General features: G+C 42.3%; 2 protein-coding genes across 3 annotated transcripts; one reads left to right on the top strand and one right to left on the bottom strand.

Annotated features, from left to right (window-relative positions):
• Positions 1-22,755: 22,755 nt before the first annotated feature.
• CHMP2B (charged multivesicular body protein 2B) lies at positions 22,756-39,291 on the top strand. The gene is made up of 6 exons (XM_029578821.1): positions 22,756-22,910; positions 30,604-30,695; positions 34,713-34,907; positions 36,059-36,161; positions 36,513-36,619; positions 37,275-39,291. The coding sequence occupies exons 1-6, from the start codon at positions 22,877-22,879 to the stop codon at positions 37,386-37,388; spliced, it is 645 nt and encodes a 214-aa protein (XP_029434681.1). The 5' UTR covers positions 22,756-22,876; the 3' UTR covers positions 37,389-39,291.
• Positions 39,292-42,636: 3,345 nt separating this feature from the next.
• On the bottom strand, positions 42,637-60,545 carry POU1F1 (POU class 1 homeobox 1). 2 transcript variants are annotated; one of them, XM_029578910.1, is made up of 7 exons: positions 60,404-60,545; positions 57,729-57,731; positions 51,132-51,200; positions 47,787-48,011; positions 47,437-47,601; positions 46,878-46,938; positions 42,637-42,850 (listed from the first exon to the last, which is right to left on the bottom strand). In XM_029578910.1, the coding sequence occupies exons 1-7, from the start codon at positions 60,543-60,545 to the stop codon at positions 42,637-42,639; spliced, it is 879 nt and encodes a 292-aa protein (XP_029434770.1). The 2 variants fall into 2 exon arrangements, with proteins under 2 accessions (XP_029434770.1, XP_029434769.1); XM_029578909.1 differs by lacking the exon at positions 57,729-57,731 and having other exon boundaries at positions 51,132-51,281.
• Positions 60,546-72,089: the final 11,544 nt, after the last annotated feature.

The following is a 72,089-nucleotide window of genomic DNA, read 5'->3' as shown; positions in this document are numbered from 1 at the left end:
TGATGCTACTACTTGTTGGGCCTCTCCGCGTGGCCCGCGGAGAGACACCACCACTCACGCCGCACCCCTCCCTAGGCGCACGCGCGTGCATTGATGATCCTTATGAAGGGACCGCGGCGGGAACCTGGCCGTGGCCCCGGATGATGACATCAACCTCTGCATAGTACTTAAGCTCAGGCCCCGCTCCATAGACCTTTACAACAGGTCTCCTTGCTACTCAAGTACTCACTGCTAGAGATTTGTCTCTACTCCTCATCATTCCTGGTTCCTGTTTTCCTTGTACCTGCCCTGCTTATGCTTCGGATTGATTACACGGATTTTGACCTCACTTTGCCTGCCTACATTTCAGCCTATCTCCAGACCCAGACCACTGCTTCGTCCGACTACGCTATTGCCTTCTCCGCAATTTAACCCCAGTTTTGATAGACTACGCTACTGTCTATCTCCGTGATCAGACCTCAGCATTGCTTGTGTGCCACTGCATTTTAAACCAACTGCAAGATCTGGACTGATGACTGAGGCAAACCCATATAGAGAGAATTATAATAGTCTAGATAAGAATGCACTAAAGCGTGTACTACCAAATGACAATCTGTGGCAGAAAAATAAGATTTAACATGTCGCAAAAGCCTTAACTTATAAAATGATATCTTTACAACTTGTTTCACTGGGAGTCTAAGATGACTCCTACATAACTCAGATGATGGGAACTTCAGTACCAGTTCACTTTAAGTACTGGAAAAATTGCAGGGATAGCAGAGTATGAAACCTAGAATGTTTCTAATTTACCCAAATTCAAAGCCAGTTTATTTGCTGACATCTATTCATTAACAGCTAGAAGACAGATGAATTATCTGTGCCCAGTGGGTAGATAAGCTGGATGTCATCTGCACAAAATCAAAAATGGATGTTAAAGAAATCAAGTAAATTTACCAAGGAAAACATATAGATGTTAAATAGTACCAGCAAAAGGGCAGAGACCTGTGGCATGCATGACACAAATGGGAATCATTCTGATTGAGAAGACCGAATCCTTACTTGTTGGTAAGGTCTGTTGAACTAGGGGGAGTTCAGAGTGAAGTACTAGAAGGGACTTTGTGAACTAGAGATGGAGTGGGTGAATTAACAAAGGTATCAGTAAACTGGTGATTTCAAGTACATGCACATATTTTAAAACATACCTTCTTCTGCATATAAATCAGGGTTTTACACTTGTTTTATATTTTTTTTCTGTGCATAAAATATGTGCGTATATTTATAAAAAAAAAAGAAAGTACATGCTTCAATTACATTGCAAAATATACATGCCTATGTTGAGGAGGGTGGATATATGCTTATTTTATAATCTATGTGGATGATAAACACAGATTATAAAATACTATAGTAGAGGCTGCACAGAGTTTGAACGTTATCCTTACAGTGTATGAAGTATGTGATCTGTGCAATGAGACTGGGATATGTGTTGATGCTTGTACAATGTATGGAAAAGGTGAAGTGCAGTATGGTACAGGAAGTCAGCTGAGCTGCCCAGCAGAGGTCAAACAGATGTGTGAAGGGCAGCAGAGAATGGGAGCTATCTCCATATATAATGACAGCTTCATTAAAAAAAAAATGCATACACTTAAAATTACTAGGCTTTTATTTATTAAACAACTTAAGTCAGAGAAAGAACAATTTCAAGCAATAAGTCTAGAACATGGCTTTTGCTGTGTAAGTCTCCAGCCCAATACTGTGTGGTAAAATGATTCAACCATTGCCATTCACCACTTAAGGAGGTGTGTAGTTTTAAAATTTCATTGCTGTGCAATGAAAAAACTGCATTAGAAGAACCTAAAGAGCCTGAGGTTGATGAACACTGCTATATAACAAAAAAAAAAAAATTGGTGATAAATGTATTGGTACTGACTGATATTTAAAACTGTTAAGTAAATAAATTAGTGTAATCATCTCATGTTTAATGTACTGGAACAACCACTCTGTCTAATAGATCAAACTAGAAAATCCAGAGGAAAAAAAAGTGTCTTGAGAGAATATTGTAATTCTTTATTTATGCAGAAACAACTATGGAGTTCATATTCAGCTGCTGTTTGGCACAGCTAATCAGCCAGATAAAACTATCCAGCTAACTTAGCAGCATGGGTGCACCACTGAATATACCTAGCTATTTTAAAGTTAGCCGGATAAACCTATCTGGCTAGCTTTAGAACAGGTCTACGAGATGACCAGACTAAGGGGGTCATTCATCAAATCACGGTTTTGGTGGTGGCCTAGGATTTGGGGGGCAGTTTTAAATGCACAGTCAGAGGTACGAACAGCAAGGTAGACATCAGTGAAGATTTTGGGGTAGATTTACGCGTGTAGGTGGGGCCTATTTTAAAAAGGCCCGGTGACGCGCGTAAGAGAGAGTGAGGTAAGATCCGAGTACAGTCCATGCCTTGATGTAAACCAATATTATTTGTCACCTGCACAAAGGAGCCTAAGAGGTAAGAATACACATTGGGGCAGATTTTAAAAGGGTTACGCGCATAACCCTTAAACCCCCCCTGCGTGCGCCGAGCCTATTTTGCATAGGCTCAGCGGCGCTCGCAAGCCCCGGGACGCGCGTGTGTCCCGGGGCTTGCAAAAATGGGCAGGGGCGTGGAGCGGGGCCGCGGTCCGGGGGCATGTCCGGGGTGTGGGAGTGGTCCGGGGGCGTGCCCGAGTGCCCCGACACAGCGGCCTGTGTCGGGGCCTGCCGTGCCGGCAGACAGCTGGCAGGCATAACTCAACAAAATAAGGTAGGGGGGGATTTAGGTAGGGCTGGGGGGTGGTTAGATAGGGGAAGGGAGAGAAAGGTGGGGAGGAACAAAAAAAAAAGTTCCCTCCAAGGCCGCTCCGATTTTGGAGCGGCCTTGGAGGGAACGGGGAAAGCCATCGGGCCTCCCCTAGGGCTCGGCGTGCGCAAGGTGCACGTGTGCACCCTCTTATGCGCCGACCCTGGATTTATAACATGCGCGCAGTAGCGTGCGCATGTTATAAAATCGGGTGTAATTTTAAAAATCTGCCCCATTGAGCAGATTTGTCTACAGTACACCATTTTCACTTATGCATGTGCAGAGAACTATGATAGTAATTTAATAGCTGTGTGGCAGGAGCTGCACAATTTATAAAATACCATGTATTTCTGCCCCAAAAATATACGTGCATGTTTCAGCATGAATGTGTATTTGTAATGCAGGAAGCATATACTTTTCTCTACTAATTTTATAAAAATACGCATGTACATTTTACGCATGTAATAACCCAGAATGAAATACAGAGGCAGGCATTTACAAAGCTTGTGCATACTCCGCTTCTGAAAATACTTACTTGCATGTGCACTTGGAATTAACAATTTACCAATACCTTCACCAGTTCACCTGAACCCTCCAACATCTCACCCAGACCTCCCACCCAAAAACTACAGATACAAGATAAGCATGAAACAATTAGCAGGCATGAAAGTGCATGGACAAGTTCAGTAATGTATGCGTGTATACCACTTCCAAAATAGCAACTTGAATGCATACCTTCAAACCCTGTCCTGGAATGCTCTCTTTTTACCCTGTCTACATTTACACATGGCACTGCAAGTACATGCGTATTCTCAATGCTTTTAAAAATAGCATCTTTACATTTACATACTACTTTTGCATGCATATGCTAATTTTACACATTCAACCCATGCATGACTCTTCAAAAATTGCCCATTAAATGCAGAAGCAGGGAGCTTTCTATACCAAGACTTGTATCTAGTAAAATGCTCTGAATGTTGCTTGGCCTTTATGAATTGCAGTCGATCAGAATCAATGGTATTGTAAAGTATATTGCTTCAAATCATAATAAGCCATAATAGCAGCTATAATGCAAGGATGTTTTGTCTGTCTCTTGTATAAGGTTATTAAAGTGCTTTCCAACTCACAAGGTGAGATGGGAAAATCTCATTTGCATATAATTAACAAAGGTTTCATGTCACTTTCCTCAAAGCTATTTTCTGCAACTGGGGAAGATAATGTAAGTCAAACCCATTTTAAGTAAAAGAATACCAGTGGTACCAGTCTTTTTAAAGATTTTATTTTTTGCTGCATTTGCCTATGAAATCTCATAAAGAAAATGATTGAATGGCTTTATGAACATATTACAAGCCCCAAATTTCAATAAAAAAGGCCATTATCTCCAATGAAAAATTCTCTAACTAGCAAGGGTAATAACTCTTGCATATCATTGCTGGGAATTCCTTCAAAGCCCAAACCTTTCTTCAGTTTGAAAGGCTGCTCATTTTATTCGACATGGTTGGAAAGAATTGGCTGTTCAGCCAAAAAAATAAAAATGTAGTATTACCCCCATTATCTCTAGACATAAAAAGTCATGGAGCTGGAGGCTAGAATTAGTACTGGATAAGCTATTATGATTGTAAGAGCATTTAACATTAGTCCCTGTTGACTTTGCAGTTCGTAATAATAAATCTCCCCTATGTAATCTCTTTCTTTTTAGACGCAAATGCCTTTAGGAGCTCTTGTAGTCCATGATAAAATACTGTGCTCCTCTCCTTGGCTAGCTCCTTTCGTTTCTGTTTATCCTTGGGCAAGGTCATTTGCAGAACTGTTCTTTACAAGTAGCAACATCTAAAGGTTTCGCCAGCAGATAAGGGCAATGTCCTATGGAGAACCAGGCTTCTGGTTGCACGGTGGACAAGGTAGCTGGTTGTTGAAGCTGAACTAAACCTTCTGTTCCCACAATTGGAGCGGTGGTTGGAAGTGAGGGACTCTTTTCCATTCACAACGCAGAAACACATTAGTGGAACACAGTAAAGTTGAAGGTGAAGGGTATACTTTTTTTTTTAGACCTGAAAGATTGTTTCTGGCTAGCATCAGACACTGCAATTATTTCTCTGATATGAAGTTGTACTTTTCTGGTGACCTGTCTGGTTGCACCTCAGAAAAAATTCAGCACCCTGCGCCTGTTATCAAAATAAGACAATGTTTTTATTCTTTTTATAAAAAGGTGCCCAAATGCTATTCATCCCAGAGATGTACTGGCTCATTAAAATAAGGGAAACAATTGAATGAATATTGCCACCAGTCGAATTTTTTTATTTTTCAATGGGACATTAGTTGTCTATCTCAGAAAAAGTCCAACATAATTCTGACATTCCTATAACAACCATTTACAATGCAATAATTAAATGAGATTTGTATCATTTGTATGCTGGGCAATATATCAAAAGTACATAAGATACTCACCTTGCATCCACTACAAATTTGACTTTGAACTTATGTTTGAAGGAGTTTAAGTAGTTTCTTGCTATTTTTGTATTCTCCTAGAAAAGTGTCACTTCTGCACCACAAGGACTGTTCCGTTACTGCATGTGGTGAGTTTGATGTTGTGCTTAACATCAGAATCAATATTACCCAACTGGATCCCCCAAGAGAGAGGTCGTTTGTGGAACTCTTTTAAATATGGCTTATCCAAGAAAAGTTGCAGGGGAATATTCATTTAAGAATATCCTCCATCAAGACTGGCATTAATTTGAACAATCAAATAGTTCAGTGTGTATTTCTTCCTCCCAGACTTGAATTATTATTATAGTGATAACAATATCAAAGATACATGCATTCCATATTATTGCAGTACTAAACTCATGGAGTCTTTTCTTGTTTACACTTATCAAACAAATTACATCAATATACTGAAGTTATCATTCACAGTGAAAGAAAAAAAGTAAATGCCCAGAGCAAGCCACACATAAGAAACCTAAAACTATACTCTCAGTGTTATGTTATGTTACCATTTTTTATGAAGTCTCCCTTGGAATCTAAACAATGTAAACCGGCCTGATACGAATCCCTTCAGGAAGACCGGTATAGAAATATGTTAAATAAATAAAAATAAATAAACAGTGATAACCTTTCTTAAAAAAAACAACAAAAAAAAAACAGATCAGGGCCAGCAGTGGTTTCCATCTTCTACTCCAGCTGCAATGGGGATGAAGAAGCAAGTTCAAAAAGGATCCAGATCAATGACCTGGCAGATAATCAACCACTGCAATTCAAGACATATGTGTCTGTGTGTCTGTCTGTATGTCTCTCTCTCTCTCTCTCTCTCTGTAGCTCTGCAATAAAATATTGACTTGCGCTGATCTGTCTGGAAATTAATTTAAAATGGAGTTGGAATAAAGTAAACAAGAAGCAGAGCCCATGGACTTTTTCCTCCAGAACCAGTGACTTTCCATAAAGTCTTGATATTAATATTGAATAACATCACCAATGATAGCTTAGACAGAGATATCCTGACAGATTTGCCTGAGTAAAATCTCTAGACATTTTCAATACTAATAACCAAAAAATGCCCTCTCTTAGGTCACACTTCCTATTTCTAAAAGGCTATTAAAATGGAAAGAGAAATAGGCTTCATTCGCTTTGTTTATTTTCCAATTAATCCAATTCACTACAGTGTCCAGTCAATGCAGGATTTGCAACCTAACCATCCACCAAGTTCTCTATATTTTTTATCTTTTCAAAGCAAATCTCCATGACTGCATAGGCTTACTACTGAAACACTGTGCAGAATGCCAGGAGCTCTCAGCCTCAGTTTTAAACAAGAGAAAAAATGTTTACCTAGAATCATAAGATTAAGAGTTGTTCACGGAGAAAGTTATATGCATGAACATTTGTAAGCATTTTGAATAGCAGAAATATTTTAAAATAAAAAATTTCTGTAGAGTGCAATCAACTAAAGTGAAATACATAAGAACATGCCATACTGGGTCAGACCAAGGGTCCATCAAGCCCAGCATCCTGCTTCCAACAGTGGCCAATCCAGGCCATAAGAACCTGGCAAGTACCCAAAAAATAAGGGCCAGATTTTAAAAGCCTTGCGCGCGTAAATCCGGCTGGATTTACGCGCGCAGGGCACTCGCACGCCGGCGCGCCTATTTTGCATAGGCCACTGGCGCGCACACAGCCCCGGGATGCGCGTAAGTCCCGGGGCTTCGTAAAAGGGGCAGGGAGGGGTGTGTCCGGGGGCGTGTCCGGGGTCAGGGGCAGTTTGGGGCGGGGCCGGGGGCGTGGCGCCGGCCCGGAGGCGTGGTTGAGGCCTCCGGATCAGCCCCCGAGTCGAGTGATGGCATGCCAGCAGCCCGCTGGCGCGCACAGATTTACGCCTGCTTTTGGCAGGCGTAAAACTGCCAATAAAGGTGGGGGGGTTTAGATAGGGCCGGGGGGTGGGTTAGGTAGGGGAAGGGAGGGGAAAGTGCGGGGGGGAGGGGTGGAAAGAAAGTTCCCTCCGAGGCCGCTCCGAAATCGGAGGGAACAGGCAGTGTGCGCCGGGCTCGGTGCGCGCAAGTTGCACAAATGTGCACCCCCTTGCGCGCGCCGACCCTGGATTTTATAAGATACGCGCGTATCTTATAAAATCCAGCGTACTTTTGTTCGCGCCTGGTGCGCGAACAAAAGTACGCGCTCACGTAAATTTATAAAATCTACCCGTAAGTCCATTCCATGTTACCGTTGCTAGTAATAGCAGTGGCTATTTTCTAAATCAAATTAATTAATAGCAGGTAATGGATTTCTCCTCCAAGAACTTATCCAATCCTTTTTTAAAAACAGCTATAAAAATTGCACTAACCACATCCTCTGGCAACAAACTCCAGAGTTTAAATGTGCGTTGAGTAAAAACGAACTTTCTCCGATTAATTTTAAATGTGCCACATGCTAACTTCATGGAGTGCCCCATAGTCCTTTTATTATCCAAAAGAGTAAATAATCAATTCACATCTACCCATTCTAGATCTCTCACGATTTTAAACACCTCTATCATATCCCTCCTCAGCCGTCTCTTCTCCAAGCTGAAAAGTCCTAACCTCTTTAGTCTTTCCTCATAGGGGAGCTGTTCCATTCCCCTTATCATTTTGGTAGCCCTTCTCTGTACCTTCTCCATCGCAATTATATTTTTTTTTAGATGCGGCTACCAGAATTGTACACAGTATTCAAGGTGTGGTCTCACCATGGAGCGATACAGAGGCATTATGACATTTTCCGTTTTATTCACCATTCCCTTTCTAATAATTCCCAACATTCTGTTTGCTTTTTTGACTGCCACAGCACACTAAGCCGATTTCAATGTGTTATCCACTATGACGCCTAGATCTCTTTCTTGGGTAGTAGCACCTATATGGAACCTAACATTGTGTAACTATAGCATGGGTTATTTTTCCCTATATGCATCACCTTGCACTTATCCATATTAAATTTCATCTGCCATTCAGATGCCCAATTTTCCAGTCTCACAAGATCTTCCTACAATTTATCACAATCTGCTTGTGATTTAACTACTCTGAACAATTTTGTGTCATCTGCAAATTTGATTACCTCACTCGTTGTATTTCTTTCCAGATCATTTATAAATATATTGAAAAGTAAGGGTCCCAATACAGATCCCTGAGGCATTTCACTGCCCACTCCCTTCCACTGAGAAAATCATCCATTTAATCCTACTCTCTGTTTCCTGTCTTTTAGCCAGTTTGTAATCCACAAAAGGACATCGCCACCTATCCCATGACTTTTTACTTTTCCTAGAAGCCTCTCATGAGGAACTTTGTCAAACACCTTCTGAAAATCCAAGTACATTACATCTACCGGTTCACCTTTATCCACGTTTATTAACTCCTTCAAAAAAGTGAAGCAGATTTGTGAGGCAAGACTTGTCTTGTGTAAAGCCATGCTGACTTTGTTCCATTAAACCATGTCTTTCTATATGTTCTGTGATTTTGATGTTTAGAACACTTTCCACTATTTTTCCTGGCACTGAAGTCAGGCTAACCGGTCTGTAGTTTCCTGGATCGTCCCTGGAGCCCTTTTTAAATATTGGGGTTACATTAGCTATCCTCCAGTCTTCAGGTACAATGGATGATTTTAATGATAGGTTACAAATTTTTACTAATAGGTCTGAAATTTCATTTTTTAGTTCCTTCAGAACTCTGGGGTGTATACCATCCGGTCCAGGTGATTTACTACTCTTCAGTTTGTCAATCAGGCCTACCACATCTTCTAGGTTCACTGTGATTTGGTTCAGTCCATCTGAATCATTACCCATGAAAAGCTTCTCCAGTATGTGTACCTTCCCAACATCCTCTTCAGTAAACACCGAAGCAAAGAAATCATTTAATCTTTCTGCGATGGCCTTATCTTCTCTAAGTGCCCCTTTAATCCCTCGATCATCTAACGGTCCAACTGACTCCCTCACAGGCTTTATGCTTTGGATATATTTTAAAAAGCTTTTACTGTGAGTTTTTGCCTCTACAGCCAACTTCTTTTCAAATTCTCTCTTAGCCTGTCTTATCAATGTCTTATATTTAACTTGCCAACGCTTATGCATTATCCTATTTTCTTCTGTTGGATCCTTCTTCCAATTTTTGAATGAAGATCTTTTGGCTAAAATAGCTTCTTTCACCTCCCCTTTTAACCATGCCATTAATCGTTTTGCCTTCTTTCCACCTTTTATAATGTGTGAAATACATCTGGACTGTGCTTCTAGGATGGTATTTTTTAACAATGACCACGCCTCTTGCACACTTTTAACCTTTGTAGCTGCTCCTTTCAGTTTTTTTCTAACAATGTTTCTCATTTTATCAAAGTTTCCCTTTTGAAAGTTCAACACGAGAGCTGTGGATTTGCTTACTGTCCCCCTTCCAGTCATTAAGTCAAATTTGATCATATTATGATCACTATTGCCAAGCGGCCCCACCACCGTTACCTCTCTCACCAAATCCTGTGCTCCACTGAGAATTAGATCTAAAATTCCTCCCTCTCTTGTCGGTTCCTGAACCAATTGCTCCATTTATTCCATCCAGGAACTTTATATCTCTAGCATGTACCGATGATACATTTACCCAATCAATATTGGGGTAATTGAAGTCTCCCACTATTACCGCACTACCAATTTAGTTAGCTTCCCTAATTTCTCTTAGCATTTCACTGTCCGTCTCACCATCTTGACCAGGTTGACGGTAGTATACTCCTAACACTATAGTCTTCCCCAACACACAAGGGATTTCTACCCATAAAGATTCAATTGTGCATTTAGTCTCATGCAGGATGTTTATGCCATCCTAGACAAAAAGCGCCACACCGCCTCCCAGGTGCTCCTCTCTGTCATTGCCATATAATTTGTACCCCAGTATAGCACTGTCCCATTGGTTGTCCTCCTTCCACCATGTCTCTGAGATGCCAATTAAGTCTATGTCATCATTCACTTCATCATTCACTTCAGTTAGTCAGCCAGAGTGACTCACTGCTCTCTTGATTAACAAATGTTGGTACCTAATCAAACCAAATCACACTACCTCAACACCTTTCCAAGGTGAGTATTTGAACTGAACTTTTCAACCTTTTTATTTAGGTATACACTGCTCCTAGCTTATTTCTAGCTTCTGGCTACTTTTTTTTTTGTTTTTAATATACAAACCTCTAACTTCTGCTTACTAGCAGCCTTACTGACTATTTAAAAATACAAACAGTATAACTTCTGTTTATTCGCTGCCTTACTGAGTATTAAAAACACAAACACACTAAATAATATTCCCAAAAAGTTAACTTTGCCCCAATACTTTTAAAAAAGACAATGTCCCAAGCAAAATCTTACTGATTCCTTTTAGCCACCAGCAAGGTGATCCTCTCCTCTCAGTGCTCCCACTGGATTGTCAACGTATGTACATTTATTACAGAATCAAATATACGCTACACACATTAAGAGTAAAAGTTGGTTGGAGTTTTAATCCTACTACAATAGCATACGTTAGTATACAGCCATTGAAAAAGCAGGGTTAATTTTTAACTGCTGGGTACATCTGTTGATGTAACTGATGTTTTAATGGCTTATACAGAGACAAAACAAGATATGTCACCAGTGACATACACAAAATGGCTCCCATGTTAACTGGCTTCATATATTAAAAATGTTAAATAGAAAACAGGAAATATTTTTAGTTTGGCTGTATCACAGTGTTGCCATTGCTTTCTATGACACATCATTACAGTCCAAGCTGTGGACAGTTCTTTAACATATACAGAGATGTGTCTTTCATTAGAATCATAACTCCTTCCAGGGTATATGCTGAGCCAGATTTTTACCTCGGGGTTGGGATGGGAATGTGTGTGTATGTGTTGGGGGGGGGGGTGGTGTTCATGGAGCACCTGCATTAAAAGTAAACTCCATTTTCCAGTCATCGGCTGAGACAATGATCATGGGTATTTTAGAATATTTTAGAAGAGAACATATCTGCATTTCCTGAGTGCACAAGTTTCCAAAGGAACCCTTCCTGGGAACACAAATGAAAAAAGTATGTGTTCAGCAGAAAACTGTATCAGCATTTTAAATTAAGCTCAAGTTCCCTATCCAAGGTGGGCTTATATTTATGAAGATCAATCATTCACCACCACATCACCACTTAGGCTAGCGGCATAAAATCATTAAAAATACTACTGTGCTCTCTGGACTGCTTTTGAAAGATGCCGTTGCCATATTTTTGTGACCTCATTTAAAACCTTCCCCTCCCTCATTTAGCTACAAACTGAAGCAAAGCTATAGAGGTGGGGAAGGGAATGAAGAGCTCTTTGGAAAGCTTTAAAACTATGCCGTGACAAAAAACAAGAAACATGCTGAGCATATAATTTCCATCTCTTGCCTTGCCTGGGGTCTTCTGAAGAAGCTCGCGTTGCCTACTGACTCCCCTCAGGCTTTTTTTCTCTCACCCAACTTGATGGTGTCCTTCGCCTCATCTTCCTGAATCTCATTATTTCTGCTTTGCTGATCACTTGCAAATTAATTATTTGTAACTACCACACTCTTCTCGGCCATTACAGCATCCTTGTTACAGGCAAAAAGCTTTGGTTAATGGTGCTCTACAATTGCAATAAAAGTGATACTTCTTGGACAGAGTAGCTTAGTCTCATGGACAAAGACAATAAACCATTCATGAAATTCTGAACAGCAAGTAAGAACTTTTTAGAAGTCAAATCTCCACTTTGAACAAGCAAACAGGAAACCTCATAATTTATTGAGTCCTTTGGAAAGCACTAAAACTATGATGGAGTTTTCAACCCATTTACATTTACAAAACAAAATGGCTTGGTAGTTGGAATAATCAACCAATCAGGCAATGCTATAAATTGAATATTATCCAATTTTACAATTTGATTTGAGGCCAAGGGCAGTGTTCCCTCTCAGCTGCATGTGTACACACAAGTCGTGAACCCTGCACACATGGAAAAACAGTGCACCCAAGAAATCACAATTTATTTGCATTATACTGACTCACAGTGCACAAATTTAGGGGGACATTTTCTAAAGGGATTGCACGCGAAAAGGGACTTTTCACGTGTGATACCTAGATCAGGGTGGGTTCTGGGCGGCGTCCGCACCAGAAGGGGAGGAGTCGGGACAGCACCGGGGCAGACGCCGCGAAGACATCGCTGACGGCGAAAAGGTAAGAACCCTTATCGCCGTCAGTAATGCACCCAATAGCACCACCTTTCACGGTGGTGCTATTGGTTTGCGAAAGCCGGCAGCGATCGCACCGGCTTTTGCAGGCCCGCCCCCTGCTTCACCCCCCTCCGGTACCACGCGATTCACAGAGCCGCACAACGATAGAACATCTAGCCCTTAAATTGATAAAAAAGTTGTACAACAGAACATTTTTGCACACTAACAGGTAAATTTTAAAAGAAGCGCGCATGCACCCATAAACACACATATTGGGCAAGCGAGCAAAAATACATTTAATTTTATATTGTGCATGTAAGTATATGCATATCATTTAAAATATTCCTACTCTGCATATTTGTGGAGCCAAAATATCCATGCATAAGGTGACCATGGTAGGGGGGAAGGGAGAGAGAGAGCGCCTCTGTTAGAAAGACAATCTGACACTCTATATATCTCCCACTGTAAGAAGGGCAATTTCAACTCTGGGTTGACCAATGTAACACCTCCCTCCCCAAAACCCACCCTGATTTGAAAGTGCCCCTCTTACAGTGGAAGATTTCTCTCTTTCTCTCTCCCCCATTTAGGATCTCTCTGGCCCAAAATCTCCAGACGTGCATCTCATCAGGACCAGCTTTTCCGCCTCCTTATTCTTGAGGCATGCATAGGTATGTATGAGCGTATTTCCCGGCTTCTTAAAATGCATGTTGCTCGCCACAGCCCACATACGCACGTATGGGGCCATTTTTGTGCAAGCAACGCTTTTAAAATCTACCTGTAAGGGGGTAATTTTCAAAAGGATTTACACATGTAAATGTAACTACTATTGTAGCAATTTTAAAAAGCCATTTACGCGCACAACATGCACTTACTCATGAATACGCTATGGACAATTCAATGGCATCTATTGTAGCAATTTTCAGAAGCCCACTTACATGCATAAAGGGCACTTACATGTGTAAATCCCGATTTTTTAAATCAGGACTAAAGCCTTTCAAAAATTAGAGGAAACTAAGGGCAATTTTAATTATTTATTTATGTTATTTATTTAGGCATTTTATATACCATCATTCCAAAAGAAGATCACAACGGTTTACAGATTCAGCATTCATATACTTGGTCTACATTCACATTCAGGGTCAGCATTCATATTTTAGTTCAACACAACAGGAAATATGCATTCTAGGTCATATTCATACATGTTCTAGGTCAGCACAACAGTGAGTACAAATTCTCATTCTACTGTCATTACACTTTACATCATTCAGTCTGTTACTGACACTGAAGTTATCGGCATATTGGTGTTTCATGTTAAATCATAAGCATTTCTAAAGAGTCATATTTTCAGTTCACTTTTGAAACTCTTTCTTTCTGTTATCAGACGTAATGACTCTGAAGAGAATTCCACAATCTGGAGCCCGCTATGGAAGACATTTGGTTTCTTATTTGTGTTAAGTGTGTGTTCCGTGTTGTAGGTACCTATAGAAGTCCTTTGTTTTGCTATCTTAGAGCTCTCTGCGGTGGGTACAGCTGAATTGTCACTCCTAATAGGCAAGGGTGAATGTTAATGATGATATAAAAAATTAGAGTTAATACTTTGCAATGAATTCTGGATTGTACAGGAAGCCAGTGCAGTGCCATCAGCGAGGAGGTGATGTGGTCAAATGTCCTTGTCCCTAGTAACAGTCTAGCAGAGGCATTTTGTAATAACTGTAGTGATTTAATAGTCCTGCGGGTAGGCCTAGTAATAGGGAGTTGCAGTAGTCTAAGTTTGAGAATATTAGTGTTTGTAAAACAGTGTGTTAAGTCCTAAGTAATAGTTTCAGCCTATGTAATATTCTCAGCTTGGAAATCCTATTTTAATTAATTTGCTTATATGCTTTTTCATTGTGAAGTTCTCATTGATCTGTATTCCTAGGTCCTGTGCTTGATCTGAGGGTGTAATGTTAAAAATTCCTAGGTCTAGAGTTGGCGGTTTGATTAACGTGGTATTTCTCCGTAACCACACAATTTCTGTTTTTTTGCGGGGTTTAGTGTTAGTTTCATTTGAGAAAGTTTTTGTGTAGTGCCTTTATGTATGTTGACAGCGTTGACGCAGTTTTTTCAAAGGTTTTGTGGAAAGGATGGAAAACCGTATGTCGTCTGCATACAGAAGTTGATTCCTAGATTTGCTAGTAAAGTACATAGAGGCTGTAAATAAATGTTGAATAGCATAGCCGAGCGTGCTGAACCTTGGGGGACACCTGTGTTGATTGGGAAGGTGTCAGAATGCCCTATCTTCTAGGAAGGAAGAGAACTATTTATTAACATTTCCATCTATTCCAATTTTTCTCAGCTGATGGCATAGCAGGGTAGGGTCAACTATGTAGAAGGCTGCTGTTAAATAAATTAGTACCAGGATATAGGATTCATTGCCTTAACAATAAGTTCCACAGTTTAATTGTACATTGAGTGAAAAATGACATTCTCCAATTTGTTTTAAATCCACAACCTGTTAGCTTCAAGGAGTGTCCCCTAGTACTTGTACTATTTGAAAGGATAAATAATCTTTCCTTATTTCATCTCACTTATGATTTTATAAACCTTTATCATATCCCCTCTGTTGTCTCTTCTTGAAGTTCAACAGCTCTAACTTGCTTGGCCTTGCTTCATAAGAGAACTTTTCTATCCCCTTTATCATTTTTTGCTGCCCTTCTCTGTACCTTTTCTAGTTCTGCTATATCTTTCACGAGATGGGGTACTAGAAATGTTTAAAATGAATAAACTATACACAATATTTAAGGTGTGATCGTGCCATATACAGCAGCTTATGATATTCAAAGTTTATTCTCCATTTCTTTCCATTCCTTATATTCAAGGTTCTTACTAATAAACAAGAGCACTCTCTTGGGCAAAGTTTCAAATCTAGACTGCAACACAAAATCAGTGGTTCCCATTTCCTGGTCAAACTATAAACTGATCCAGGTCACCATACCAATTCCTAGTCAAACTCCTCTAACCCACACATGCAAACCCCCATACAAAAACATATGCTCAGCTACCAGTGAAAACTTAATCAAGCTCCTCAACATACCAGCAGAGATTAACACTTTGGACCAGCCTGAACAACTAGTGCAGCAATGGAATGATATCATCTCTTCAGCATCAACATCTTTGCACCCCTCAGGCCTAACCCCCACTAAAACCTTCAGATATTATCCTTGGTTTCACAAAGGTCTTCATCTCCTCAAATAACAACCCTGGCAACTCAAATGGGCTTGACAGAAACAAAAAACAGAGGCCAGCTTCCAGCTCTGCAAAGGACATTCCAAAAAATATAAAGCAGCCATCCGACAGGCACAAAAAGACTACATCTCCAAACAACTCGAACTAGCCATGAACCATCCAAGTAAACTCTTCAAGCTTGTGCAGAAACTCTCCACACCTGAAACTCAATCATTTTCTACTACTAGAGAGGAATACTCAATAGAAGACTTTGCCCATTTCTTCTCAGAAAAAAATCCAAAGTATTAGATATTCCTTAGATGCCTTCCCCTACTCCACCTCATACATTTCAGCCCTAGATCATCCCAACAAGGACACTATCCCCTTCCAAACCAACAATCCCTCTAGCAAACTTCAGAACAGTCACCTATTAGAGGGGAAGAAGATCTTCCAAAAATCAGTCAGTCTTCAAGTCCACTAGATCCTAGCCTGAAGGAAGACCTAGGCCCCTGGCTAGCAACTATTATAAATGCTATCCTAATTCAAGTCATTCCTTCCCATTCAGTTAAAAAAAACAATTATCAAACCTATCCTGAAGAAACCCAGGTCAAATAAAAAAATGGACAACTATTGCACATTCTCCTGTCAATTTAATTCTGTTGTAATCCACTTTGAGGCCTCTCATGTCTATAAATAAATATTTGCTTTATTTTTTTTTTACCACCACTGCATGCTGTATATTGAGAAATGTACTTCTTACTAACTTTGTGGAGTGTCCCCGAATCCTTGTATTTTTTTGAAAGAGTAAACAATCATTTCACATTTACCCTTAGTACTCCACTCATGATTCTGTAGACCACTATTATATCCCCCTCAGCTGTTTCTTCTCAAGATGAACTGCCCTAATCTCTAGCCTTTCCTCATAGAGAGATGTTCAATCCCCTTTATCATTTTTGTCACCCTTCTCTGTACCTTTTCCAGTTCAGCTAATTACATTTTCCATGTTTAGTAATCTATCTAATCTCTTTTAGCATCAGTTTCAATCCTAGTCAGGTGGATATTAGTAGATCCTCACTGTTATACTTTTCACCATCATACATAGAAAATGTATCCATGCATGGCATATTGTTTTGCATATGTTGTGAAAGATCTCCTGTATCTGAAATTTGTGTGTGAGAACCACCACACAAAGCTGAAAATCTATCAGCAATCCTCATATGGGAACATTTTCAGTTCCCTTAATGATAAATGACTTCAATTTGTGTTTGCATAGAAAGGAAAGTCTGTAGTGTGCACCAGGCCTAAACTATTTTGGCATTATTAAAAAAAATGTCTGCTGCTTGAAACATAGAACCATGATAGCAGAAAAAGACCATATGGCTTATCTAGTCTGACTATCTCTACAATCCCTACCACTCCTTCAAAGATCCCCTATGCTTTCTTGAATTCAGAAACTATCCTTGTCTCCTCCACTGTGAGGCTGTTCCATGCATCCACCACCTTTTCCATAAAGAAATATTTCTTTAGATTATCCATGAGTCTACCGCCTTTTACCCTCATCCCTTGATCCCTTATTCCAGAGCATCCTTTCTGCTCAAAGAGGCCCACCTCTTGTGCAGGTATTCAAATATCTCCATCATTCCTTTACAATGAAGTCTACTGACCATTGCAGTGACCACCCTCTGGACCGAATCCATCTTCATCTGGTTTATATTCTTTTGAAGGTGAAATCTCCAGAATTGTGCACAGTACTCCAAATGAGGTCTCACTAGAGACGTATACAGGGGCAATATAATTTCCTTTTTTCTGCTAACTGTTCCTGTCTCCATGTACCCAAGCATCTTTTGCCGTCACCTTCTCCTCCTGTTTGGCCACCTTGATTCGTGCATAGAAGAATTTCGCCCCCTAGACTATACCAGTCCCTTGGGCTTTTGCAGCACAAATACATGACCCTGCATTTTTTTAAATGTTAAATCTTAGCTGCCAGACTCTAGACTATTCCTCCAGTTTTATCTCATCCCTTTTCATGTTTTCCATGCCTTACCCTGTTGCAGATTTTGGTACCATCTGCAAAAGGACAAATCTTTCTCAATAGTCCTTTTGCAATATCATTTATGAAAATTCCAAGGACTAATCCCAGTGACATACCACTAGCAATGCCTTTGCCTCAGAATGAACTCTATATTTCCATCATTTGTTGCCTCCTACATAGCCAGTTTTTAAACCAGTTTGAAATATAACTTGTAGAGGTGTTTTCATTCTGTCTATGCACCTTAACAGTAATTTCATGTTATTTATTTATTTTATTTAACACTTTTCTATACCGACCTTCATGAAAAAATTTCATATCAGATCGGTTTACATGTAACAAAGGGTATAACTTAAACAAGAACAATTCACTAGAAGCGGAAGTTACATATAACAAGGGTAGTTAACTTGGAGGCTAGGCTAGTCAGAGGTTTGAGTTGGTGTTTGTGGTCTTGGTTATGGAACAATGAAGTGGCAAGTTCAGAGCTTATCCATGGAGAATAATGATAATAAAACTCTTAACATCATACTGGGGACTCTGTCTCAGTGACTACTTTTTCAATGAATCTACTCAGTGTCAAATTAAAAGCAATAACAAAAATATAATATTTATTTATTTATTTATAAGCTTTTATATACCGAAGTATTGGCGGAGGCCTTCACTCCGGTTTACATTTTTAACAACGCTATACATTGAATTCAGCGGAACAACGTTAACAGAATTACAATTATAACAAATATATACAGAAGATTCAGGGGAGCTACATAAACATGAATTAGCTAAAGATCTTGGGAACAAAATAATAACAGTAATTTACTGATACATTATCAAGTGATAAGGATGTTAAGATGATCACGTAGTGTGTTGATTGGCGGGGTACTGGGTTGGAGGATATTACAGAGGGGAAGAAAAAGTGGTTGGGTATGGGGGGTGGTAATGGATAGAGGGTGGGGATTGTGGTAGGGAGGGCAGGTGGAGGAGTAGGGATGCAGGGGGTTGTCATTTTAGTTGGTTTAGCCTATCCCGTCTTTATATACTTGCTTGAAAAGCCATGTTTTGAGCAGTTTTTTTAACAGTTTGGTGTTGTTTTGAAGTCTGAGACTGAAAGGAAGAGTGTTCCAGAGGTGAGGACCAGCTATCGAAAAGGATCTTTTTCTAGTGGTAGTTAATTTGGCTGTAGTGACTGGTGGGATTTCTAGTCGTGCTTTATTGGCTGATCTCGTGTTGCATTGAGTGTGGTGAATTTGTAGAAGGGAGTTGAGGCAATCGTGGTCATTGTGGTGAATTGAGTTGTGTATTATTGATAGTGTTTTGTATTTGATTCTTTTTTCTATGGGGAGCCAGTGTAGATCTTTTAGCACGGGTGAGATATGGTCTGTTCTTTTGAGTCCAGTGAGAATTCGCATGGTGGCGTTCTGTAGAATTTGTAGAGGGTGTAGGGTTGATTTTGGAAGACCTATCATGAGGGTGTTGCAGTAGTCGATGCTTGAGAAGATCAATGATTGAAGGATGGTTCTGAAGTCTGATTGGTTTAGTAGGGGTTTGAGGTATTTGAGGATTGATAATTTGTGGAAGCCTTCTTTAGTTTTCATGGTGATGTGCTTTTTGAGATTGAGTTGGGGGTCGACCCAGATTCCCAAGTCTTTGACGTGTTCTTTTAGTTTGATGGAGTTGTCAATGACAATGGGGTGGTTCAGATGATCACCGGAGTTGCTTTTTTCAATCAGCATACATTCGGTTTTGTCGGTGTTGATGCAAAGTTTTAGTTGGTTTAATAGGAGTTTGATTTTGTTGATGGTTGTGGTTATTAGTGCGTTCTCTATGGAGTTTGATTCTGGAATAATTAGCTGAATGTCATCGGTGTACAGGAAGTAGGTGATGGAGAGGCTTGAGAGAAGTTGGCAGAGAGGTAATAGGTAGATGTTGAAGAGGATGGCCGATAGAGAGGATCCTTGTGGTACTCCAGTTTCAAGAGGGATGGCTTCAGAGGTGTGGTTGTTTAAGTTTACCTTGTAGAATCTATTGTGGAGGAAGGATGTGAACCATTTTAGAGTTTTTCCTGATAGGCCTATTTCAGATAGTCTGGAGATTAGGGTACTGTGTTCGACTGTGTCGAATGCAGCCGATAGATCGAGTAGAATGATGATGTAATGTTGTCCGTGGTCAAACCCTCTTAGGATAGTATTTGATAGGTTGATGACAAGAGTTTCTGTGCTGTGATTTTTTCTGAAGCCGTGTTGGGTTGGGTATAGGATGTTGTTAGAATCTAGATGATCGTTCAGTTGTTTGAGCACGGCCTTCTCTGTTAGCTTGGCGAGGAATGAAAGGTTTGAGATAGGTTGGTAGTTGCTTAGGTCGTAGGGGTCAAGGTTCTTTTTTTTTTTTAAATGAGTTTTATGGTGGCGATTTTTAGGTTGACTGGGAGCTCTCCTTCTTCCAGTGATTTGTTTATAATTGTAGTGATGGTTGGTGCGATGGTGTGGGAGATTTCTTTTAGTGCATGTGTTGGTATTGTGTCAAGTTCGTGTCTGGCTGGGTTCAATGATTTGATGAGCTTCTCTGTTTCAGTGGTTGTTATCGGATCAAAGTGAGCCCAGGGTGTGATGTCTGGGCGATTCAGGTTTGAGTTGGTGTTTGTGGTCTTGGTTATTTTTTCTGATATTTTGCTGACTTTGTTTTTGAAGAAGTTTGCGAGGTCTTGGCTTAGGTTTTTTTGCGGGAGTTTGATATTGTTGTTCACTGTGGTTAGGTTATTTACAATGTTGAAGAGGGATTTTGGGCTATTTGAGGAATTTAGGATTTTTTTGCTGTAGTATTCCTTTTTTGCTTTGTTTATTAAGCTTTTATAGTAGGCAAGGTAGGTTCGATATCTTTCGAGTGTTAGTTGACATTTGTTTTTCCTCCAGTCTTTTTCTTTTCGTCTAAGGGTGGATTTAGTCTCCTTTAGTTGAGGGTTGAACCAGGGGTTGTTGTTTTGTCTTTGTGAATCGATTCGTTTGGTTCTTTCAGGGTTTATGATGTTGGCTGTTTCAGTTGTTATTTGGTGCCAGGATTGTGTGGCATTGGTTATATTGGAAAGGTCAATGTTTGATAGTTGTTTTTCAAGTTCTTGTTGGAGTAGATCTGGAATGAAGGGTGAACTATTATTATAGTGGTCATATGTTTATCTTTATTTATTTGTCTTTGGAATCTTTCTTTGGGGGGGGGGAGTTAAAGAAAAGTAGTTTGCTGCAAGTTGGCATGAAAACTTGCTCAGCTACTGGATATATCCATTCTTTATGCAGCAACGTATTGACTCAAATCTCTTTCTACTGGAGACAGATTCATAGCTCTTTATATATTACTAAAATAAGAGGATCCCAATGGGGATAAATACAAAAAAGGTTTCTAAAAATAGGTAGGCAATGTGGCATGCACTTAACTGAATCTCTTATAAAGGAAAGGTTTAGGTTCTTTGCCTTAGATTTTCCATATGTAATTAGGGAATAGCAATATTGCAAGTAATACAGGTACAGTATTCATGCATATGAAGTGTTCAAATCCTTCCAGTCAAGAAATGCCTGTCTGTATAGTTCTAAAGTGATATGACTGGAAAATGTACTGGGTTTATCTTTGGATGAAAGGTTCATGATAAATACCAATTGTTCTATATAAAATAGCCCCAACAAAAGGGGGCAGGAAATTAAGAAGCTGTCAATACAGTGTAATGTTTCACAGAAGGTAGTTAGTGGTGAGTTTTAAAATGTGCTAAATGAAAAACAAAGCCCTCCAAATCTCCAATGGAACTAGGATATAATAGTGTTAGCATACTTCCAGAACCAAACATTGGGACACAGTCAGGCCGATGCAATATCTGCACGTCTACTTTCCTAATGTATGCCAATCCACTTCTCCTGGGCACGCATTGCAATAGGCTAATGAGCTGCTGTGTTAAAAAGGAGGTGCTAGGGGAAATTGTGAGTCCCTAGTGCCTCCTCGGCATCAGGTGCCCAGGAGAAGTGGCTGTGCACAGGATAGGAAAAAGGATGCTCAATTTCACAAGCATCCGTTTTCCTAACCCGTGCACACCCACAGATTAGGAAAGTGGAGGCTCATAAATTTTTTTTTTCATGTTGCTGCATTCTGTGGTTCCTCCAGGTTAACATCACCATGATATTGTCGGAGGAACCACAAAAAAACAGTATTTTCTGCTTTTCCATTAAACTTTTGGGGCTCTTCAAGACTTGCAGGTTGGCATTAAGTTTTGAGAGTTAAAATGTGCATGTTGGGCACACAATTACTTTTTACATAAGGGGGTTAATAGCCTCATCAACATGGCATTTACATGTGATACGCACTATTAACTATCCGCTGATCCCCTTATTGCATCAGGGGTTTTGCGTCCAACCACAGGTTAACCTGTGTGCTAGTCTGAGCGCATGGTATTGTATTGGCCTACATAGGGGTGACTGTAGTGAACTCTCAGGAAGCCTTGAGGAAAGAGAGGTGTCAATATCTTCAAAGTCTGATTCTCAGTTTATAGGTGTGCTCAGCACCTAGACACAGCTTGGAGTCCTTAGCAGGGCCATATCAGTAACAGCAGTAAAGTGGGTTCATGCCTGTAACATTACACAGGTGTAAAGGAGGGGGGCGATGAATTTCAGCTATTCTGCTAGTTCTAGCAAAATGGAAAGCAGAAGCCTATACTGCAATTTAGGAAATACAGGACAAAAAAAAAATCTGGCATGCAGTAACCCTAAAGTGAAATGCAAGAATAAGTGCAGACTGACTTCTTAGAATGTACCCCCTTATAAACCAGCAACATGCAACAACCACATTTTCTCCTGCGTGAGCTATGCAGCCTATGTAAAGCTAGGGCAGCAACCTGCCTGACCCTTTAAAACTCCTTCAGCTCGCATGTCCCTGTCTTGTGTTCTCCTCACAGCTACCCCCTCACCTCCTCCCTCAGACTTGAGAAATCGCGCGCGCTCGGAGAGGCTCCGCCTTTAGAGGCACGTCACGGGAGGCGCGCGCGCGACGCGTGACGTGTGACGCGGGGGTGGGGGGAGGGGGGTCGAGCCGGGAGCGCCGCGGTTCCTCCTGGTTACGGGCGCCAGCAGGAAGTGGAGAGCGGGGCAGCGGCGGCGGCGGAGAGCGCACGGAATCATGGCCGCCCTCTTCAAGAAGAAGACGGTGGACGGTAAGAGGCGGGTTTCCCCGTGTTTACATGAGCCGCACTAAGGTGTGACCTCCCCCGGGAGGAGCGGCAGAGGCTGAAGCCTCCTCGGTAACGCAGAAAGTCAGCGCCCCTTGCAGTTGTAAAGTTGCCACCGATTTCGCGCCAGGCATTGACCGGGGGGGGGGGAGCCTTCGTCGCTGCTGCGGAGGAACGGCCATCACCTGCCGCAGTAACCGCAACCCCGCGTTCCTCCCTCGGGTCTCGTCGCTGTGCGCTTCGCTCAAGCACTGTCGCAGCATCATTTCTTCTTGGGAGACTTTTTTTATTATTATTTTCTTTCCTCTTTGCTCATAATAGGTTTTAGCTCAAAATCGCTTCATCTTGTTCAGTATTAAAGTTGTCTTGTGCCTGCTGGGAGCCTGATCTGCTGTCTTGTTAAATATATTTTAAAACAGGCAAAGATTTAATACGCTTTATAATACTAAGATTGTTCCCTTTGTAAAACTATGATCTTATTTAAAACTAATATTTTTTTCAAAGCAGGGCTGGTATATGTTACTTTTTTTGAACACACCCTGGCCTTTTTAATGCCCGGTCATCCCCTGTTTAGTAGCCCTAGTATCACCAGCAGGCTAATAGCCCAGAGCTGTCACAGGCATCCTTTTCCATAACTGCTCCTTGGTCTTTTTTTATAGGATTGTTACTAAGCTCATTTACAGAACAAAGGGTTTCCTACACAAATATTGTTATCCCTCCTGTGATATTCTTGTTTTTATTAGCTATTTCACTTCATCTGTGGATTACTGGTGTTACTAACATGCAGTTCAAGCCCTCTTCCTGGTTCACCTGCGTGATCCTTGTAGGTGTGTCTTGTGCATGAGGCTCTTCCTTCTGAGGTCATCATCACATGAGAGGGACTGAGTTGCAGCCAGACCCTGTGACCTAATACCAGACTTAAAGAACACAAAGTGACAATGGCAGATCTTTGAATGGTGGTATTGGGTCAGAGTAGGAAGAGAGGGTTTTTTTTCCTGCATGTACTCAAATCATTTGGGGAGACAGATTGCTAAGTATTGTGTTTGGTTCCTAAGCATTTGTCAGCAAAAGTAATTTCAAAAACTAAACTAAAGATAGGTGAATGCTGCATGTTGTTATCCTTGTTTAGAGTCCTTCATGTTTGATGTGACAATCAATTCAGAAAAAGATACCAGTGCTGAGGTCTTTTCCTCTAATTTTTAATTATTTCCATTAAATTTGAAAAATCCACAAATTGTTCCCATTGCAGTCACAGTTAATATTAATATACACCAGCTATTTCTTTTTCTTGTTGTATTTTACACTGGTGGCTCCTTAAGTGTTTTTTCAGTGTGATGTGATTGTACAGCAAGCCAGGGAGTTAACTCAGAGAGAAAATTCAAATAGCTGGATGTCATGACTGTGCCACTTACACCTTCTTTCACGCATAAATTTGTAGCAAATTGCTACCTCTTCAAAAAATTTCTGTTTATAGCCTGTTTCAGAAAGTGAGGTAGTGAGGCTCTGCTTTATAAACATGGTTTTCACTGTGTATATTTATTGTTCTAGTTAGATTTCCAAAGAGAGAAAAAATAAAGAAAAAAATGGTTACTGTTATTTGACTTGTGGGTTTCTTTTATTTGATATTGTCAAAGCCTTGTGTGTGTGTGTGTCTCTCTCTCTCACACACTCTTATTGGAGGCTTTTCTCATATTGTGTTGTATTTTTCTTTGTTTTAAGATCATTTCCAGTTATACGGTGACCTTTCTTAATTTGCTTATTATGTGAGACTGCTTTTGTGAAATAACATATCATATGAGTAGTTGAAATGAAACATATAAATCATTATGTAATTCCTCTGAAGTAGAACATGTTTTCTTTTTCATTTCTAATTATTGCTGTTAGCTTCACATATTAAGGTACAGCATTTTTGGCTGGCTTTCCTAGTCCCAGAGATGGAGCAGCAGCATTCATCTCCCTGTCCTGGGGCTCCAGAATGCACATGCTACTGTCGTGCAACATTTTTATGTAGATCTGTTCATCTTTTTTGTCTAATTATTTTTCGCTTAGCCCCTGAATTTGATTATTAAAGCAATTACAAATGATAACAAGCAGAATATCACAGTGCATAAAACAGTTTATTTTCATGCACAGAAATCCCTAGGAACGGGTCCAACTGCTTTATTAGCATATTATAATATTGATAAAACTTTCAGCTGACAAATTAGCCTACATTCTGTTTGCAGAGATTATGTGAAGGAAAAATTTGGATCAGCTGTAAGAACAGCCACTACTACTACTACAAAAAACATTTCTGTAACACTATTAGATGTAAGCAGCGCTATACAAATACACATGAGAGTATCTGTTTTGTAGAGCTTACAGTCTAGTCATAATAAACATTTAGTACAAATGAGGGTTTAGGAATTTTATTTATTGTGGACACTGATTAAAACCAATAAGACTATAATTGGGAGAACCAGGGGTTAAGATTTAAAAGCAGTCTCAAACAATATGAGATTTTAGGCAGGATTTGAATAAAGCCAGAGAGGGAACATGTTGCACCAATTCAGGAAGTCTAGTCCTGGTGAATGGTGCACCTAGATGAAAAGCACAGAGTCAGGAGGTGGAGATAGAGGAGAAGGGCATAGATAAGGGTGACTTGCTTCATGAACAGAGCTCGCAAGGAGGAGGATAGGGGGAGAAGAGAGATAATGAGGAGGTACGGTGTGAATGCACTTATAGGTGAGTATGAGAAGCTTGAACTGTATATGGAAGCCAGTGTAGTGATTTGAGAAAATGGGTGTTATATGGGCATAGTGGTACTGACAGAGGTTAAATCATGCAGCTACATTTTTGTAATACATTTTAGAGGAGAAAGAGTTCAGTGGGAGACCTGTGAGAAGCAGGTTACAGTACTCTCAGCAGGAAATGAGTGGATAAGGGTGTTGGTAGTGTGTTCAGAAAAGAAGGGATGGATTTTTATTTTACAAAGGAAAAAAGTGTCATATTTTGAATGTGTATAGAGAAGAAGAGAGAACAGTGGGAAATGAGCCCAAGGTTACAGGCTGAGCAGAGTGGGATGATGACTGTATTATCCATAGAGACAGGGAAGGAGGGAGAAAGAGGGGAAGGCTTGTCTACTAGAAATATGTGAATATATGTTTAAATCTAAAGTCACCCTTTCTTTTTGAAAATTTTGTTTTCCACTTTTTTTTTAATTTTCTCTTTATTAAATTTTTCGTTGCAACAACAAAGTAATCATACTTTGTATAAGAAAATCAAGTGTGTTCAACAATGAATAATCCACATTAAAAGGAAAAGAATCTCTCTTCAGGAAATTATGCATAGTTATTCCACACTTCCCAACATAATAGAGGAAATAAAGGGAGGGGGGGAGGCATAGGAAAAGAAAGAGTAGAAAACATTAACCATATTAATAAAAATACAGCTAGCTTGAAGGTTTCCCACATTTATATCTTAATTAGATCCGCTTCTACTTACATTCATGACAGGCCCTTGCCTTAACTGAACAGCATCAAAAAATATATACGTGTTACCCAACAATTTCACCAAGCACTTGCAAGGATACTTCAATAGGAAGCTTGCCCCCCAAAGAAACTACTTCAGGTTTCACCTCTAGAAAAGCCTTTCGGTGTAATTGGGTTGACCTGGCTAAATCAGGTAGATACTTACAATGCATTACTATATTCAAGTCCTGTTCCGAGTAGAAAGTCACCAGTAGTGTTGCTCTGCTTATGATTTCTACCTGGGATTCTTCTAGGTATTGAGTTGTTGTTATTTTTATATACCGACATTTGATCTCAGTCAAGATATCACACCAGTTTACATTCAGGTACCTGAATGTAAACCCCAGAGGGCTTACAATCTAAGTTTTTGTACCTGAGGCAATGGAGGGTAAAGTGACTTGCCCAAGGTCACAAGGAGTGACAGCAGGACTTGAACCCTGGTCTCCTGGTTCATAGTCCACTGCTCTAACCACTAGGCTATTCCTCCTCCTCATATTAAATTAGATACATTTTCTGTAGGGTTTAATCTTGATAAACTTTGCTTCTGAGACAGGAATATTACCCTTTTAACCACTGGAACTCTTTCCGGAGGGATTTTTAAAATCTCCCCCAGATACTTTTTTAATTTAATCGTAGTACATCTTTTACTTCAGAGAAACTTAACATCCGTAAATTGAGGTGACAAATAGAGTTCTCCAAGAATTCCATTCTCCTAACTGAAGCCAATCGCTCACGTGTGATCACCACAGTTGTATTTTTAAGATTTTTCGCCTCCTCCTCCAGTTTTTGAATAGCCGTAAATTGTTCCAACAAAATATGTTGAAGATCTTGGGCCACCATATCCAGTTTTGAGGAAACACCTTGTAAGCGTTGAGACTATTCTTGAACGGTAGTGGAAAGTCCTGCCATTAAATCCCAGAGGGATTCTAGTGTCACAATTGCTGGTCTTACAATCCCCACAGGGCTCTGACTCACCCCTCTAGCACCAGGTACACGATCGTCTCCACTTACCGCCACCGGTGAGCCTTCCCCGGTTACACCACCTCTTTCTCCGGGAGAATCCAAACTCTGGTCTGGGGTTGAAGTCCGGGCCTCTCAGGATCCACACTGCTGAAATCCCTCCTGTTCCTCCAGTGTCTGTGGTAGTTCTCAAGGGGGAAGCCAAAGCAATTGCCGAGGGTCTGGGGAGTTCAAAAGTTATTTCCCCCGGTGAGAACAGAGCTCCTCTCTCCGTTCCACCAGCGGGGATTACCACCCCCAAAGTCACTGCGGGAACCGCAAATTCCCCGATTAGATGCTGGTCCGTAGGAAGGTTAGGCTTGGGCGGGAATACCCTAACCTTATCTTTTCTCTTGTGTGGCATAGTAAAATTTCAGGAAAAATTCAAAGAGCGGCGCCGCACAGCCGGGACAAGCTTCCCTTCAAGCCGCCATATTGGATCCGCCCCCTCCACCTTTTTAATTATCAGACATTTCATGTTTATCTCTTTGGGTAATTACATCCTCTTGGTTTTATTCCTACATCGTTTATTTTATATTTTCATGGGATTGATCTTTATTACAAGGCTGTATCTTCCTCAGTCCTCCTTTACATTTATTTATATGATGAATGCATGGTGCTCTGATAAACATCAGCACAGTAAGACCAGTCGTTATAACTGGAGTTTTCCTGCTCGTCAGCTTGATGGAGATAGAGGAGACACCTTTTTATGACCTCACTCAGGGCTATAAAGGATGTGAAGCCCAAAACCAGCAAGGGCAGAGACAGCAGGATCAGAACAGTGCAGGAGAATCCCCCTCTCTCTATGGGGATAATATCTGGGGAAAGCCCCTCCTTTTCTTCCCTCCCCTCCCCCCCCCCCCAAAGAGAAAAAGCCCAAGAAGGCTACAAAGTTCCCAAGCAGGGATCCCTGGTCACGGAGTTTGTTGATGCACACAGCTTATCTAGCAGTGCAGGAACCTATGCATTTCAGTGCATCTGGATTAACATTTGCCCCCAGGGCAGCTGCCAAGGGGCCAAGGTAAAACTTCTGAACCCCTTTAAGGGGACTGAAGCCCCAGGCCTCCAGGAGGTAGATAGGTACATCCTTGAGGACTGATCTCAGAGGCCTAAGAAGCGAACAGTTTTGGCACGTTGTTAATACAGGGTATGGATAAAAAAAAAAAAGTAAGGGAGGCCATTGGGTACCTGCATGTGCCCCAATTCTGGGGATATCGCTGGTGAGCCCAGGAGAGTTTCCAGTAACTTCGGACTTAGCAGAACATTGCCACCATATTCCCATCAGTGTCATCAGATCTCAGTAAGGCTCTGTGATTTCAACCTAGCAGTAGCCCCCAAAACCTTCATTAAGGTGTGGTAGTGATGCCAGCAGTCCGGCATACGCAGGGCACTAGGCCGCACTCATAAGTAGGCATCTGGCTTTCAAGTGCCAAGGCAGCTCAAGAAGCCATCAGGCCTCCAGAATAATGCCCCACCTCCTTTGGAGTATAGAGCGGGATATCCGGATTCTAAAGGGCAGGTGGCCCCTCAGGTCATTTCAGGATCAGGCTTACTCGAAGGAATTTGCTTGACTAAGACGCATCTCAGGGCGGCAGGATCGGTACTGCAGAGATAAAGTTATCCAGGAATTTCTCAGGGTCCGGTTCCATATTCCTACCTGAGCTAGTATCCCGCCAGCTCCCTCAGCAGCGGCATACTAGCTCAGGTAGCTGGCGGGAAAACCCGCAATTATTAAATACACATCAGATTCTCTTGACATATCTAACGTTACAGAGGAACAGATGAGCGGCTCTTGATTATTTGGTGCCCAAAGAGAGGTAGATTGTCTCTAAGGCCACCATATCAGAAGGATCAAGGAGGCTTGCATTGGTAGGACTCTGGGTTCACCCTACAAGGGCACAAGCATCATCTGGGCAGAGACACCTCAGCCTCACTTTAAGAAATTGGCAAGGCAGTGGCATGGTCATCCTTGCACCTTTTTGAGCACCATAAATTGGTCACACAGTCTGAGTCAGTCACTGACCGAGGCAAGGATTAGTAGACAGCCCTGTCTTCCTCCATCCCAGCAAGGGGAAGCTTTGGAAAGTCCCATTTGTAATGACTGGTCTAGCAGTATAATAAGGAAGGTGAAATTATACTTATGTGGTAACTTTCTTTACTTGAATACTGCTAGACTAGTCAGGATACCCCCCCCCCCCCCCAAGGAGGGTCAGGGGGGCTAAGGGCATCAAGTGAGTGCGACTGCCAGTGCCTTCCTTCTGCTACATATATCCTTCCCTCAGAATGGGTCCCAGTACCCTGTAGTATATATTTCTAGAATGGGGCAGAAAGGGGATTCCTAGTGGTCACACTGCTTTTGCAGTAAGGTACTGGTCCTCCTTTATAGCCCTAAGTGAGATCATGAAAAAATGTGTCCTTTGTCTCCATCAAACTAAGCAGGAGGGAAATCCCAATTGTACTATTCAAGGAAAGAAAATGATCGAGTAAGTATAATTTCACCATTTCGTAAGGAATTAAATAAAAGTTAGAATGAAAAATGCAATCTTTTGGTTTTTGTAAGTGCTGAATGAATGAAGCTCTGAAACGGTGCGAAAAGCGGAATATAAAACATCTAAAATTAAAAATAAATTTGCTACTGTTTGACCTCCTAATGATCATGGAATGATGAATCTCTGCCATCACAAGGCCCGCAGTCACCAGCTGTCATTGTTAGGTCCCAGCTCTACAATGTACTCTAAGATCAACAAGGGAAGAACCTGGAATACATAACTAGTGAATGCACCCGAATAATCCTTCTAGAAGCATGTCCGTTACCAGACTCTCACTGCTTTAGCTGAGATTTCCTTTATGAAGCTGCTAATGTTGTTAATGGTTTGTATGATATGTTTTAATGAATTTTGTGCATGTTACCTTTGTAAGCTGCCTTGGACGATTTTGATATCGGAGAATAAAATAAATGTTAACAATGTAAAGCTTTTAATTGTTTCCCAATTGCTTAGAGCAAGGCAGTAAACCGTTCTCAGCCCTAGAAATTTTCTTTCACAGGCACCCCTCTAAGAGGATTCAAAAGCTGTAAAATAAGTGCCCCGCTGTATTATGGTGACAAAATATTTTCCAGACAGATAAGATTATACTTAACTGTTCCTATCCTTTTTTTTTTTCTTTCTCAGATATAATAAGAGAACAGAATAAAGAGTTACGGGGTACTCAAAGAGCTATAACCAGGGATCGAACAGCTTTAGAAAAACAAGAAAAGCAGCTGGTAAGTAGAACAGAACATTTAGGCAGCCTGCTAGACAAATTTATAAAGCTTGCTTTAATTAATGTAAATATGCTTGGTAAAGTGGCTAGGATATGTCATGGACTGCAGCTAGCTAAACCAGGGCCACCCCTAGTGCCGAACCATAGGAATTGTATCTTTTCATACAGAGCAATATAGTAAATGATAGCAGAAAAAGGCCAAATTGACTGAGCCAGTCTGCCCGGTTGCAATTCTTCCATTTTGAATAAATGGGCATATGAATTCTTATATTTAGCTCAGCACCGGTTCCCCACCCTCCCAAATCCTTCCTGAACATTCAGCTCCTTTCATTCTACTGCCCCCCCCCCCCCCCCATATCAGTCCCAAGCATGCCCAGAATTTGTTGGCTTCCACCACCTTCACCTTCCTCCCTCCCTCATTCTTACAAGACTAAATCCAAAACCCACATCCCCCTTCTGTACCTTAAAGCCAAGTGTGCTAACAATCCACACAACTATGAAAACTAGTGTAGTCATTGTCCAAACCATCCAGCCTGCTCATACTCATTCATGCCATTCAGTTACCAATTCTTGGAAGGCTGATGCAATGGTTGTAGCCACTGCTCCCCACTGCCTTCTTGGAAGCCTATTGCAGACGTACTCGTGCTCTTAACATTTATTATTACTATTTATTTGACTCTCTTCTATGCAAGTTTCCAAGATAAGTTACTGCATTCAAAACAAATTACATATCGGTAAATCATAAAACAATTATAATCACCATGTTTGTTGCTTATTTCTTGGCTACCCCCATAGCGTAAGGTGACATCAGGATCCTCTGTATTTGACGTCCTTTACTGTTAGTTTCCACCACCCATCCTGGCAGGACATTCTAGGCATCCACCACCTTTTCAATGGAAAACTATTTCTTCACATTCCTGACTCTACCTCTTTGGAACTTCATATAGTGATCCTAGTTCTACAACTTCCTTTCCACTGAAAAGAGTTTATTTGTGTATTACTAATACCTTTCAATATTTGAACTTGAGTTTATCGGCGTTGGGTTTTCCTCAACACCGCACAGCAAGGGGGTTCAGGAAATGGACGCTTCTCAATTGAGCATCTATTTCCTGCACCCGACTGCTGGCATTTTTTTTTTTTTTTTACTTTTTTTTTGGGGGTTAAATTAGTTTACTTTTTCCTCCTACTTAATATCGCAACCATATTAAGTAGGAGGCAGTACAGGAAAGCAGTTTTTTCTGCTTTTCTGTACTGGTTTAAGGAGCGCTCAGCAATTAACACCTGCTCCAGGCAGGCGTTAATTTCTGATCGCTAAATGTGCGTCCTAGATGCACTTTTTTTTTTTTTTTGCATCAGGATTGAATGCCTATTAACCTCAATCACATGCATTTGCATGTGATGAGCACTATTAGATTCACTCCACATTGGACACGCGTTGTAGGGGTGCTAATCCCCTTATTACATAAGGGGATTAATTAGCGCCTATACAACCCACGTCCAACTGCGGGTTATACAGTGCGCTCAGCATCGGCCCCTCTATCTGTGCTTGTGTAGACGCACAAGCTCTACCCTCTGAAGAGGAGGTGTGACTTTATGCACATGAATCTCTGTGAATCTTTGCTTTAAAAATCCTCGATCACAGCAGACTTTACCACTATGCAGGGAGTCATAAAATTTCCCCCTCTATGACTGAATTGTGCTTCCAAGAGAAGCGAGCAGTTGGGAAGGTAACCTGGAAGGAGTGGCAGCTACAACCCTAAACCCTTGCTGGGCTGTTTTGAGCATTCCCCCATCCCCCTCCACAATTTACTATGTTAACATATACTTTAATTTTTTGAATTTGACTTATAGGACCCTAATTAAAAATTATGGGAAAAAAAGTTTTTATTGAATTAAGCACAAACCAACTAAAAAAAAAATGCATTGCTGTCTTCCTCCTCACAGCTGAGGATGCATGAATTGTGATTTCCAGATTCAAATTAGATTAAAGCAAACAATATGGATAAGCAGGTTGCGCTTTCTCTTTTCACATTAAACATGCAATAGCTTGATGTGCAGGTTTTGCAGTGCAGTGCTGACCTGAAGGAAAGCATGATAAGCAGTCCTCTTTCATAGCTGCTTACTCAGGAGAGGCTGGATTAGCTGAATCAGGTGTGCATAGTTTTTCAGGAAGAATTCATAAAGCTATCTTTTTTTTTTTAGTCAGGTAGACTCATTTAAGCTCTTACTTACACACTTGCTGCTATAAATCTGTAACCCATTCATGGTTAACTGCATAGAATATATTTAAGTATTTACAGCAGAAACTTTGGAAAATTACCTCAAAATTTGAAGTTGAAATATTGTGATGATAATATGGATATACAAATGAACTGTCAGAAACAAGTTGATTACATTTTATGGTTTGACAGTATCAGGAGAGAGAGAGAGTGGGTTTCCTCAAAAGCAAATATTAATTCCCAATCTTTTAAAGAAGAAAGAAGCAAACGTTTTCTGTGGGGAAGAATGTTCTAGAACAAATAGGCCACAGTATGAATCTCCAAGAGAGAGGCTTGGGAGTATCATCAGGAAAATATTTCTTTCCAGAAAGGGGGTGGAAGCAAAAATAGTAATGGAATTAAGAAAGCCCAGGGCAAGAGCAGATGAACCTTAATGGTGAAGACTTGAGAGAGAGGCCAAAGATCAACTGGGGTTTTCAGAATTGCACCAGAAATGAAATTGGGCAGCCTAGATGGGCCAAATGGTTCTAATCTACCATCATCAAGACATCTGAGCGGGTTACAATGTAGCATCCATAAATCTTACATAAAACACTAAGTAGATAAACCATACAACAAATTCTACACATAAAACAACACAATCAAATAGATGACACATGCAATAAAAACTAAAACATCAAAGTAACAAAGCTTGACACCAGTCCTATCCCAAAACATAATCATAGCTGATAGAGCTCACCCCATAAATAGAGCTACTTATCACAGATTGGTATGTAAGATATAATAATAGACCCATGACATAACCCACTACTAAATCAGTCAAATCGTTTAAATCAGTCAAATCATTTGATCTTTCTGGCATTTTGAACTGCACTTGTTCATTGAGTAATAGGGAGTCTTATCAAAGTGCTATATGGCGTTTTCGCATGCAAAAACGCCATAACGAATGGTGCGATGCAAATGAGAAAAAGGGGAGGATATTGGGACGGGAATTTTGGCCAAGTGGGCTGGGCTCACAGTTTTGCGAAGCTGTATCTGCATGGCTTTAATGCAAATTTTAACTACACCTTTTTTATTTGGGTAAAGCCGTGCGATAGGGCTTTATCACACAGTGCGATGTTTTCGCAAATGCTGTTTTCAGTGGTTTTAAGCTCCTGGAGAACCAGCCTAGCTATCGGGGCTCTCCTATAAACACTGGGGGGGGGGGAGAGAGAGAGAGCCTAGCCATAATGCCCTCACACTAGATAGGTATTTATATCTCTTGGGAGGCCCACCTAGTAACTCGAGGTGAGGTTTAGGTATTAGTGTAGGGGTTAGTGGCCACTTTGACATTCAAAGTGCGATATACAAACAGATCAGTGCTCTCTTCTGAAGATTTGATGACCTTCGGAGTGAGGAAAGTCACCCAAAGATGAGATTTGTGCAATGTTCTCTCAACCTAGCTTGATGTTACCCAGGTAGTTTGCTAAAATTGCCACGATCACATCAGCATTGTGCTTCCAGTGCAGCCTGGTTCTAGATTTTGGCTTTATGGCATTGTCTTTACGGGTGTTCATTGGTATTCATGCCAAGTCATTATGACTGAAATTGAAATGTTTTTTCATGTATAATAAATTTGTTGTCTGTTGCCTTTTCTGTGAAAAGATTTAAAGAATTAATTATTCCTTAGGGAAGACACTATGTCCATATGCTATGTATATTGTCATCTGGTAACACCACTGCTAGAAGGCTAATATAAATCACCATAGAGAGTGACAGCAACAGATTTTGTGGGAAATATTGTATTCTTTCATATACAGGAACTGGAAATTAAGAAAATGGCTAAAACGGGTAATAAAGAAGCCTGCAGAGTTTTAGCAAAACAACTTGTACAGCTGCGCAAACAGAAAACGCGAACCTACGCTGTAAGTTCAAAGGTTACCTCTATGTCAACTCAAACCAAACTGATGAACTCCCAGATGAAGATGGCTGGGGCCATGTCAACTACAGCAAAGGTAAATAACCTAATTAGCCCCTTTCCCACAGTGCATGCCACCCACAGTGCAATGCCACAGTGCTGCGTCTGTGCATCAGAATAATTAGCATTACATGCCCACTTAGACGCAGAGTAATGGTTCTCAAGCATGATCCTCAGATATCCGAGCATCCATGCCTAAAAAGTGCAATAAAACCATTTCATACTCATCTGTTTTTGTTTACTAGCTTCATGTTTCTGATTTACACCTAGAAAATGGTTTCTGTAGAACAAGCACATATCTGTTTAAAAAAAATGAAGAATAAGCTCCCCCACCCCCAGCAATGGATACAGAATGGAGGAAAGGCCTTAGTAAATCAGGCCCTAAGTCATGTACATAAATGAAACTAGTCATTGCTTTGTTGGAAGGGAGGTAGCTCTTGTGGCGAGTCTTCCCAAACTTGTTCTGGTGACTCCTACAGCCAGTCGGGTTTTCAGGATATCTACAGTGAGCATACATGAGATCAGTTTGCACACACTGGGTGTCTTGTGTATGCAAATCAATCTCATGTATATTCATTGTGGATATCCTGAGGGGAGCCTGTCTTATGGTATAGGAATGTTACCTTGCTGAAGTTTTAGGTTCATGTGCTCATTTTTCAATGTTTGCTCTCATCATTAATTCTTGCCTCATGGGAATCTCTTCTCCCTTTTATTGTGCCTCCTATCTGCTTGTTCCCATTATCTGGTACCACTTCTGTTTTACATCGATACCACTCTCTTTGCCTTCATAGAACTGCTCAAAACTCATCTCTTCTCAGTAACATTTTCTGATGTTACCCCTTTCCAGTTTGCATAATCATTCTCTATTCATCCTATCTCTGCATTCACTAGGCTATTTGTAAAGTGCTGTGTGGGAAACGATCAAAAAATTGGAAATTTCTGTAGGGCTAAAAGAAAGCGTGACGTAAAATCTGAATCAAAATAATCTGTCCCATTCACTTACCCTACTCATTCATAAAGTATATTATCTCCTGAGAGTCTTGAAAGAACCTGGAATGTAGGATGACTTCCTACGCCGCTCCCCAGATTATCACATTGCTTGTCCCTGGTTTATTTGATGCCTTGGAAAATCATACTTTAGAATTCTTTGTAACTGCATTGAACATAAGTATTCTTTAAACTCCCAAGACGATGCAAGCCGTGAACAAGAAAATGGATCCACAGAAAACATTGCAAACGATGCAGAATTTCCAAAAGGAAAACATGAAGATGGAAATGACAGAAGAAATGAGTAAGTAAAATGTCCCTGCTAGTCAGGGTGCAGGAAACAAGAGGAGAATTGCAGGCTTAATCTTAGGCTATTTTTAAGCTTGTAAATAGGAATAGGCAGTTGCATTTATCTAAAATGTTCTTTGATAACTGAGTTTTCATATGAAATTTTATGACCTTTTGTTTGCTTCCAGCTTGGAGAAACAGCTTTAGAGGCTGCTGTTTGAAGTGGGCTTAAGTTTTACTCAGGGTAGCTCTGCCAACATAATCAGCAGGATCTCTCATGCCAATGTCATGAGCTTTAGTTACCATAAAGGAAAGGCTTATTTGCAGTCTTCCACTGTCAACAAACTGCTTTTCTCCTTCCTTCTAGTCAACGATACCCTGGATGATATTTTTGATGGGTCGGATGATGAAGAAGAAAGTCAGGATATTGTGAACCAGGTGCTGGATGAAATTGGAATTGAGATCTCTGGAAAGGTATGAAACATTACCCAAACAATAGGTTTTTCTGTAAGTTATATCAAAGCACTTTTTTTCCCCTTTCTTATATTTATTTCCTAAGAGTTTTCATTTTGTTGGTAAGTTGAAACAGTGCCAAATTATAACTCTGCTTTATCACTTGTTATTTTTGGGAGAAGGTTTGAGACCCGAGTTTGAACCATATTTTCTGTTTTTGATCATGGGGAAAATTGTCATCTCCTTGAGATGCATTTTATTCCATTTTAATTCAACAATAACAATAATCTTGTGCCTTTTCTCTTCTGTTCTTTAGAAGTGGCCTTATAATTCAGACACCAGAAGTATGGGTGTTATCCCCAGAAGTGGCTGCATCTCTGTTTCTAGGAATGCAATAAATATAGATTGTGATCTTCTGTGAATGAAAAGATGAAATGAACATTTTGGCTTTGCTTATTTGTAAAGTATGCTGAGTAGACAGTATTAGTCTTGGCTGTGTTTCTGATTTAATAATGGCAGTGAGGTGTTTGGAGGGGGAAGGTGTTGCTAGCAATAATCACATCCTTGCTGGAGAAAAACACATAGTGCATCAACTTTGGGTGTATGGAGTCAAATGCCTAACTTGTTGCTGTAATAAGTGATAAAATAGTATTATGTTGGTTTTTTTGTATTGTAGATGGCAAAAGCTCCAGCAGCTGCCAAAGGCTTACCATCTGCATCCACATCAAAAGCTACCACCATATCAGATGAAGAAATTGAACGGCAGCTGAAAGCACTGGGAGTAGATTAGGCAGCTGGCAATATCTTCTACCTCGCTACTCCAGTTATTCAGCTTTGAAATGGTTCTGAAGTCCTTAATATGTGGTCACAGAATGCCCTTTCCAGGAACCCCAGCATGTTTATAAGTGCTTTATGGATTTATATGCTGATGTTCAAGAACCATTTTCAATGACACAAGAATTAGGACTGAGATGAGGAAAGGGATTTCAGAGCAGTATTGGCATCCTTTAAGGCAGTAGCATTGATACATAGTCACCCCAGTAAGTGAATAATGCAGAAGCCAAAAAACAGATGGGCTCCTTTCCTAGCATTTTCTCTCCTCTCATGCTAATGGCAAAGATTTTTTGAATTAAGGCTTAACATTGCAAGAGGTGTGCGAGTTCAGTTTTGCAAGACTTACATTTTCTTTTTTGGGATGCATGGTACCTATGGACGTTAGCCTATAAGTGAATATGTATATTTATAGAAACACTTGCTTTAGCCAGCACAGATGCTGCAGTGATGTTTTTTCTAAGAGGCCTCTAATCTGTGAACATCGTAGGTGTTCAAAGGATATATCCAAGAGTAAATCTCCATGTGACAGAGATGTACATCCCCCGAGTCAACCCAAATATCTTTTGCAGCATGAAAACCAAATGTTGCAGGCCAAATATTTCCAGTTATCTGTGGCGCTTGCATATCTTTTCTATTTTCAATAGAGGATATCTGACAGAACTTTCCCTGGAACTATTTATGGTTTGGAGTTTTTAAATTGGACCTTCTTTCCTTAAATGGTCTTTAGATAAAAGGGAACATGTGCTCTGGTATCTGGAAACAACATGAGACCTTTCGAGGGGAGAGGAGGGACTTAGTGCTAACTTCAAGTCCTAGGCATCCTGTTTTCTGTGGAACCCACAAATCTGTGAGCTTTCTCTTCAGATCATTGAAACTGACTAATTGTGCAGCATTAAGGGCACTGGATAAGCCAACGTTTCTTTGTACTGTAACATAGCTAGCTAACCTGGAACCAGAATTCTTGTGCCTTAGTGGATGTAAGCCTTATGGTACCTTCTTTCAGAAATGCATACCTTACCTTCAAGAACTGTGGATTACTATAACTAATATAAGGTACTGCCTTCTTCTAATACGTGTGGATTTGAAGTGTTAACAAGTTACAATCCTAAGGTTTATGCCCTAAAGTGACTTTGCCTGCTAACAAAGAAAGCTTATGGTGATAGACTGCCTGAAATCTGATATTCTGATATAAATTGTACAGTGTATAAATGGGGGTGGTAACTGTTCAAAGGTGCTCTATTATTCAATTTCACAGGAAAGCAATGGGATAGGAATCTTTATGTATAGTGCAATTTGAAATCAAGAAGAGATTTTATTCAGAAGACTACTTTTTATGTATAAAGACCTGTTCGACTTGTCAGAAAATGTAAAATACTTTCTTAGTCTAAGAACTTTGTCAGGATTTTTGAGAATGAGAGTTTGAAGAAATTATAATGTGTCATGGACTGCACGGCTCATGCTTTTGGAAAAATGCGTTGCACATGTAGTGTTCTGTGGGAGTGGCAGATAGACACAGACCAGCTATAATCAAAGTCAAGGTGACTGAATTACCCACAAGCAATGGTGCAGGATGTCTGTGACATTCAGGCCACCCAGACAGACGTAGGCACAATACTGCAAGGTGGCAGCCCCAATCTAGCATGTGTCAGCTCTTCTAGAAACTTAAAAAGGCCTGAACATAACGTAACTTAGGTTCTAACCATTTAGTGTAATTCTGCAGTATGTTGGTATGGATAATAACCTTTTTGCAACTGCCTTTTTGATTTTATGAATTTTCTAAAGCAGTCATGAGATGCTGATTCTTTTGCTGCTTATGTTTTGTTGGTGAAAGCTCAATAAAGCCTTAATGGTGACTGTCAGATAACATTAGCCTGATTTTGTTCCATAGAAGTAAACAACTGTGATTAAAAATGAGTCTTGTGTCAGTATTTTGCCTTTCTTTTCCTTGAGGAACTAACTGTACTTGTGGCTTAAATTGACCTAAAATACCTGCATGAAGAGGAGAAGCTGATTTCTGCCAGTGCAGTATGCTCAGCGGTGAAAAGTTCATCTCCTGGTTTGCTCAGTCTTCCTTCCTGCGTCAGGTACATTTATCAGCTCTGATGGTGTAGCCTGCATATAAAAGTGCTCTGGATAAATCCATGGGATAGGCACCATCAAATAAGTTTCAGCTCTACAGAAGTAGAGTTCATTTTTGTTTTGTTCTAGCCTGGATGATGATTGTGCTATCATGGACTGTATCTCTGGTTTGTATTAACTTTTTTATGCCGTCTCTCTTACTAAGGATTTAACTTGCTTTCAGCTCATGTTGTAAGGTTTGTCCATTGAGTAGCCATAGCGACTTCCAGTGGCCAGTTAGATGATTACAGTGAGCTGGAAGATGCTTTTTCAGGAGATAGAGAACAGCTTAATTTAAAGCTTGCTCTCTGTTTTGGCATGTTCTCTCTCCAGATATGCCCATAAGAACATAAGACGACACACAGGGTTAGACCAAAGATCCATCAAGCCCAATATCCTGTTTCTAACAGCTAATCCAGGTCACAAGTACCTGGCAGGATCCCAAGGAGTAGATAGAGTCCATTCTACTTATCCCAAGAATAAGCAATGGATTTCTGCAGCTCTACCTTAATAATGGTTACTGGACTTTTCCTCCAGGAACTTGTCCAAATCTTTTTTTAAATGCAGCTGCACTAATAGCTTTCACCATATCCTCTGGCAATGAATTCCAGAGCTTAAGCATGGAGTAAAAAAAATATTTTCCTATTAGTCAAAAAGGAAACGTTGAAATAGTAAGAGACCATTTTCTTTTTAGTATTTTCCAAACTAGTTATTTTAGGAAAGTAAATAAGGAGATAATTTTCAAAGGAGGTACGGTACGCATGTAACTATAGTAGCAATTTTCAAAAGCTTCGGGTAAAACTCAGTTTTACCTATGTAAATACTTTCTAAAATCAGGCCCTAAGTGTATATTACATATATGTAAATGATGGTGGTAGGATGTGAGGCAAAAATATTTTTTGTTGGTTTTATGATGCAGTTATTGAGAAAAGAAGGCCACACTCTTCAAATTACTCAGTGATCAGGAGCCTGCTATTAAATGTTGGCAATTTCTTATTCTTCCTCAATTATGTAAACCGGTGTTTCCTAAGCTTTTGAAGCCTGAGGCACACTTACAATAACAAAAATGTTGTGTGGCACATCAGCCTCCATGGAGCAGGCAATGCAGATATGGAAAGGACTCGTATGGTCATAGGAAGAGCAAGGTAAGCACTAAAAACCTCCCACTGCCACTGTCCATTTTTAACACAAAGCTAGCAAGAAGATGGAGACTCGCCCAAACCCATCACGAGGGCCCAGTTCCCTCTCCATATACATGCAGCAGACGGGAGCAGGTGTGGTGTGGGCAGCTGGCTCAGTTACTTTGGCTGCCACAGGTGCCTGCCAGAGCTCCTCCACCGCTGTTGCTCCCAACACGCGGTGCACACTCTTTCCATCTCAGCTAGCGATAAGATGATGCTGGAAGGACTCAAAAAAAAAAAATAATAAAAAGCTCAGGAGGGAGAAAATGAGGAAGATGCTGTGTGCATGGTACAAAGAGGGGTCTAGATATCCATGCTCTGCATGCTGCCCATTAATTACCACATTTCAGGACATAATGTAGCTAGGAAGAAGAGGCATGAATGAGTGCACGTTCTCAGAAAGGAGCTGCAGCATGTTTAAGAACCACTGCTGGTGACTCCTGTTGCTGTGAGCTGCTGAAAGCAGAGTCCAGGTGCTGGTCTGCATTTGAGCATAAGGCAATGGTGACTTTTCTTTGGCACACTGATGTAAGCAAGACCACATAATTTGTAAAGAATTGCTTGTTTCTACTTGTTGAATATTATTTTTCTTAGCCGAGTAGCACCACATGTGCTGCAAAAAGGCCCAACCACATTTGCATTGTAGAATGTGCACCCCATATGGTCAGAGACCTGCATTCTGCAAAGACCAAAGCTAAATAAACTCAGCCATCGCATAGTTCACGACAAAATAATGAAAAGAGCAGAAAGTTAAATAAACCCATGAAAAACACTATATCAGTTATATCAGCACTTTGCTTACTAGCACACACAAGTGAAACAAAGATTTTTGATGTTTCATAAGTGTAATTTTTTAACACAAATAAATTAGAGAATAAATAAAACCAGATTTGCATAATTAAGATACTACACTTGATCTTAGCCAAAAGGCTGAGAGAATACACAGCACTCTTATACCACATGAAACATCACATCCAGTACCTACATTACATAAAAAGTAAACTTAAATAAGAATAAGTTCATCCATAAAGAAAGGGGTTTTTTTTTTTTTTTTGGGGGGGGGGGGGGGGGGTTTAGCTTATCAACTCTAGTCATTGCAGATTCAGGTAAGAGGTTCACTTTGGTACATCATGCTGTATCATATTTCTACTTTCATTGTCAACCTATACATATTCTCTGAAGTTGTGCAGTGGGATTGCAGATTATAATTTTGTAACTTTAACTCTATTTTTTTCAATTCATGTAAATAAAACTTGGTTTTATGTGCATAAAAGTACATGCTTAACTGTTTCACATGTACTTTTTCCATGAACTGCAGCGAGGTGTTTGGAGGTGGAGTTGAGGCAGAGCTGGATCTTATGTGCATACAAAGTAGGTGAGTTTGTGCATGTACCTGGCCAAATTTTCAAATACAGCATATTTGTTATGAAACTTTGGGGAGAAGTCTGCAATAAAAAAGTATGTCTAGATGTAAGCCCACATTTCCCCTCCTTGTACTGGGGCTATAATTCTGAGTGTAATTTAAGGCAACATTTCAGCAATGCTGGTAGACTGAACAAGTTCCCCAAGATTAAACAGCACTCCCCCCCGGGAGCCTGGGATTCCTTGAGCAGCTCATTCCCAAGGATGTGTAGCACTTTATACTTTGGGGAATAGGATAAAGAGCTTTATAAACAAAGGTAGATTTTAAAACTGTCTCCTCGGATAACCGGAACCCATTCCTCTGACTGGCTGTCGGCTCCATACTCTGATAGCAAAGGGACCTACAGCTCCATATTTGAAGATATCATTATGGGGGGAAGTGTAGGTGGAAGAAGTAGCATGGGGAGGGGACTCCACTGCTGAGCTTACTATTGACTTAACGGTTCAGGAATAGAGGTACAGTCTGCATTACTCTGAGCAGTTTTATCTACAGTCATGGTGCTCTTTGGGGAAGGAGTTAAAACCGTTCTGATGCAAACTTGTCTTCACTCGCTTTTCTCGCTGTCTTCGGTTGCAAAACCAAACTCTCACCACTTCCTTCTCAAGGTTTAGACTCTCAGCCATTCTCATAATCTCTTGGGAGGAAGGCTTGCTTTGTTCACCAAAGTGGGTCTCCAGAGCTTCTTTTGCTGCAATACTGTGACAGTTAAAAACAGTACGCATTGGATTATAAATGCTTAAACTGCATTAAACAAACATATATAGCATGAACGTGGGAGCGGAGATACCTCTGCCCTTTTCATCTGAAGTTAAAAGTAAAATTTCCTAGCGTGTAGCAGATGGACTCAGGACCAGTGGATATAGTGGGCTCCTGATAGCACTTGGAGACGGTGTCAGATTTCAATCTGACGTCAGCACTACATATACCCGTGCAGGAAGCTCTGCTCTTCAGTATTTCTCCGTCTCCTTAGCAGTTCAGGACTATACACACACACACAGAGCATTAGAAAGTCTAAACCAAAGAAGAAAATTCCAAAACAAGAAATAATCTTACCTCTACAGATGAGCCCCGCTCTCCTGCGGTGATACCTAAGGGTCCCTCCCCCAGCTGAGAATTCCTGAGGTGATTTCCGAGATGCCTCGGTCCGGTAGCCGGTTCCCGGCATGGACAGCCCCCAGGAATGGGAGTGGCTGAGAAGCAGCGGGTGCAATACCAAGCGCGGTGGTGAAGGTACCTTTCCCTCTCCCCCCCTCAGCCAGAGACCGCCGGGCCCGAGACCAGGAAACGCTGAGACAAGGTAAGGAAGAAAACTTTCTTAGCCTCCGGTCTCCGAGGCTCGGATAGCCGCACAGATCATCAGTCGGCATCTGGCCTATCAGGTTGATCAGCCCCGTACAGGCTAGACCCCGATCTGATACGAGGATCCTCCCAGGTGGAGACCCTCCGGGGAGGGGGGGGGGGGATTTCGCCATCTTGCCTGTGTGGTCGTTGGCGCCATTTCCTCACCTCGATCGCCATACTATTCGCCTTACTGTGCCAGGCGCACAGCAACGTGCACTAGGGTGCCAGGCCCACAAGTTAAGCCTGTGCACATAACGGCACGCACATAGCGGCCTGCACGCATATCTTCACAGTTTACACACACATCTTCGATGCCCCCGGAGCGCATATCTAAGCCGCCCGGTGCGTTTATATAAACGCACAGTCCAGTCTTGAACTATGACACCACCGGCCAAGAAAGCCAAGTCACAAGTCCTATGCCCAGCCTGCCACCTAAGAGCTGCGCAACATGAGGAGGACTCTGCCCTGTGCCTACAGTGCAAGGCGGCCCTGGGGGAACCAGGACAAGGCCCCCCCCGGCCAGTAGAGGAATCCGGCTCCATCAATGATAGTACCCCGGACCTCTCTATCCCCAGCTCGGCCCCTTCTCAGTTGGGCCCCTCGGGGAGCGCCGCTGGCTTCAATATGGACCCAGAAACCTTTTCCTGGGTAGAATTCTTCAAAGGGCTGCAAACCTTTGTCCAGGCACAATCGGTGCCACCGGCGATACAGTCACAGCCTCCATCAGAAGACCAAAACCTTCCAGGCCCCTCTCAGCCTTCCCGAGACGTACCCACTCTGGAGAAAAGCCTCTTCTTAGGGGACACAGACACCTCGGAGAAAGAACCAGACTCCCTGGAGGAAGAAGAAATTCCTCCAGGAAAGCAACCATACCTTACCATGATGCGCTTCTTCTCCAGAGATGAGTTACCAGACCTCGTGTGTCTGAGCCTGAAGGAACTGGCCATCCCAAAAACAAGCGCCACAGTGGAACCAAAGATGAACCCTCTTCTGGTCGGGCTCCGTCAGGCCTCACGCCATTTCCCATTGCTACAAGCCGTACAACAACTGATCGACCTGGAATGAAATGCTCCAGAGGCCAGTTTCAAAGGAGGACGGGTCCTAAAAGCCCTATACCCACTGGATCCCACAGCCAAAGAACTCCTGGTGTTTCCAAAAGTGGACGCCATCGTCTGCGATGCGCAAAGCGCGCTACCATTCCAGTCGGAGGAGTGGCACTCAAGGATGTCCAGGACAGATGTCAGGAATCCATCCTTAAGCAGTCAGTTGATGCAGCAGCTATGTCACTACAGATTGCTGCCTGCTGTGCCGTGCCATGCGACCACTACAATGTTTCTTACTGTCACGATGGAACCCGATGTCCCAGGTCTACACCGTCCACCTCCAGTTGCCGGCGGAGGTACGGACCCAGCTCCTATGGTGGTTACAAGAAGACCATCTGAGCAAGGGAGTAAGACTATCCCCACTGACCTGGGTCTTGCTCACCTACAAGGGTGGGGAGCCTACAAGGGTGGGGAGCCCACTGTCAGGAACTGACGACCCAGGGGCAATGGGATAAGGAAGAGTCAGGATGGAACATCAACTGACTGGAAGCCTGGGCAGTCAGACTAGCCTGCCTATGATTCAGTCACAGACTCCGAGGATAAGCTGTCAGACAGCGCCACATCAACCACCAGGGAGGAACCAGAAGTCAACAGGTGTCCATGGAAATAGACCCCCCTAATGACGTGGGCAGAAGCAAACCTGCAAGGGATCTCGGCCGCCCACATCGTGGAAAAAGACAACGTCACTGCGGATTACCTCAGCAGAGAAAGTCTAGACCCAGGGGAATGGAGGCTCTCAACCACAGCCTTCTAGTTGATAATAGACCGCTGGGGAACCCCAGCCATGCATCTTCTGGCAACCCGGTCCAACGCCCAAGTTCCCAAGTTCTTCAGTCGCAGACAAGACCCTCAATCCCAGGGGATTGATGCCCTCATCCAAACCTGGCCACAGGAAGATCTGCTGTATGCCTTTCCTTCATGGCCACTACTGGGCGGGATCATCCGCAAGATAGAACACCTCAGGAGGCTAGTACTTCTAGTGGCCCCGGACTGGCCAAGAAGGCCGTGATACGCAGACATATGAAGACTTCTGGCGGGGAACCCCCTGTGTCTACCCCCACTCAGGAACCTGCTCTAGCAAGGGCCGATCCTCCACGAAGACCCAACTCGATTCTCTCTTATGGTCTGGCTATTGAGAGGACTCGCCTGAAGAAGAGTGGATACTCGAGGGCAGTAATTGACACCTTGCTCCGAGCACGCAAGTTTTCCACATCTTTAACTTATATACTAATATGGAGAATATTCAAAGCCTGGTGTGAAGACCGCAACATCCTTCCACGGACAGTCAAAATTCCCATGATCGTGGAATTCCTGCAGGACGGCCTGAAGAAGGGGGGTTGTCTCTCAACTCCATCAAGGTTCAACTGGCCACGCTGGCCTGCTTCAGAGCCAAAGTTGACGGCATTAGTCAATCTTCCTATCCAGACGTCTCCTGCTTCCTGAGAGGGGTCAACAAATCCGACCACCACTAAAATGGCCAGTACCCCTATGGAATCTCCAATCTAGTACTCGACTTCCTAGCGGGAGCTTCCTTCAAACCTATACGCGGTCTGTCCCTATGGCTCCTGACCTTGAAGACTGCATTCCTAGTGGCAATATGTTCAGCCTGTCGCATCTCTGAACTTCAAGCGCTATCCTGCTGGGAACCATTCCTCAGATTCACACCGGGATCCATACAGCTACGCACTGTCCCCTCCTTCCTTCCAAAGGTGGTTTCTCATTTCCATCTAAACCAAACCATCTCGCTGCCATCTCCAGATGAGAATAAGGACTCAGAAGACTCACGCCGCCTATGCCATCTTAACGGCAGCAGACTCCTAGTCTGCTACCTGGAAAGATCGGAATACGTACGAAAGACGGACCACCTATTCGTCCCTCACAGCAGGAAGAATCAAGGGGAAGCAGCCTCGTGGGCAACCATAGCCCACTGGATCAAAGAAGTAGTTGAGGCAGGCAAGCCTCAACCTCTACAAGGCCCATTCCACAAGGGCCCAGGCAGTGTCCTGGGCAGAAACCAAGATGCTGTCACCCGCCGGGTGTCGGCATTTCTCGGTTGACGACACTGGCGGTCCTCAGCTACAATTCACGTCAACTAGTTCAAGTTAATCAAGTTATCCAAATACACATATATCCACTATTGCTTTTCAAGGAGAATACTGAAGAGCAGAGCTTCCTGCATGGGTATATATAGTGCTGACGTCTGTTATCTGAAAACTGAGAGGAGAAGGGATATTTATTTTCCATTACATTTTTATTAAAACAAAGCAGGAACTTATTACCTTATGGTTGTTCTGCGCTTTCTCTTCCTCTCATTTGCCCCAACCTTTTCATTGTATAAAGCTGTATAAAAGAGGAGAAGACATTTATTTGAGAGCATGCAGGGTCCTCTATAACAACTACAAAGATCCCACTTTAAAACTAAAGGCCTTATTTTTGTAGTTTGTCTTCACCTCTGCTAATGAAAACAAATCCCTTAAATCATTCTCAGATGGGCACTGAAATGAAAGCGGAAAATGAGAAAATCATCTATCTGATTAAAAAAAAACTATTTTTTTTTGTCTTCACTCTTGAAACAAAAAAAAATATATATATGTACATCCTTCCAACAGTATGTCTCATAAAAAAAAATAAAATAACCTCACTGCTTAGTTCTCGACAGTGGTATATTGGATGCAGGATTTTTCCGTGCATTCCCTATAAACCACAGACCATCTGATGTTCTCTCTGAAATGGAAAAGCTCTTGAACAGTTGAGGAAGATGCACCCATCATATATTAATGATTTCATTTGTTCTTTGTGGAGCGGACTAGAAACTGCAGCTGTGGTTCAGAACTGTACCTCCTACTTGCTCTGCCTCGTCCAACCATTTTGCTAGTATTGACTTCAATTTGCAAGCATTCTTAAAGCTGAGCTGTAAATTTTCAAAACGGCAAATGGTTGTCTGGCTGAACTCTGAGCCATGCACAGCTGCAAGAGCCTCTCCGACATTTGTCTGAGTATATCCTGTAGAAAAGCAAGAAATGTTAAATTTATTAGTTGCCTGATAGGTTTTAAAGCTAAAGCCTTTGTACTACTTGCTTGCATACATCTATCCATTGATGCTGATAAGAAACCGCGACTCTTACAATCGCACTATAGGAAACTTTTGAGCAGTGGGGCTTCACTAAATTAATGTAGCAAAAACTTACCCAGCTTAATTCTTCTCACTTTGAACTCATTGGCAAACTTTTCCAGCTCTCTGATTTCAGGAGAATCCATGTCTATGGGGTCTTCAATGGGCTTACTCTTTCTACGGAACTCCTGCTTGAAGTCGGTTACGCTGGGGTCATCTCCAAGGATCGACTGGTGCATGGGAGCAAAGCTATGGCCCAAGGTACAGGAGCTAGCACTCATCAGGCAAGGCGGCAGACTACCTGCATGAACCCCAAACAGCATCTATTATAGGACCATATTCCTCCAGCATTTTCCTGAACACTTGGACCCATTTGCCAAGCCAATTATGTAAATATTACCTACAAATTCTAATTATTGAAATGACCTGCAGCAGAGTATGTGAATTTCATATGCATAGCCCATAGTACAATTTAATCTTGATTTAAAACTCCACTGTTGAAAATGTATATTTAGCCTACAAGTTGATTGCAAAAGTATCATTTAATGTATATGTAAAGAAGATTGTTTGCTGTTTGAGAGCAATAATGTATATCATAGAGCTAGCTAGATGGTATTCTGTAAACTCACTTTCTATCATTATTTGATATTGTCTTTTATTCTAAAAAGAAAATTTTGTTTGTATGCCCAAAATGTATTATGAGACAATTGGGGCAGTATGGAGCCTCAAAGACTACCCCCTAATTAGATCTTAGTTTGCATTTACAATAGAGCATCGCACCAGCCTTCTTCCAAAATGTTTTTTCATTTGCTGACCCATTCATGTTTATAAAATAGGTACACATGTATTTAGCTATAAAATAAGCTCCTTACTGTTTTGTTTGTAGAGACATTAAGAAGAGCTAAACAATTACTTCTAAGTTCCATAAGATCTATCACCATTCCTCTAATTCCACTCTTCCTTTTTGCTTTCTTGGCCTCAGCTGGGCTTCTAAACTGTCTGCATGACATAGTCCACCTTCCCTTGGAGAACAGGCACATGAAAAGAACATGCCTTGGAGTGTTCCGACCCCATTCACCACGTTAGGAATGGGCATACTGCATGTCTGAAGAATTCTGGTTTGGGAGATACTTGCTGATAACATCTCTGGAGTTGTAGGCTTGATGCCTGTAACAAATGAGAAATAATGTATTCTGAGTGGTAATAGCTGCTTTAATTCTCAATATTAAGGATGTTAGAACCTGATAGAGGATCCTAGTGATACTGAAATCGGTATAGAACTGTTCTATGATGTCCCAGTGTTATCTGTTGAAGCTAGATGTTAAACGTCACTATACATGATGTTTTGAAGATAACCTCCTATATAATGAAATTAGAAGAAATATTATGGATGTTTTTATTTTCTTCCTGAACATCTTTCAGACAACAGGTTGACATTAGTTCATGAAAGAACACACAAAAATGATGAGTTCAGTTAATAAGTTGAGAAGCTAGGCAACCTTGGAGTGATAGCACAACCACATTAGAGTCAATTGAAAGGTCTTCCACCACAAGAGGGCCTTACTCAGAATCTGTTGAACCAGTAATGAAAGCCTAGTTACCTATCCTATACGCCCTGATGGTGGGCAGCAGCAGCAGCAGCAGCAGCAGAAAAGGTATAAAGATGAAATCAGAGCATCTGGAAACTGTGAGCCAAATTAAGCAAGCTCAGATGCTAAACTCTTTTTACATCATAAAAATAAGGGCAAGCCTCAATAAAGAATTATCATACAAGTAGCTCGTGAGTAAATCTTTGTTGTCTCCAAACAACTGTGCTCCTGGGAAAATATATCACTTTACGTTTTACATTATAGATGTTTGTTTCTCGTTAATTCATAGTGGAAAATTATGACAGAGGCTCTTAAGTGTTGCCTTCTCCATAGTTTTTTGGATTACTGGTCTTTATAACAAATTAGATTTACTAGATTTTTCTTCATCTTTATGAAAATGTTTCGGCTGGTCTATAAAGGTACTAGCTGTTAAGCCCGTAACAACGGGCTACATTTAAAAAAATTTTTGCGATCCATTTCCTTCCCACTCCCTTCCCCTCCTTCTCCCTCCCTCTCACCTTCCCCCCTCCCCTCAGCTCACTCTCTCCTCCCTCCCCCCTCCCCTCCCCTCACTCTCTCCTCCCTCCCCTCAGTCACTCCCCCTCTCTCAATCCCCTCCCCTTTCAGCTCATCCACAACCGGCAGATGGAAGATCTCCGGGGGGGGGGGGGGTGTCCCTCTCTCCCTTGTGCGCACCGCTGCCGCTACTGCTCCTCCCGCTCCTGCTCCTCGCCGCCGCTCCTGCTCCTCCCAGCGCCATTTTTTTTTTCGGGCACGCTCCGCTCTGACTGACGAGCTTGCCCGCGCATGCGCGGTAGAGCTGCTCTCTACTGCGCATTTGCAGGCCGTCGGTCAGAGCCCATTTATAAGGTAGATAGGAGCAGTTCAAACCTCATGGGTGACTTTTAAAAGCCCTATACACCGCAAGGCTGGGAAATTAAGATCATAAGAACATGCCATGCTGGGTCAGACCAAGGGTCCATGAAGCCCAGCATCCTGTTTCCAACAGTGGCCAATCCAGGCTACAAGTACTTGGCAAGTACCCAATCATTAAATAGATCTCAAGCTACTATTCCTTAATGATTAATAACAGTTTATGGACTTCTTCTAGGAACTTATCAAAACTTTTCTTAAACCCATTATCTGCCGTAACCACATCCTCAGGCAATGAATTCCAGAGATACGCGCATGTACCGGTCCGGCGTGCACTGCACTGATTTTAAGAGGCGCACGGGTATGCGCATATCTCCCAGTATGGAGTAAACTTTTTTTTCAGAAAAGGACCAACGTTTGGCTGGAGCATGGGCATACCAGGAAATATAAAGGAAGCCAGCATGTAAGTATTTACGCACACCAGTGCATGCCAAGGTCCCTATCCGTGTAACTTTACATCTATGGATGGCGTGTAAAAATAACTAGGCTGGTCAGTGGGGTTTTAAGGGTTGGGTCTAATAGGGTAAAAGGGAGGCAAGTTAGCTAGGGGGTTTAGGAAGTCCTTAACTGGGGAAACAGGTAATTGTGTCAGCACGTGTAGCTACTAAAATCCCCCCACTTACGCGATCGAGGCAATATTTGCGCCCATATATGTGTATCAGTGCAAAATCATGTGTAATGTATGTGCGTATAGCAAATTTTGTAACATCCATCCATGTGCATGAGCCGGCAAATGTGTGCACATGTGTTCCCGCACGCAGGTCTTAAAATTCAGCTTTTAATCTTTTCAAATGTAGTTCTTTGAGGAATAACTGCTCTGTTCTACTATAAGCTTCGTTGTGCTGAATGTGGTCTGTGATCCTACCTTGGGCTAGTGTTGTGGATTGAATGTCTCTTACCTGCCATGACCCCATAGGTAGACTGCTGGTTTCCATAGTGGCAGGATGGGGGTGAGTAATGCAGACCTGCTGATGTGTTTCCCAGAGAAGGTGCAATGTCGTACATGGAAGAGTATTTAGGAGTTTGGGTCAAAGACAAAACAAAAGAGACTGGTAAGAAAATGTATGAGGATTCAAGATAACATTCCTTCAAGATATACATATTTTCCTTATTGTTTGCATACTAACAAGTCTTCTCATTTCTTAACCAGGATAGCGGATCATCCCTTTGCTCTAATGCATTGGAAATCTGTTAAAGGAAATAAACTCAATACCCAAAACATTGCTTTAAGTTTAAAGGGCCCACTTTGGGGCAAAAATATTATATCTTTAGCTTGTGACGTGGATAAAGTATAGCTCTCTTCCCACCCCAGATCTGAGCAAAGGCATCCTCGGCCTGATACAGTAAAGACTTCCTTACATTCGGTGCTGTTGAGAAGATCCCTGGATAAAGAAACTCCATTTGTACTTCAGATTTTGTGTAGGGCCCATTCCCCAAACACCTACGTTGCAGTATAAAGATGGAGAAAAGCTGAATAATTCCTAAACTGTCTACATTTATTTCTTAGTCTGCAGAAAAATATTTAGCCTGACTTGGGGAATTTTTCGTTGGGTTCTTCAGACATTTATTCCTGTGCATATCACACTGCATAGAATAGAGGCCCTTGTACAAAATATATTAATAACAATGCTAGAAGAGGTGGCATATAAGATTTTATAAATTAAACGATAGATAAATAAATACATAGTTTGAGCAGATTTCTTGCCCTGATAAATGTAGCATGGTCTTCTCTGACACAACGTCAATGTAGAATAGGTCACTTTATATCTGAAAATAGCTGGCCACATGATTGCTCCAGATTTTGGAAGTACCCCATATGTTAAAGAACCAATAATTGTACAAAGTAGAACTATTAAATACTAATTAATGGTTTAACTTGCTCATAACAGACAATACACTGGTAACTGTTTACAGCAGCGGCTCTGAGGCAAAGAATACTTGGGCAACTTATGAAGCCAACCATAATAAGTTGCCCTACTATTCAATTTCAATGTCAACTTCTGTGTGAAATAACTTGGCCTCCTCCTTTAACCTAGACCTAGACTCAGGCAAGGCCACTCTTTGAGCACACTGTCCAAATCCAAATTCTCAGGCCCACATCATGTTTTGTGTTTAGCTGTTCCCATCACAGAGGTGCTCTCAGCATACAATTTAAAAATATTTCTAAAGCTTTAAACCATAGATTGTCTCGTGTACAACACCATGTTCTCATTGGGGCGGATTTTAAAAGGGGTTACGCGCATGATAACCCTTTTAAACCCGCTTCTGCGCGCACCGAGCCTATTATGCAGAGGCCCGGCGATGCGCGCATGTCCCGGGGCTTGAAAAAAGGGGCGGGGGCGAGACCGAGGCCTCCAGCACAGCGGCCGTGCCAGGGGATCGCACACCAGCACGTGGCTGGCACTCACAACCTACGCCTGCCCAGAGACAGGCATAAATAAGAAAATAAAGGTAGGGAGGGATTTAGGTAGGGCTGGGGGGGGGAGTGGAAGAAAATTTCCCTCCAAGGCCGCTCTGATTTTGGAGCGGCCTCGGAGGGAACGGGGAAAGCCATCGGGGCTCCCCTAGGACTCGGTGCGCACAAGTGTGCACCCCCTTGCGGGCGCCGACCCTGGATTTTATAACTTCTGCGTAGCTGCGCGCGCATGTTATAAAATCGGGCGTAGATTTGTGTGCGCCAGGTTGCGCGCACAAATCTACGCCTGCGCGTACCTACTAAAATCTGGCCTATTTTGTTTATTGTATTTTATGCACTATTGTAATTTTATAAGAATTTATGAAATTGTATTTTTTTAATGTGTTGATCCCACTGGGCAGTCTTTTCAGACTGAAAAGATGAGATATAAGTAGAAATAGAAATTTTCTTGCCAGATTTCAGCAAAGGGTGCTTCATGATCAAGCTTTTTCTGCGTCTCGTGTTGCTGCTGAATTGATAGCACGTACCTTTTCTACTACTTTCCTTTGAAGTCGGCAAGTGTTTTAGATAGCAGGCTCACCGCAACATTTGCTACAACACTTTCATCAATTTCTATGTATAAAGGTCTTTTGGCCCTTTTCTTCTACAATTGCTGAAAAGAGGTGCAGGGCAATGCTTCTGGTGAACCATGGCTGTGTCTCCAAATGACTGACTTGTAAGCAAGGCGAGATGAAACAGAAACATGACTGCACAAAAAGACCCTATGGCTCATGCAGTCTGCCCACACAGCCAATGCATTATAATTCGCATCACTTTCTGATCCTATGCTTTCCTTTTTGTCTCCACCACTTCCACATATCCACCACCTTCTCTGTAAAGAAATATTTCCTAAGATTTCTCCTGTCTCCCACTTTTCACCCTCGTCGCATGATCCCTTGTTCTGGAGCCTCGTTCCATTGAAAGAGGCTCCCTCCTAGGCAGGGAAACCTTGGCGTTATTTGAATGTTTCTGTCATATCTCCCCTCTCTCGCCTTTCCTCTAGGGCAGTGATTCTCAACCTTTTTTCGGTCAGGACACACCTGACAGATGGTTCTCACATGCGTGACACACTGAACATGTGACCGTCGCAGGGCTAAATGTTAGGGATGTGCAGACAAAAAGTTTATGTTCATAAGTCCAAAAGTCGAAAGGGGGGGTCAATTTCGGTCAATATGGACATATGGAGAATTCCATAAGTTGAGTCTATGTCCATACGTGCACCGATTCCCTAAATAAAAGTTTAAACCCCTCACCCTCCTTAATCCCCCCCAAGACTTACCAAAACTCCCTGGTGGTCTAGCGGGGAGTCAGGACGCCATTTCTGTACTCCTTTGCGAGGAGCACGTGACGTCGGCGTCACGTCGGAGTGACGCGGACGTCACGTGATTCCCCGCGCGTTCGCTCCGGGACCCTCGTTGGAGGCCCCCCCAAGCTGGCCAAAAGTTCCGGTTGTGTCCAACGAGGGTCCCGGAGCGAACGCGCGGGGAATGACGTGACGTCCGCGTCACTCCGACGTGACGCCGACGTCACGTGCTCCTCGCAAAGGAATACAGAAATGGTGTCCTGACTCCCCGCTCGACCACCAGGGAGTTTTGGTAAGTCTTGGGGGGGGGGATTAAGGAGGGTGAGGGGTTTAAATTTTTATTTAGGATCAACAATCGCGATTTCCAACGTATTCAACATAGCTATGTTGAATAAGTTGGAAATCCGATCGTTTTCGCCTCATCACTTTTTTAAGTTAAAAAAAAAAATTACGTTGCGTTTTACATATGCGTTCAAAACGAATGCACACCCCTACTAAATGTAAACATGCACTCTGCATCCATAGGAACCCCCGCGACTCTCGACCCTCAGCAATGAGTGCAGAACAGAACTAGGGCATTACCCTGTACAACTCACCATACAAAAAGATATTCTGGTTCTGATGACATCTCAGTAAAAGCAAAACAAACTCCCTCTAATACCAGGTGCAATAGCCCTCCTTATGAAAAGACAGTAATTTACCACTAATGCATATCCTATTGAGAAAACACAACAAATAAGATCGATACAAATGCCTCCATGCTAGTAAAATACCTCACCTCGGTCACACACCCAGAACTGACCTTCACCAAGTACAGAAAGACCACACATTATAAATATGGAGACAGAAACTGGAATGGAAAACCAAAACAGCCACTCTGCATGCAGTGCGAACCTGGAGAAATGGAAAGAGAAATATAGCACCTAACATAGTCCCAGGGTCTGCAATAATGCACACAAACTAATCCACACAAAGTTACACCTGTATTATGGAACACACACGCAAACAGTAACAACCCTATCTAAGAAATACAAGTATTAAACCAGGCCCTAAACACCAATACACCCCCAATTAGGAAAACAGAACAAGCCAAGCTGCTAAAGAGCCCCATACAGAAATAATTGTAAAGCTATAATAATAAATGTTACAAAACAGCTGATGAACAAAATAACATCCAACAATTAAAAACTCATAAAAATTATTAAAATATGTCTATATATCAGTAAAATATTTCAAAACAGCAGACATCGCATAATACCCAATACATAAAATGACAGTCAATCAAGAAAAATAAACTTAAAAAGCCTTTACATACCCTCTCCAACAACTCTCCTACTCCTTTCCCTTGCAGGCCTAAAGCACTCACCAGAAGCAGCAAGGGCTGCTGAAGCTTTGTCCTCATGATTCTCTTCCTTAGGACACACACAGACACACACTTAGACCCCCATTACCAGTCTCTGTCTCTCACACAGACCAGTCATCTTCCTGACCAATCACACACATGCTGTCTCTTATATACAAGCTCTCAATCACAGACAAATGTTCTCATACCCATACACACACACAACAAGCACTCATCCAGGCACCAATTCACACCCACACACACCTATACCCAGGCATCCATTCACACCCACACACACACACCCATACCCAGGCTCCCATTCACACCCACACACAAACACCCATACCCAGGCTCCCATTCACACCCACAAACACCCATACCCAGGCTCCCATTCACACCCACACACAAACACCCATACCCAGGCTCCCATTCACACCCACACACAAACACCCACATCCAGGCTCCGATTCACACCCACACACAAACACTCATACCCAGGCACCCATTCACACCCACACCCACCCATACCCAGGCATCCATTCAAACCCACACACAAACACCCATACCCAGGCTCCGATTCACACCTACACACAAACACCCATACCCAGGCTCCCATTCACACCCACACACAAACACCCACATCCAGGCTCCGATTCACACCCACACACAAACACTCATACCCAGACATCCATTCACACCCACAAAAACCCTCTCTCAGGCAACCATTCACACCCACACCCACAAACACCCACACCTAGGCTCCCATTTTCACATGCATGCACTGGGCCTCACCATCAAACCTCTTCTTCCTTCGCTGCAGGGATGGGCTCCAATTCTACCAAGGCTTTACTCCGGTGGGCCTTCTTTTTTGCCGCCACAGGGATGAGCTCTTGTGGTGGCCTTGCTTGGTCGGGGTTGGGCTTCTCCACCACTGGCCTAGAAACTTCCACTCCTCCCAGCCCCCCTCTAACCACCCCATCCCTGGGCTATGTGATGCCCCTTCTTCCTGCCTTACTGGCCAATCAGAGGCTTCCTCCCTTCTTTCTACTCCCACTGGCAGGAAGAAATAGGAGGCTTCCATTCGGCCTGCGCGGGGGCAGGAAGACAGGAGGAGGCTTCCCATTGGCCTGTGAGGGTAGGAAAAAAGTGAGGGCAGTGGGACAAACCTGCCAGTGGTTGGCAACACACTGGTGTGTCACGACACACCAATTAGGATATACATGTTTAGATCTTTAAGTCTATCCCCATATGCTTTAGAATGAAGACTACTGACCATTTTAGTAGCCACTCTCTGGACCAACTCCATTCTGTTTATATCATGTTGAAGGAACTTATACAGGGGCAATATCACCTCCCTTTTTCTGCTGATCATTCCTCTCCTTGTGCAATCAAGCATCTTTCTGGCTTTTTGCTGTCACTTATATACCTGTTTGGCCACCTTAAGATCATCAGAAACAATTATCCCCAGATCCCACTCTTCCTTTGTGCTTAGAAGAATTTCACCTCCGATACTGTACTTTTGCCTTGGGATTTTGCATCCTTTATGCGTTACTCTGCATTTTTTAGCATTAAATCTTAGCTTCCAGACCTTAGACCATTCCTTGAGCTTTGCTAGATTTCTCATGTTTTCCACTCCTTCCTTGCTTTCTGCCCTGTTACAGATTTTTGTAGCATTAGCAAAAAGACGAACTTTTCCTGTCAACCCAAAGAGCCATTCTCAAGTCTTCATTTGTTTGCAATATCCTTTGTTGTCCTCTACAACAACAGTTGACTACGCTCTTTCTTAAGGTGCTGCTTCAGCTAGAGAACCCAAGTACAGAGGTTAATGGGTGGTGGCACCTCCACACTGGAAGTGTTTAAGCAAAAACTATTGGATTTCAAGAAAGTGTGGGACTATTTTTGGTGATGCTGAAGTAGGAGTAAAAGTAGAGTTCAAATAGGGTTTGTATTAAGAAAAGGCAATGATGGGCCTAGTGGTTGATACTTGCCAGCTGCCATCATATTTTACAGTTCAGAGAATGCAGAGTATAAAGGATATACTAACTATGGCTTTATGTGATTGTATTTAGAAGTTATTATTTAGTCCAGTTCCTGCTGGTCACTAGGGCACATTACTGAACGCTGACTTTCCTGTTTCTGCAGGCCATTAATTCTTGTGTGTTAATCCTAAATATAGCCTGGGATATTTCTGTTGCAAGCACAGAAATGTGAAAAACGTGAACTGAACGCACTTTTTCAGATCAGAAATAAGACAATTAAAAACAACCTAGAAGCAGTACAAAGCCCCATTGGTTCAGTTCATGCAGAGCTCTACAGTGCACACTAGGTGGCAGCTGGGTCTTAGGAGAACGCACCTGAGCAGTTACTGGCATGGAAATCCTCTGATGCAAATGTACTGGCTCTGGGGAAAACTGTATCTTTTTATTTAAAGGCTGCGATACAGTTTCTTGAACTAATGTAAGAATTATTCTCTTCTGAAGAAGGGACCAGTTTGGTCTCAAGAGATCCTGTCCAACATCATCTTTTGATAATTCTGATGCTGGTCAAGACTTCCAAAGAATCCACATACAAACCCTGAAAGAAAATACCAGTCTAGCCATGCAACATACATTTCACAAGCAAGAAAGCAACATTTTGAGAGAGCAGACTGTGTGACTTCATGGTTAGAGCAGTGAAGCATGCAATAAGAGGTACATGTCAGTTCCAGTCTTCGGGTTGGAATGACATTCTTCTCCTTGTTGGTCACCCAATCAGGTATCATATTTATCAGCACCAGCAGCATGGGGAGTTTCAGTCATATAGGTACCTTAGTAATGGTGCAGTTAACAGTACAGGCACTGGAGTGTATCGAGCAGGCTGCCAGGGACTGCAGGAGCATGTATTTTATTCACTGGAATCGTATCATGCTACTCCACCAGATTCCAGACTCCGACATACTTCTCCCCACCAGGCTGAGTTTCTGGGATGAAATTCAGCGCACAATGAACAGAAGTTTTTTTCAAAGGCTTTCGTGCAAGTCGGGGTGAAGTTCTGCTGGTAAATATTTAGACATAAGGGTCAGAAAACAAGTTAAAGATGATACCTTTATACTGCCATAACTTAAGACATCTGCGAAGAGCTTTCAAGAATAATTCTCCCTTCATTAGGTCAGTGAAGAAATCAACCTGATGAAGCAATGATAACTTGAACAGGAGTCATACATTTAGGGATTTAGGCTGTTTATAAAGGTCTCAACCACAGCTTATTTGTGACCCTTATTTCTAGATATCCAACTGGAGTAGCATAGCAATTATACTAGTAAATTTAAAGTACAGTATTACTACAGAAGTTGACTATATTAAAGATAATTTAATATTTACTGTGGCATTCTATATTCACTGATATACAAATACAATTAATTGTAAATCCAGAGGATTTTTCACCCGGTATAAAATGTTTTTTCATGGTTTATCTGCTATGGATGTTGTTTCTGCAGGTTTAGTTTGGGGGTTTTTTTTCTGCTATTCTCTTGTCTTGAAAGGATCAATTGATGAACTAGCACTGATCTCTTTGTGCCCGCAATACTCTTGCTCCTTGCTTGGTTTTGATGTCTCGACCTGGGTTTTCACAAAGTTTCCTCCTTTTTCACTGTCACTTTTTCCTGCCAGTGCTCCTGGATGCTATGTTGAAGATTGATTTCATGCAGTTTTGTTGCCCATTGCTAAGTCAGATGGTTAAAAAGGCTTTGGGATTGGACATTTCCAGTAGAGCTGAGAAGGTTCACCTAAAGAATGTATTTAAAGCTTAGCTTTCCATGTCGAACCTTATTAAATGATTTTTATAATGATGCTTGTAATGTACTAGGGAAAATTGCATCTTAACTTCAAGTATATAGTGAGTGTAAAATATTTCTTTTACACTTTAACACCCAAAGGTGGAAAACAATGAAAGGGAGCAAAGTCTTTATGAAACTGAAGGCCTGATTTACGAAAAGATTTTTCCCGTTCTGTCTCTATGGGAGAAAAGTATCCTTCTGAGTCCAGCCCCAGATGTTTGTCTTTTGCATTGAAGCATGGGGTGAAAAGAGGGAAGTTTCCTTAAGAAGTGGTGCTCAAGCAGGATTATGGCTGCGGAGTGAGCTGTGCATTGTCCCGTAACAGTGCCGCACTCAGTATTACTGTAGTCTGTGCTTGGTTACCTGGACCCTGACGTCCTCTCAGAGAGGTACATCTTCTTCCTATTTGTACCGGTTCGCACTTCCATGCATTGTCCTCGGACATTACCTAATTTGCTTTGATAATTAATTGACTTCAGTTTCTAAGACCCTTCCTCCTAAAACTGTATTTCTTCCAATCGGTCCTTTTGGCTCTTTCACTGTTTTTTGTTTTTTGCTGGCAATGTTAAGATCTATTGCCCGTCTGTTTTTGTATGGGTTCTATTAATTTTACGCACGTTACGCTACAACTTGAAGAGTTCAGGTAACAAATAAATAGAGAGAGAGAGAGAACTTTTTTACATTAAAAAGTCAGATAAGGACAGATTGCTTGTCAGCTGGAGATAAAGTGACTTTGGGAAGGTAATAAAGTGGGGGTTCTAGGATGTCTTCTGAATCACAGTCCAGGCTTATTATATCTGCCACAGAACTTGTCCTGTTTTGAAACCCTTCAAAGCTTTGGTAAACCACAATTGATCTTTCTCTCAATAAATAAATAAATACATATACACAGAGAGATGTGTTCAGGTTATAAAGGAACAGATACAAATCTTTAAAGGAGCAAGCTAGACAATTATTCATTGTTATGAAAGGTATGCAAAAATATTTAGAGTAACATGACATTAGAATAAAATGCTAATATTTTTCACCTATTTTTTGAAATGGGAATTATAAATGATCCATAATAAAAGATTTGATCTGAACCATTCTCCGTGTCCTCTCTGCATATTCCTTTGGGGTTCCCTTCCTCAGCTCAGAGTAGAATAATGCATGCGCTATCTCCTTTCTGAAAATGCCTTTCTTCACAGTGCCGTTCGATTCTGGCTAATTTAACGAGGAGAGCGGGCAAGAAGCAAGGAAAGGGAAGAGAGAAGGTACCTGTGGAAACGACCGTGGTGGCGTGGTTGGACACGGGCAGGTACTCGGCAGCGCTGTGAGGCATTCTGAGAGGCAGAGCGGAGGAAGAGTCTGCAGTGAAAGACACGAAGGGATCCGCAGTCACAAACGTTTGAAAACTCATCCCCCTGAGAGGCAGAGAGAGGGAGAAAAGGACAAAAAGGCAAGAAAAAGCAATGCCTTTCCTTATTTTTCACCCCAAAATTATATCTGGAATGATGAATAGATTTGAGATGGATATTTCTGTGCTTGCTGCTTGCATATATACATAAAGAGCAGTCCCAAGCAGTCACTGGTCGTGTGCTGGTATTTATACGCCCAGGTAATCCCTTTATCCATGTTAATGGTCTTTTCCCAGGAGTATTCATGTCTCACCACAGAGCCTTTTTCCTCCCCGTTCAAACCTAATGCCTTCCCAATTAAAGGAAGACTGTGACCACACTGGCCAGCTCCTGCGAATCAGGACTTTGCTAGCTGCATGTCCTCGGAAGTGATCAGCTTGAGTGGTAGTGTCCCCTGAAGTTGTGTGAACACCTCATCAAGTCACTTTTAGTAACAAACACCTGTCGCACCCCCACTGGCAGGTTTCTTTACAGGCATCTGTCAAAAAACACAGAAAAAAATTGCAGAGGGGTATCAGCCTTCCACACAGCAGTAATCAAAGACCTTTACCTGGACCAAGGCAAATCTAACCCAGTACCTACACAAAGGGCATACATTGTGGATGCTTTTGTTAGAGCATGGAGTTGGGAATCTAGAAATCTTGGTTACAAATCCCTTTCTATCACCTGTGAATGCGCATCAGCAAGTCGTTTAATCTGAGTTCAAGCCTAGGGCCTCATTTACTAAGCAATTTTCCCATAGACACAAGATGGGAGAAAAGCCTTAGTAAATCAGGCTTTTCGGGGTCAATCTATTGAAGTGCATTAATATAAAACAGTAACATTCACTATCTCATGTTAAATAACATGGAAATGAGTTTTCGAATGAATTTACAAGTACTAAAGTTAGCATGAGGTGTAAAGTGTTTTGCATTAAGGAAGCTGTATTAAATTTGGTAAGTTTTAACTTACATTATTTTTCTATGTGCTAATACATAAGATGTGCTGTTGATGATCGATTGAACTATTGGGTATTATCTATGGCAGTAATATGTGGGTGCGGATTGGCATAAGGATTGTAATGAGTGGGGTTAGGGGTGTAGGTTGGTATCAAAATGATTAATGGGTAATAATTTGAATGGTTGTATGGATTTTATTTTATTTGTGATTTGATGTATTTTATTCTTGCTGTACACTGCTCAAAAATAATTAAGCTGTTTTACATCTCAGCATAACTTTGCAGTAAAAATTTCACAAGCTAATTTATGTAATTAAAAATACTATTAGCATGCATAAACTACCTACCTAATAAGATTTTCACAAGTGTTAATATACATTAAAAATGCTATCATACTTGTATACATTGGCCCCTTTTAGGGTGTAACTATACACATATAACCTTGTACAGCCTCATATTAACTCATGACAGAACTAACAGCTAATGGTACTGCAATAATATGATATCTAGTAAATTTAACAAAATCTTATGGTGAAAAAGCTTATGATTAATATGAAAGTTGCTAAATTCTGCAGTTTCGTTAACCTCAAAATTGACAAGATTGCATCTAATGGCACATTTTTCTACTGCGTGAGTTGGAAGTGTTTGGCATGTGCAGATCTGTTCAGTTACACAAGCGATAGCATTATATGCACATCAAATCAAAGTTTCAGCCTTTTATGTTTGATATACAACATATCCAGAGTGGACATGGGGGAAAAGGCAACATTCTCTTAGGATCAATTATCACGCTTTCCTAAATCATTATTGCAGTATCTTCTGCACCTTGATTCCTGACTCTCTTGAAGCAATTGTATTAATAGAAGAGCCAAAAACTATTTCACATAGACTGGATGGAGTTGGCCCGTGTCAACATTGTTGTTTGTCAGTTTTTCCTATTGAAAAGGAGGGGAGGTGCAGGAGAGATTTTAGGATGCCTCTAATCTCAGGTTCGAAATTTGTTGAACTCGTGAACTGCTGAAACCATAAACAAGTCAAATGGAAATTGGAAGTGGTCAGCGGGCAGCATTATGGGATTGACTCAGCAGACTGTTTTTATAAGAGTACATGAATATTAGTGCTGTCAGAGCTGTACTTTCAGTTTGTTCAGTGTTACTGATCAATAGCCAGTGACATCAGAACAAGCTCCTTGTGATGGCTACGTGCACACTTCTGAAATATTTACAGAGACTCTGCTCCCTTTTTTCATTTTAGTTCTACACAATTTCTAACCGTTTGTATAACTTCTGTAGCTGCAGAATGAAACATCTGACTAGAAACAGAAAATCAAGCTAGATACAATATTTATGGAGCTCTCAGTTTTCCCTTTTTAATGCATAAATGAAGACTGACGAAGTTTCAATTTCATCTGTAAGATATAGAAACACATGAAGAAATGTAATAATGGATAATTTGGGGGTTAATTTGTTATTGCTGGTATACTTGCATCGTCCTGATTGTACACTGCTTTGGATGATCTTTGTGATGGAGAGGGTCGCATAGAAGGGGTTTTTTTTAAAGCTAGGGCAGAATTTTTGCTGTGTTTCATAAAAATAGGGACAGGTTCAACTGTAAAGTAAAATTGGTTAGACTATCAATTAACTTGCAAAAGTTGAACAAGTTGGTTGGGATATTTTTTTTTTTTTTGTAGCTTGGGGCAGTTACATTTATAATTGCTTCCAGTATCTTAGATCCCATTACATGCATGCAAATCCTAGAAAATATAAAGTACTTTTCTTAGCTGTTCTGATGGGAAACACTATTGAAGATAGTGTGCAATTGACAACCAATGTGTGTGTACTAGAAAGAACATATGTACTAAGAAATATCAAACACCAGCATGCATGTTTGATGAGTAAGTGGAATTTCATTTATTGATTTATTTTATTTAGGTGTTTTTATATACCTTTGTTTGGAACTGGCCTTCACAACAGTTTACAGCAGAAACAATGATACATACATTTTAAATGAAAGATGTGAGAAAGGACATTTGTGCTGTATTCTAATCGAAATCCATCCTTGAGTGAAAGCATTTTAACCTTTAGTGTGAAGCTGAATCATCCTTATGACTTGCGGGTGATTATAAAAGCTGTAGAGCTTGCTCCATAAGATATCAGGCTTAGCAACAGCAGGAAGGTGTGCCCTGCCATAGAGGCAGATGAGGAGGAGGAGGAGGAGAAAGGATTAGGAGGGTTTCACAAGAAGACACTTTCCCATGCAACAGCATCATGCAGTTGGGTTTTGAAAACATATTGAAGGCTTATTAGGTCTTGCAGCTAAACTCTGCTTCATTGGGTTCTGAATACAAACCCGTATAATTGCATTACAGTTAACAATAACCTGCAAGCCTGATTCAGAAAAGGCGGGGCCATTTGATAAAGAGCAAATAAAGCACAAAAATTGTTTTAGCCAGACCACCTGCCCATCCTCTAGATTGTTTCTGCAGAAACGCAACCTGAGGACACGCATCGCAGCCGAGACTCCTCATCTGAGCGGAGCCCTGCGATTCCCACGAAGCTCAAGAAACAGAGTTTTCACCAGGCTTTAAGGCAAATATAACTTGCTCCTAGGTCTAAAACTTGATTTGAGCTGAGATTCTCCTACACTATGTTCACTCTCTGCACCCAGAGGGTCTGGAATATGTGTAACTTTTCTAAGATATTTATTCATTGTTCTCATGAACCTGATACACACCCTGGAGTTTATTTCAGGCGTGGGATATAGGGTCCACTTGAATGCATCCATCAAAATCAAACCATTCTTTGGGGGGGGGGGAGAGTTGAGTAGCCCTCCATAGCTTCTGATAGACATTCCCAGTACGGTGATTCAGCCATGGTAAGTGCATCATCCTCTTTTCACACATAAACATTTCTCCTTCTGAATTCATGTATTTTCATTCATTCAATTTGTAGTAGGTAAGAAATCGGAGATAAAACTGGATTTGCTTCCGGTGAAGTTAACAGATGGGAGTTCTTTGCACTAAAGCTTAGAGTTCACATTTTCTGCCCCAACACTCCAGTACAGGAGAGATGGTTGCCCTGACTCGGCATTGGTAGCCATCAGTGGGCTGGCTGAGGTTCTTTCTAATGTTAGCTCTTCTCTTCTTTGACACACATCTGAGGCATGCCTTTTAGTCTGGTTTTTCCTATCCTGGCAGTCTTCTTTCTTCTATCACCTCCCTTCCTGGAGTCTAAATGCTTCCCTATACTGCCCTCAGAACTGTCACCAATTCCATATAATGACACCAATTCCATAGTAATGACAGCAGATAAAGTAATGACACCAGTACAGTGGCAAATAAAGTAATGACAGCAGATAAAGTAATGAGGCAGTGGCAGATAAAGTAATGACAGCAGATAAAGTAATGAGGCTAGTACAGTGGCAAATAGCCTCTGTACTGACGGCCTCCAGAACTGCCCCGCCCCACCCCTGGGCCGGGACTCTTCTGAAATGTGCACAGCATGCGCAAGGCCTGGCCTCGCACATAACCCTCGTTTTCCCCACGCGCAGGGGATTTAAAATTTAGCTGTAAGTCAACTTGATTAATAGCAGTTAATGACTTCTCCTCCAGAAGCTTATCCAAACCTTTTTTAAACCCATCCACACTAACTACCCTAACCACATCCCCTGGCAACAAATTCCAGAGCTTAATTGTGCGTTAAGTGAAAAAGAATTTTCTCCAATTTGTTTTAAATGTGCTACTTGCTAACTTCATGAAGTGCCCCCTAGTCCTTCTATTATCCGAAAGAGTAAATAGCTGATTCACATTTACCCATTCTTGACCTCTCATGATTTTAAACACCTCTATCATATACCCCCTCAGACGACTCTTCTCCAAGCTGAAAAGTCCTAACCTCTTTAGTCTTTCCTCATAGGGGAGCTGTTCCATTCCCCTTATCATTTTGGTCGTCCTTCTCTGAACCTTCTCTAGTGCAACTATATCTTTTTTTAGATGTGGCGAGCAGAACTGTACACAGTACTCAAGTTGCGGTCTCACCATGGAGTGATACAGAGGTATTAGTTCAAGCAGGGCGAGCCAGTCTTGCCCTGCGAACATAACTGGAGACAAGTGAGCGAAGGAAAGGGCGGGACGTTAGGTTAGAGGGACAAAGGGGGGGGGAGGGGATGTTAAGGAGACACAGGCCAATGAGAGGAGTAGAATTTAAACCGGAGGCATGGATTGGTGGATTGGGATAGAAAAGGAAAAGGAGGGGGAGTAATGGCCAGTCGGTGAGGAATGACTGAGGCAGCAGGTTGAGGCTTGCTTCTGGTCTTAGGGGGTAAGCAGAGTAATTTATATTAAAAAAAAAATATATATATATATAAACATCAATCTAGGGAACAATTTACTTATTTATTTTATTTATTTATTTTAATTTTTATATACCGGAATTCCTGTATGCAATACAAATCAATCCGGTTTACAAGTAACAAAAAGGTTGCCCTGGTCTGGGAGGTTAGACCAGGGTTTTTTACATAGAACTTTGAACAATAACAATCAACCAATGAACATTTTTACAAGGAACAATGAAAGTATCAATAATATTTAACAAATAATAAATAACCTTGTTTGTGTTTTGAATAGTATGTGTGTGTTCCCCTTTTTTTACAATGGACTTTAGTAGTGTATATCGACTGCAGTAAACGGTTATATAATATGTCCTCTGTTAAATGACTGTTAAATAGGCATTGCGAATAAGCAAGTACGTGTAAGAAATTAAGTGTCAAGCTATTCGTGACACCCTACAATGGTTGGATCTGAAATTCAGGAGGAGGTGCTTAGTTACACTCTGTGAATTGGAATGCTTGCCTGAAGAGCCAGGTTTTTAACCTTTTTTTGAATTCTGGTAGATTGGGTTCGAGTTGTAGGTCTGGTGGGAGCGCATTCCATTGGTGTGGTGCTGCCGTGGAGAGTGCTCTTTTTCTTAGTGTTGATTTGGCAGGAGCTGCGACTAATGTGCCTTTGTAGGCGCTTCTGATGGGTCTGGAAGATAAGTGTGGCTGAAGTTGAATTTGTAGAGATATAGGTGCGGCGTTATGGATTGCTTTGTGAATGATGGTTAAGGTTTTATATAGGATTCTCTGTTTGATGGGTAGCCAATGGAGGTTGCTCAAGATGGGGGTAATATGGTCTCTTCTATTAGTGTTAGTTAGGATTCTGGCTGCGGCATTTTGTACCATCTGTAGGGGTTTGATGCTGTTAGAGGGGAGGCCAAGTAAGATTGAGTTGCAGTAATCAAGTTTCGAAAAAATAATGGATTGAAGAACGAGGCGAAAGTCATTGAAGTGAAGGAGTGGCTTTAGTTTCTTTAGGACCTGTAGTTTAAAGAAGCAATCCCTGGTGGTTGTGTTAATGAATTTTTTTAGGTTAAGTTGTTTGTCAAGCCATGCTCCTAGATTCCTGATGTCTGCAGAGAGCTCCATGTTTTGTGCCAAGCTGGGTGCGTGGGTGTTCGGTTTGTGAGAAATCAGTAGCAACTCTGTTTTGCTGGAGTTTAGAATCAGGTTCAGGCTGGAGAGTAGATGTTTAATTGGTTGAAGACAATTCTCCCAGTAGGCGAAGGTTTTTTGAATTGATTCTGTGATGGGGATGAGGATCTGGATGTCATCTGCATAGAGGTAATGAGTAAGCTTGAGTTGTGATAGGAGATGGCAGAGGGGGAGGAGGTAAATGTTGAACAGGGTGGGAGAGAGGGATGAACCTTGTGGTACTTGATAGTTAGCATAGATAGGAAGTGTGGGTTATTAAACTACACTTACTTTGCTAGTTTTGACTTATTGGCAGCCCTCGTCCGGTCTGTGTAAAAAAAAAAAAAAAAATTTAACTCTAGTTAATTTAAATTATCATTGGTTTATTTGTAATTAAAATATTTCTTTAGAGGCATTCGCCAACTAGCGCCTTGGCATGCCTAAGAAGGCCAGGGACCGGGGTCGCACTACTGCGGCTCCTAGTTCCCGCCGGGCGGCCCAGCCCCCACCCGAAGCCTCCGACCTGGCTGCTCCGTCTTCTCCTCGCCAGCTCTCGCGGGCTGGCGCGCCTCCTCGCGGCTCCCCTGCTTCCGTCTCCCCCTGCCCGCTTGTTTCCCCGCCCAGTTTCATGCAGGCCGACTCAGGCGAGAGCGGCCCTGAGTCGGCAGACGTCGGTTCGGGCCTCGCCTACCCCCCTTCCCCCGCCAGCGGGGATTATGCGGCTGATGTCGCTGAGGTTTCCCTTAATGCCTCAGTTCTCGACTTCAGCTTCCTGCCTGTCGGCGGGAGCCCCCCCTCCCGCCCTCTCCCTTCGCGCCGGCCGCCCGTGCCTCCTCCCCTCCTGCCTCGCGCCCACCCCCCGCCCACCCTGCGCCTGCTTCCAGCCGCCGCCCAGAGTTTCGCATTTCGCTTCCCATTGCCAAGCCCCGGGGGCGCTCCGGCGGCCCCAGCCCCTCGGGAACACGCGGCGTTGGCGGTGTAAGGGGCCGTGCCAGTAGGCTTCCCAGCGGCAAGCCCAGGTCGTGCTTGCCTGGTTCCGGCGCTTCTGGGTCCCTCGGCTCTGGTGCAGCTCCCGGTCGGACCCCACAGGCAGGGCGCAGTGCACCCCTGGACGGTGGTCGGGTGAGTATTCACAGCGTCGGGGATTCAGTAGGATATTGCAGGAGCGGGGAGAATATCGTGGTACGTAGCCCTGTTCCACCAGTTCCTATCCTGCGCAGGGGAACCAGCTCCAAGGACCGCAGCAGGGGCTTGATTGTCCGGGGTAGGGGAACGTCGTGCGCCAATAGGCGTCGTGACGGGGGTCAGCCGATAGCGCCCCCCAGTGCGCCTCCCAGAGAGCGGGATTTTACCCAACAAGTTGCTAGGTCTGGCTGAGAGCGGGAGGGATTTGGGGGATGGCCGGTCTGGAGCGAGCGCTCGGCTGGGCTGGGAGAGAGTGTGGGTGTCCCTGCTTATGGGGATCCGGATTGCAGGCATGTGGGCCAGGCAAGTGGTAGGGCAGGCAGGGCGGCAGTAGGGCCTGATTCGTGGGAGCCAGGTTTTCACGGACATGGGGGTGTGGGGGTACGGGGGGGGAGAGAGGTGTGTTTCCTTCCAGAACCAGACGATGACGCGTTGCCGGGGACATCAAGTCACGAAGCTTGGAGAGAGAGGGAATTTCCTGGTGAATTACCTAGGCCGGTGTGTAGTGGATCCGAAAGCAGCAGAAGAAACCTGGCAGCGGAGCAAAGGAGCGGGGCGTTCTCTGGTGCAGGTGAGAAAGGGCAGGGGACTAGGAGTAGAAAAGGTGTGTCCAAACGGAAGAGGTCTAGCTCCCCCTCCAGTTCATCTTCCAGCGATTCTGAGTCGACTGAGTTTTCTTCAGATTCGGGCCCCAAGTACAGGAAAGTGTTAGAGGAGGGGCCTTTGCATGGGGTTGGGCAGACAGCTAGCGCTACGCTGGCAGAATTATGGGTAGGGGTCCCGAGGAAGTTACGCAGAAAAATTAGGAAGCGACGTTATGTGAACATCTTTAGATTGCTAGAAGGGAGGAGGAGGGTGAAGAGGAGCAAGAAGAAAGATAAAAAGAAGCATTCTAAGCCAAAGGGGGTTAAGGTGGCTAAGAATATAGTGAACTGGGTACGAGGATTTTTGCGGCTTGCCAGTGTAGTTGGGCATTATGACGCTTCCCAATATGGAGCTTTGCTATCATATGCTGATAGTATCCTCGGAGCGTTCAGGGATTATGAAGGTTGGGCATGGCTCAACTATGACGAGAAATTTAGAGATAAGATGGCAGGCAGCAAGGGGATGTCATGGGCTGCTCAAGATATCAATTTGTGGTTAACACAAATGACGTATAAAGGGACTAGCGGGAGTAAGGCTCTCAGTGTTGGGAGTGGAGGTATGAGTGGTGGTGGGGGAGCGGGGTCCAGTAGCGGGATAGGGCAGTCCTTTCGTGCAGGAGGTCAAGCCATTCGCAGCATGCCAGGCGGCAAGGCGAAAGGGGGAGGAAGTGATACCTGTTGGCGATTCAACAAGGCAGTTTGCTTGTTCCCAGATTGCAAATTCCGACATGTGTGTTCGATGTGCGGAGGAGGGCACTCAGCCCTTAAATGTGGTCAGGGAGGTAGCGGAATTCCAGGGAAGGGGGGGAAAGCGTAATACCTGGTTTAGGGTGGCGGACTCTCCAGTATCAGCGCAGGCGATGGCCCCCTGGTTGGAGAGATATCCGAATCGGCAGATTGCCAAGTTTTTAGGGGAAGGGTTTCAAGCGGGTTTTGTGATTCCTTATGTAGGTCCTGGGTTTGGAGGCACGGGCAAGAACGCGCAGTCGGCTAGTAAACACGCGCATATTGTAAGGAAAAAGATAGATGCTGAAATTAGGTTGGGTAGAGTTGGCGGACCTTTTATTGACCAACCGTTTGTTCACATGCACTTGTCTCCGGTTGAGGTTATCCCGAAGAAGGAGCAGGGAAAGTTCCGCTTTATATTGAATTTATCGCATCCTAAGGGTAGCTCGGTGAATGATTATATACCGCGGGATTGTTGTTCGGTTAGTTACGCTTCATTTGACAAAGCTATCAGCTTGGTGTTAGCAGCTGGGAGAGGTGCGTTACTAGCAAAGGCAGATATTGAAGCTGCGTTTTGCCTTCTGCCTATTCATCCTGACTGTTTCCCTTTATTGGGTTTTCGATTTGAGGGTCAGTATTATGTGGATAAATGCTTACCGATGGGCTGTGCTGTGTTGTGCGCTTTTTTCGAAGCATTCAGCACGTTCTTGCATTGGGTTGTAGAAGAATGCATGGGGGGAGGGGGTATTTTGCATTACCTGGACGATTTTTTATTTGTTGGAGCGGAGGGGACTGATAGATGTCAGAAGCTCCTGGATGGCTTCTTACAGGTGGCACAACAGTTTGGAGTACCGATCGCGGTTCAGAAGACGGAGGGCCCGGTATCGCGGTTAGTGTTTTTAGGGATAGAATTAGATTCCACAACCTTAGAAGCGCGTTTCCCAGCGGATAAGCTTGATAAGTTGAAAAGGTTAGTCGTGACTACCAGACAGTTAAAGAAAGTAACGTTGCGTCAGATGCAGTCCCTGATAGTGTTGAATTTCGCTTGTAGGGTGATTCCAATGGGCAGGGCTTTTATTCGGCGGTTGTCCAGTGCGACGGTCGGTATAAGATGTAGTCATCATTTCATTAGGGTGACTTCTAGAATAAAGGAGGAGTTGGGAGTGTGGGAGGTTTTTCTGGCTTCTTTTAACGGAGTTTGCATTATGCAACAGGAAGAGGTTTCTAATGCGGAGCTGGAGTTGTATACTGACGCGGCGGGTGGGTATCGGATTCGGAGCATATTTTCAGGGACAGTGGTGCGCGGAGCAATGGCCTGAGGACTGGAAGGTAGAGGGATTGACTAAAAATATTACTTTTCTAGAACTATTTCCAATCGTAGTAGCCTTGTATTTATGGGGTGGACAGCTGGCGAACAAACGAGTGTTGTTTTGGTGTGATAATTTGGGAGTGGTACATGTAATTAATCGACAGTCAGCAAAATGCCCGAGGGTGTCTGAATTATTACAGGAATTAGTTTTTCGGTGTTTACAGTTAAATTTGACCATACGTGCGCGACATGTGCCTGGGGAATTAAATGTGATAGCTGATGCTCTCTCTCGTTGTAAGTGGCAGGAATTTCGGAGAGCGGCGCCAGGAGCGAAGGAGGCGGGAGAGAAGCTGCCAGATCAGCTATGGCTGTTGGGCCAACGGCTTGGACGCTGATTCGGAAGTCACTGGCCCAGTCAACTTGGAGGGCATACGTGAGAGGATACTGGGTGGTAGGGAGCTATTTAAAGGGAGAAGGCTGGCGCAGTGGTATGATGCAGGAGGATCAGGTAGTTCGTTTTATCCTTTGGGCAAAGGCTAGCGGGTATTCTTTGGCGGCAGTGCGGGTACACTTGACAGGATTTTCCTTTTTTCAAAAGTTGCATGGATGGGGAAATCCGGGAAATAGTTTTTTGGTTAAAAGAATTTTAGCAGGATGGAAACGGGAGCAAGGCACGTCTCCTGACATGCGACTTCCAATACGGTACAGGGATCTCAAGTTGCTAGTAGAATGTTTACCAGATGTTTGCTGGTCTGAATACAAAGTGCTGTTATTTCGGACTGCGTTTGTGTTAGCATTGGTAGCATCTTCCAAATTCAATAAAAGGGGTACGGGTTTGCAGGTTCAAAATGTTTGGTTGGGTACCGGTATAGTTACACTTTGCATCCATCGATCCAAGGTGGATCAATATGGTAAAGGTCACTTAGTCAGATTGGTTCCCGCAGAAGATGCATGTGTGTGTCCAGTGAGGCATGTAATTAGTTACAGGGAAGTTAGGCCCGGGGTAGATGGGTTATTCTTGGTTCATGAGGATGGATGGCCGGTCTATCAGTTTGTTCAAGTTTTAAAAAAAGCTTTGAGGCGTTTAGGTTGGGATGAACGGCATTTCACGTCACACTCATTCCGGATAGGCGCTGCGACTTCGGCGGCAGAATGGGGATTGTCGGACAGAGCAATCCAATCCATTGGGAGATGGAAATCGAAGGCTTTCCAGTCATATGTACGGTATGGGAAGTAA

The sequence above is a fragment of the Rhinatrema bivittatum genome, chromosome 15 (assembly GCF_901001135.1).
Source record: "Rhinatrema bivittatum chromosome 15, aRhiBiv1.1, whole genome shotgun sequence".
NCBI lineage: Eukaryota > Metazoa > Chordata > Amphibia > Gymnophiona > Rhinatrematidae > Rhinatrema > Rhinatrema bivittatum.
The sequence above is the reverse complement of the archived record's forward strand: the minus strand, read 5'-3'. Positions and strand labels throughout refer to the sequence as shown.

Bases quoted from the DNA above. Each gene is read 5' to 3' on its own strand.
- POU1F1 (XM_029578909.1), bottom strand. From the start codon at position 60,545: ATGAGTTTTCAAACGTTTGTGACTGCGGATCCCTTCGTGTCTTTCACT. The intron at 46,939-47,436 runs GTACAGTTCTGA...TCTTTTATACAG, and splicing joins CGAGGCAGAGCAAGTAGGAG to CTTTATACAATGAAAAGGTT. The intron at 42,851-46,877 runs GTAATAAGTTCC...TAACTGTCACAG, and splicing joins AAGCGCAGAACAACCATAAG to TATTGCAGCAAAAGAAGCTC.
- CHMP2B (XM_029578821.1), top strand. From the start codon at position 22,877: ATGGCCGCCCTCTTCAAGAAGAAGACGGTGGACG. The intron at 30,696-34,712 runs GTAAGTAGAACA...TTTCATATACAG, and splicing joins AAAAACAAGAAAAGCAGCTG to GAACTGGAAATTAAGAAAAT. The intron at 36,162-36,512 runs GTAAGTAAAATG...CCTTCCTTCTAG, and splicing joins GGAAATGACAGAAGAAATGA to TCAACGATACCCTGGATGAT.